Source organism: Dermacentor silvarum, chromosome 2, assembly GCF_013339745.2.
Source record: "Dermacentor silvarum isolate Dsil-2018 chromosome 2, BIME_Dsil_1.4, whole genome shotgun sequence".
In the NCBI taxonomy this organism is placed as follows: Eukaryota; Metazoa; Arthropoda; class Arachnida; order Ixodida; family Ixodidae; genus Dermacentor; species Dermacentor silvarum.
The window spans coordinates 36185901-36257989 of record NC_051155.1 but is presented as its reverse complement, the minus strand read 5'-3'; the positions used below and the strand labels follow the sequence as shown (position 1 = coordinate 36257989).

Sequence of the window (72089 nt, the reverse complement as noted above, 5' to 3'; positions counted from 1 at the left end):
CAGCACATTCGCATTGATTATGAACGGCGATGACTGTACAAGAGCACGGCCTTCCTTACAAACAGAAACGCATTATCGAAAAAATGGTAGGTGACCCTAATCTTTGGCTTAGGTGTCCCTTAGTGGCAGTTACACCTCGGCGTTGGTGTTCTTCAGGTTACCTTGGTGCGTGTATGTTTTGAAAGAACGACGCAGACCCAGAAAACCATCGTCTGTAGGTCTTCTTCTTGTAGGCAGGCTGTGCTTGGCCCAGCGGCTTCCTCGTGGACCAGCTTCATGGCGAACGCCACGCACGAACCGAACTCGGAGGAGCAAGCGAGCGAACGCATTTCTGCTGGCACGATATGCCGGCGAGGAGTGAGCGAGGGCGAGGAGGAAGCGCAGCGCGCGTCACATGGCACGGCGTAGCCCCCTAGCGAGCGGCACACGAACTCCCACTTATGCGCCCTCTCCGGTGCTGACGTCAGAGCATTAACGAGCGCACGCATGCCGCTGTTACGAGCAAACGAGCGACTAGATGAGCACCCGGAGAAATGCGGGAGAGGAGGTAGTGCGGTCTCATCCGCTCTACTAGGCAGATGTTCGGTCTATACCCGGCAACTGTTTTCCATTAATTAGCCGGTTGAATACCATGGCACCTTCTTGTGTGTGATGTCATTAGAGACGTCATTACTCCCGCTTTCCACTTCCGGATTTCCTGGCAATTCCCCAAAATCATGCTCATATGGAGCGTCTTAAAGGGACACTAAAGAGAAACAGGAAGTTCAGCTGGAATAAAAGAGGGACCTTCAGGAATGCATGCAGTTTTTGTTGGGTGCAAAAATATGAATTATTAGCGGAGAAATTCGTAAACAAAGACCAAATATCTCTTCCTCAATTTCTCTCACCCCAGATTTGGCGCTGAAGCAGTGTTGTCGGAGATTTCATTGCTCTCAGCGAATCAGAATGCGCCATGATACGTAACCGCTTGCGTAAACGGCCGAGGCGCTGGATGCATCATGGCTGCATGCATCGTCGCTGCGTTTGCGTTCGCCGCGATGGATACCGTTGCTGCCGCTGAACCTTGCAACGAAGAGCTCGCCAGGGAAGCAGGACTGCATTTCAGCGATATTCAGTGAAACGGAGTGCGAAATGATCCTCCGTGCTCGAGCGGTAGGTGTTTCCGCGTGCAATGGCGGTGAGCCGCCGGCCGCGCCGGCGGAAAACAGAGCTTCATTTTCGTCGACGGAAGGCGAAGCGTGCGGTCCGCCAGGTGACGATGTTCCCGACAGAACAAGCGTAGAAAGTTGCGCACGTACTCGGTAGGGTTATTTCGTGGCTTTATTTAATGACATTCAGCACTCACCGAGCCGCCAGTTTGCTGCTGCAGGGGCACCGGTAGGGGGTTTGATGAAGGCCGCATTGAGGGAACAGCTGCTCGAGAAAGGACTGGCCTCTGGGGCACGCCAAGATACTTTCCGAGGGCAAGATTATACACATAATCCGAGGGCGAGAAATGAATAGAGCACACCATTGGTTTCTCTGGCTCTTTTGCCGTGTTATCATCGGCAGAGCGCTGAGCGATTGCGAACGCCGGTGAGCCGGGGCTCTCGGCGCGACACCACATGAAAGGACACAATCGAGTCAACACTGCCGCTGCCCCTGAGCAAGCGCCTTGGGTCATTTATACAGCCCTCACACACACGAGGCATTTTCTGGCTGTTTCCCGCGTAGTCAACGTTTTTCGAGCCACGCAACACGCAACCAAACACCGTAGAGCGGAACAGGCGCGCGCGACGATGCATTGATCAAAAACGAAACTACGAAACTATCACGGCCGCATGTATTGCAATGCCATTTTTTCATATTTATTTAATTTTGTGCTAAACTTGTACTTCCTCGCTTGAAACGGTTTAAAAAGTTGGCAAATGCTGTTTATGTACGTATAAGGTGTATTTCAGTTTGTGTTTTATTAACAGCGATAAATCGCTCTCGACCATTTGTAATTTGTAGTCTCCGACGTCACGAACGTGTAGTGCGGGAAATTCGAAGAGGCGTCAGCACCTATCCTTCAGTTTTTCGCTATTTTCTCGCTGATTAAACATCTGTTTGCAGTAAGAATGGTATGGCTGTGATCGTGAAAGTATAGTCTACCATTTAGGCTCAACTTCCGGTTTCTCTTTAGTGTCCCTTTAAGTCTACGATTCTGTGCTTTGGTGTGCGGTAATCATATATTTTTAATTATATTAAATTATTCCAGACACTTCAGTATCTCATCTTGTACGTAAACGTATGCTCTAATATATTGTCCATAATGATACCAATGAATTTTGTACTGTACTATTTTTCTATTTTTCTGTTTATTCTGAATTTTGTCTCCGGTAATCAGTGATTTCTAATTAATTCTAATTATTCCAGACATTAAGAAACTCAACCTATAAATGAACTAATGCTCTGATATCATATCTCTATCTGGTGTAGCACCTGGCTCATGACCCTAAATACTAACAAATGTAAAATTATTTCTTTCGGACGTAAACGTGACGTTTCCATTTTTTCCTACAACGTACAGGGAGATAAGCTTTCGCGGGCATCATGTTATAAATATCTTGGCGTTTACCTTACACCAGGCCTCTCCTGGTTTTAACACATCACTGCTGCGTGCGCGAAAGCCTCAAAAACTTTAGGGTATTTAAGACGTAAGCTCCGTCATTGCCCCTCAGACGTTCGCAAATTATCGTATCTAACTTTCGTCCGCCCACAACTTGAGTATGCCTCATCTGTTTGGTCCCCTTCCGATCATTATCAAATTAACATGCTTGAAGCAGTTCAGATCAGAGCCGCCCGTTACATTCAAGGAACTATGACAATCATTCAAGTGTGACTCAACTTATGCTTGATCATTCCCTTAAACCATTGGCCATTCGCCGTCAAATGTCTCTCCTATGCCTGTTTCACAAGTACGTCTACAGCAATAAAATAGCCTAGTTACACCTTGAACGCCCCCTTTTCACGTCACGCAGGCTACATAAACACCTCGACTTCACGCGGATCTTTGGCAATACGAACGCTTTTAACACATCGGCACTTCCACAAGCCATCCACATGTGGAATGATCTTCCCGATGATATTGCCTCTGACATTTCGCCACAAGCTTGAGGTACATATTTTTTGTTAAATCGTGCTGTAAAATGGTCTCGTCGTTTAAGTTCTTTGTTTATTTTGCTATATGTTGCGTTCTTGTTTGTTTTTGTTTCTTCTTCACTTGCACTCAAAGGCTCTTTTAGTGCTTATTTCGGAATCGTATTCTGTTGTGCTGCATTTTTTTTCTTCACTTGCGTTGGAGACTTGTTTTGCATTTTGCAATTTACTCTGTTGCGTTTTGATGTTCACTTACATTGTAACCCTGTTCCATACCAGTTTGCTTGTGCTTTCATTGTATTAAGTGAACCCCCCTTACTCAATGCCCTTTGGGCGTGCAAGGTATTTTAAATAAATAAATAATAAATAAATATCTAAAATGAAACCCATGCATTTTGTACTGTACTATTTTTTTCTAGTCTTTGTGATTCATTCTGGATTTCGTCCCCGGCCGTCTCAGGAGGTGCTGCGAAAGAAACAAGAGCGTCACTCGATGCTTGTGCTACTAATAACAGAACTAGCCCATTTTAGTTTTCATGCAATAGCTGATGTGGACGCAATACTATCTCGTGTTATGACGATGAAAATTGATTTACGAAAACGTGGCACTTGTATGTCACTCCCTCACCGGTATTGTTTGCGAGAGAGCCATGAAGCGGCGCAGAACTATTGCACTCATCCCAGCACCCTTTCTTACATCCAATCACTGTACCGGCCGTGACACGGGCGATAAAAACGAGCTCTCACGTCACGAAACAATGAACCCATTAGTCTATTGCGATGTGTATTGTATTCGAGAACGTACGTACGCAAATTTGTCGGTTTCTGCTCCTATTTTCGACGTTTTGTCAGGAACTTCGCCGACGTTGCCCGTCCACTCACGCAACTCTCGGAGAAGGTGACATCATTTTCTTGGGGTCCTAAACAGGCCACTGCGTTTCACACGCTCACGACTTCACTTACCTCACCACCAACCTTTTCCCATTTTCACCCGTCAGCCCGCACTGAACTTCGCACTGATGCCAGTGGACATGGCATCGGCACTGTTCTCGCCCCGCAGCTACAAGGACGAGACCACCTCATCGCCTATGCCACTCGCCTTCATTCCTCTTCAGAGTGCAAATTTTCGATCACTGAGCGCGATCCTTGTCATACCCTCGTCAAGCTGTTGTCACGATTGTTCCATCTTCATGATGGTAATTCCGCCATTCGACACTCGTAATCCCATCGCCATCACGCCACCTGGACGCGCATACATAGTATAAAGGTACCGCGCGTGCGGGACCGTCTGTTCAACTTGATGTCTGACAGACGCCGTAATTACTTTCCTGCGAATAATTACCCCTCCTTAGGTTCTGTAATGTATCTAGGCTCTATGGAAGCTCTTATATAGGAAGTATGTTATCATTGGGACAAAAGAACTCTTACTAGCATACAAAAGTTGCGGTGGTGCAGCCATTACTTATGGCAACACTAGTTGCCACCAAGGAATACAAACTCATTTTAACTGAGGTAAGATTTATGCGAGCCCAACATGTTTTAAACAGAATATACAGGAAATAAACTACAGATTCCAGTTAGGTCATTAGGGGTCCTCCAGCTATCCGGATTTGAGGGTCCTTCCATTTAGCCTGAACTTTCTAAAACTAGGTGGCGAATGGTTCATTCAAGATGAAGAAGTCGGCTCCTGTGTCAAGAAGCACGTCGAGAACGGTGGTCCTTGCATTACGATTAGGGCGCGGCGTCGGATCAGCGCGTTGTCTTAGTGACGCTACGTCATGTAGTCACGTCTGCTTATGCGTCATGTCATCAAGTTTCTGGCTTATTCCGGAGGCGTCGTGTCGTCGATACGTCGTCGAGATGGCAGTTTCGGCGTCTTCGTCGGTGGCGGAGCGTTTTCGGTATTTCGACGAACAGCAAGCGCACCTCCATTGATTGCTGCTTTTAGTTTTCTAGATAAGGGCTAAGGGACCGGCCACGGGATGGGCCAGTGTAAGCTCGTCACTACAGCAAATGGCTAGTGGCCTGGTGACGGGGAATAGGACGTTCGTTGAGCGCTCCATTGAGTGGCGGCGAAGTAGACGGCAATGTCAAGAGGTCGTTGACATTGCTGTGTGGGCGGCGCGTGGACCACGAGCCCTTGCAATCCCAAGTCGTGATATTCGCATAGGCAGCAGCCGGGGCTAGCCCCTCCGCAGTGATAGCAGAAGTGATCTTTATATCTAAATCATATCTGTAAACTTAGTGGTATCGCCTCATTGCAAATGCGCGAATCTTATAGCTCCCGCGAGGATATACCAGCATAATATTAAATAATAGACAGTTTTAGTTTAGCGTATCTCGATTACGCACGCAAAATGCAAACTCTTTACGGGACGTTATGGTGTGCGTCGCTTAAGGACTATTAGTTTAACGTTCCGAGAACGTAAACGTAATATAAAACGTAAGTGGACGTAGCGCCATCTCTTGCCTAAATCAACAATCAATTCCTGTCTTGGCTACAAGCGAGTCACATGAAGCCGAGGAAGTGCCAATCCGTTTATGTGTGCGCGAGAACGTCGCGAAAACGATTCAGCAGCAGCTTCTGCGTCGCACGTCCTGGTTCCTGTTCACAAACTCATGGAGAGCTCAAGTGTTCTTGAGACCCTTTTTGCATGGATTACCTAAGCTGGCACGACACTGAAGCAATTACGATGCGCGAGCGCGAACCGAGACCCAGGTTGTATGCAGCCAGGAATGGGCTCCTCAACATTGATGCCATTCCAAACCGCACGTGCCGTCGCCAATTCCGGTTTGAAAAACAGGACTTCCCTGTTCTTGTGAAAGCGTCGCAAGTGCCGGACTACGTGACAAGCGCTCAAGGAGGGAGTGTGTCTGCCCAGGAAGCCCTGTGCATGTGCTTGCGTCGCCTGGCCTACCCGAACCGCCTGAGCGACACGCAAGACTTCTTCGGTCGCCACAACAGCGTCATTGCAAGTGTGTCGAACAAAATTATGTTCCACATTTCACATATTTTAGGAACTTTCAAACAGTAAGAGAGACTCGGAGCTACTCACCTTTCAAGCTGACACGAACAGGCGACATACTACTATTCCAATATGGGGTTTATTTTTTGCTCACGTCTGCCACCTGTAGCAGACGACGCGCGCTGCGGAACCGTTATACTGACCACACCGCCAATTTTGCGTCATGACGCGGACTGCACTCCAGACGGGCCGGTCGGCACACCTACAAATCTAGACACCGTAACGTTATTTTTGTTTGTTTGTGTGTTTACATTCTGCAGAATCGAGGCTGCAAACTTAATTTCAAAGACATGCTAGGTAGTTCTTGGCGAAATGCGCTAGCAGAAGCTTGCATCTCTCACGCAGCGTTCTTCCGCTGAACACCTTCTTCGTCGCGAGTTCCATGTTTTTCGCAGTCTCTTGCCCTTTTGATGGATTTCGAAGCGAGTTGGAAGCATTCACTTCACGGAGAAGAGTTAAATCGTCTTTCTCGGTGAAGCGCAAGCGTGTCACCTGTTTGCTGGTACAGCCTCCATTTTGTAGGCTGTTTTCCGAGAAGAAACTCGCCTTACTATGGCACCGCCAGCGATGTTGAGTATTGCCAAACCCGTCCAAGACAAGACCATCCATTAGCATCCATCCTGGCATAGAGGAAGGAAAAAAACAAGAGGGAGCGTCATCTTGAAGCGTAGTCATAAAAAAATTTAGAGGAATTGGATGATGGGAAATAGGCCCTCACGTGATAGGCAAGCGGTAGATTTTACTCGGCTCGCTTCGGTGGCTTCGGTTTCGTCTGCTGTGGGGGTTTCGGTATATGCGCACATACTCAGCGTGGCAAACGCGCGCCGAGGTTAGTGAAGGAATTCGAGTGTGTGAAGCAGTTGAGTCTCGCCGCTTAATTAGCAGACAGGCGCCAAGGCTGTTGCGAACCAAGGCGTCGGTTAACCGGCATTGCGCCCGACAACCCGGGAGGACCACCTCAAGGACGACTGGTTGCATTTCGGTGTGGTTTCAGAGAAACGAGCGAACCTTTCGCCCTGCAAACGTGTGAAGGCAACCAAGCCGCCCTTCCGACGACGATTCGTTGCGTTTGACGACGTCTTCTGGGAAACAATGATGCCATTCGCCCCCGCAAAATGTGCAGGCGATTGAGCGAGCGTACTAGGATCCGAAGCGACTAGCTGTTTCCCTATGGGAAAAAATTCGTCCCGTCTTGTACCCAAGGATGGACTGGCGAGCCGGAGATTCCGAACATATTTGGGGCCGTGCCGGCGTGTAGTTAAGGTAGCGCAGTCGACACTGTTGCTCGAGATCTGCTCAAAGTCTTCGGCCTCTTAGCAGACCGGCGAGACCTCCCGTCAGCAGTAGGCGCACCTGCGTGATGAAGTGTTGTGTGCCAGGATGCCCTAATCGAACAGAAAATCGGGGCGATGGTCTGTCCTTCCATAGGTAAGCACAATGAACGTTTCTTTTATTTATGAAAATGGACCTGCAATATTCGCGATCGTTGGTGACTACGGGCTAGTGTGAATTATAACTGACGAAATAGTAGTGCAATACTATTCAAGCCATTTTTTTCCAACTTTGTCATAATTCCCACTAAGTGTTAAACATTTATTTCTCCTTAAAGTACTTTTATCAGCTAGCGTACACTCCTAAAAAGCCCACGATGTGAAACTATTTATTGTCGAAGAATTACATTTCCTGCTATAAAAATTATTATTGACTGAATTTTGTATGTATTTCTTGTGGCTGAAAACAATCAAAATTGCAATAAAACTAATTAATTGAGGAAACCATGAAAGATTAGTCTTCATATAACATACCAAGTTTTGAAATAGGCGCCAAGAACAATAATTTTATTGAGAATACTTTGCTCGTAGTAACTCGGCTTGTGAGTGCAAAGTTCAAACATCATGTTGCAAAGTTCAATAACTCCCCATGTTGAGGCTAAATATCATTTTCTTTTTTTTTCAGAAGATATGATGTTGGTTGACATATTTTAAACAACAGGCAATTAAATGACAGTTGAGGTGAAATAACACAGTTTTACTTTAAATTACAGGAGTGAACATCATTTTCATTCATTTATTAGTAGTACCCTGAAGGCCTGGAGGCAGTACAGAGGGGGCATTACAATACATTATGTATGTGCTACAGCTATATCTTTGATATTTTAGGGGCGAAGCTCCTTATAGCGGCACCCGTTCGTCCCCGTCGTAGTAGGTAGCCACGTCTAGTTTTATGAATTGCTCAATAGATGGCGTTGTGTGTCCGTATATGTATGTATACCCATATATACATATATATGTATACGTATAGTATAACCGGAAGCCGACTTCCGCTTCCGGTTCCGCTTCCGCTTCCGGAAGCCAGCTTCCGGCTTCCGGAGAACGCTTCCGGCGTTTTATAAAAAAAAATTCCGAAAGTTGTGTCCGTAGCGCGGAATCGAACCAGGGACCCCTCGCTTCCGAACGCGCGGCGCTAACCACTACGCCACGAAACGCACATAGACACACGCCCCACGATGGCAATAAATACCCAACATTAACGAAATGCCGCGTTTCTAGCGCGTTTCTAACGCGTTTGTGCTAGCGCGTTACGGCCCGTGTAAGAAGCTGGTGTAAGACGCTGTGGCCTCTCCGCCTTACCTTCAACGCGTTTCGAACGCGCTGCCCAAGGCGGTGGCAAGTCAAGTTCAAGTCGAGGAGCGTTTATGAATACGGGGGGTATACTCTCTCAGCAGTCATGTGATGGCGTCGGCAAACGCGGTGCACGTTCCGGCATGTGTAAATGGCTGCGTAAGACGCTGTGGCCGCTCCCCCTTACTAGAGAGTACTGCACGTTTCTAACGCGTTTGTGCTAGCGTCCCCTTAAGCGGGAGATCCGATGATTCCCTCCGGAGCTTCGCCCACTCATCATCATTCACCCCGTGGATATGCTGTGATTTTTCTTGTGTGAAACATGCACTGCAAAGTTACTACTGCTTCATTTTCCCCGAGATTCAATTATCTGTATGTGTATTTTACAAGCACACTTAGATCAAACATAGTTTTCTACACAAGGGGATGCGGTGTGTGGGGAAAGCATGCACAGATCATGCGAGGTGTTTTGCGTGACTCTGCAAAGCTTGTGTAAATGCATTCCACAGCAAATGTTATTGTTGCACCTTAAAAATATCTGGTGGGTTATTTTTTAACTGAAGACACTTGCAAAGGACGATGCCACAGCAATGAGTCAACCTTAAAGTGAAGCAGCTACATTCACGGGAACATAACAGCATCAAGTTGAGCCATTAAGTTGATGCACAGCTGTATGCAGCCATAATGCATGTTTCCAGTTTGATCATACCTTTTTCATGACTGGTAGATGTCCCCCACCATTCCTGAAGTGAAATATGTTTTTCTTATATTCAGGCAGGTCTCTCTCAAGCCACAATGGATATGGACATCTCTCAGGGCTTGTCTGATTGATGTGCTAGCAGAGGGTACTGCTACATCTGCTAGCCCGTCCTTGACTGATTCAGACATTGCTGATGAGCTTTCCGAAATCCAACATGTCCTGGCATGCTTGATTGTCGTAATGATCACAGAGTTTGCTTAAGACATTTCCTCACATGTGTGCCTTGGTTCATTCATGTTCTCATCTGCTTTGTAAAAATCTGGTGTTTCCCTGTACTATATATTTTGGATTTCACCTTTAAAGTAATTATTTACGTTTCAAAAATGCATGAGACTGTCATACAGCTTTTTGTAAGATCTTTTCGACAGAGTTAAAAGATCTATTAGTAATGCGCAGAATGAAGAGAAAGATAGAACTGTTCAACCTATCATTGGCTACATTACAGCCCTTTATTGACACAGGTGACAAGCATACTGCGTTCAAATTTCATTGTTAACACTGGCAAAATCAAGTGCTAATGAATGAAATCCATATATGCTACATCTTAATCTCATTTTACTCAATCTAGGATAAGTACAAGATAAGGAAAATAAAACAAACTGCAGCAAAGCAGTGTTATGTAAGATGAAAAACCACTTTTTTCAGTAAAGTTGGAATAAGAAAAACACACTCCTCTAAATTATACTTCAGCCATGTCCTCTCATTACACACATAATTAACACCCTTGCTAGGCTCCAACATTTACTACAGTAATAAAATTTATAACATGCCAACTGTGCTGGTAAGCTTTATCAACATTTTTTGGGACAGTAGAAAAGAAATACAGTCTATAGCCACAGCCACTGATCTCCCTAACAATGTCCTGCTTGCTGGTCATTATTGTGCTTAAATTTTAAATGAAGCCAATGGTGTCGCTATTAGTCCTGTGTTTTAGCTTCAACTTTGCATCTGGTGTTTCATTAGCACGGTCAGCAATTTCAAGTTATGTTGCAGTAAGCAGTCCCTCCTCATTGCACTTGGTGTATTTTGTCCAGTCTCCCAGTCGAAGGCCCTCGAAGACGCTCAAGGGTGAAGCTTCTGCAGCACTGCCTACACACAACCCAGCGACACCTCGAACAGCAAGGCATACTATGGTGAGGATAATACTCGACCACTACAATTTTTACATACTTGTTTCCTTAGGTAACTGCAAGTGAAGTAGCATATATTTTTCGTGGCAACTGTTTAATAGTTGAAGCATAATAAATGTCACTCAGTGAACTACACTTGGACGCTAACATTTGTGATCATGGCAACCATATAATTAAATACTGAAACATTCATAATCATCCGCAGCAGTATGAGTTTCCTCGGGGTTTGCATTAAACACCAATTAGCGGCCAATAATCCTTTTTCAATTTCTCTTTTCGAGTCAAATGACACAATAACTAAAAGATCAACAGGTTTTTCACAATTTGCTATGCTCTTTATGTGTTCGATAGGTCACAATGAGACGTGATATATGAGCTCGTTATATTTTGCCCACTCAAACTAAAAGGCTTCTGTGAAACATCTCTCATTGAACTATGCTACATTGGCCTCTTCTATGTTGTTTTGTACTTCTACCTTTCCTGCCTGGTCCCAGATGGGCCTGCAGTATTTAGCAAATAAACAAACAAAATTAAGTGGCACTAGCAAGCTCGTGTAGATGGCAGTTTTATGCCCCCGCAGTTTTTAAGTTCACAAAAGTGTAAACGGAAACCGTCGTGAGCAAGGTAATGACCTAAAATTAAGCATTATATTCTTCATAGCTTGCACAAGAGTGTATGCCACAACAATTAAGTACTTTGTTCTGCGTACGTGCTTTGTGTAATGTTGGTCACTCATGCACCTGTTACAGCGTGTGACATTTTGCAGCCACAAGCCAGCAGAAGACGCGCCTGAAAAGGCCTTTCTGAGGCATGAAGTATGGCGTTACACAATTACAAACTGCGACCAAGAGAAGATGAAGACTTTACGGCAATCTCATCAACAGCTTTTTCAGAAGGTTGCTCATCTCGAAGATGTCATAGAAGATTTATCTCACAATCGCATTCTAGGAAATGAGGATGTTGCCATATTGCAGAGTCTTGCCGGGGCAAAAAAAGACTTGCTCATGCGTCAACTGCCACATAAGTCTGGTGCCAGCAATGTCACCTGCTTACTCGCCAGAGCTCAGGCCATTTGCACTGACTTTGCATTTTTATTCCCCTAGAGCATACAGATATGTACGAGCTGTTTTCAACACATGCCTCCCGCATCCAAAGACACTGTGTAAATGATATCAATCCATTGATAGGGCTGCTGGCTTTTCAAAAGAGGCAATGACTGCATTCGCTATCAAGGTAAAGCACGGCTCTCCACATTATGCAATCCGGTTGTGAATGAGATGGCCATTCAGAGAAGTGGTGTGGGATGAGAAAAACTTCCATGGATATGTTGGCGTGGGGGGCATTGATGTCAATGATGACAGGTTTCCAGTTGCCAAAGATGCATTCGTTTTAATGCTTGTTGCAATCAATGGCAGATGGAAGCTGCCGATTGGCTACTTTCTAGTGCATGGCCTTGGTGGTGAGCAGAGGCGCAATTTGGTTCTGCAAGCAGCTAGCTTCACTAACGAAAAAGGTGCACACATTGCGAGTTTGACCTGCGATGGCGCTGCAGCGAATTTGTCATTGCTGCAAAGCCTTGGCTGCAAGATGGACCTGACTGAGCTGGATGCTTCTTTTCCCCATCCAGTGACAAAAAAAGCTTCTCTTTGCCATGTTGGATCCCTGTCACATCTTGAAGCTACTGCGGCACACCCTGTTTGATAAAAAGGCTATTGTGATACGAACAAACAGTTCATATTGTTGAAACACATTGATGAGCTGCATGAAATCCAGTACACAGAGGGCCTACATGCACATATTGCCTGGAAAAACCAGCCCATGAAAGTCTCATTGTTGGCTCAAACGTTTAATCAATCCGTAGCAGATGCTCTTAGTGACTGCAGAGCTAAAACAAATTCAAAATTTTCAAATTCCTTGCCAACAGAAGAGTTTATCAGACATGTCAACAACGCATTTGACATTTTAAAGTCACGACATCCAAGGCAAGAACAATAGAAAGGACCGCTGTGTCCTGAAAATGTGGCTCCTGTCACTGCGTATGTCAAAGAACTTATGGCCTACTTTGGCTCGCATAGGGAGTCTGCAGCTGGTAAATTAATGACAGGGACCAACCAAAAGACAGGCTTCATTCGCTTTGTGGTGTGCTTAGACAACCGTCTCTACAACCACTTGGTTACCGAAAATGGCCTATTGGCATATCTTCCGACTTCCAAGCTCAGTCAGGGCCACTTTGAGTTACTTTTTGCTGCAATAAAATGATTTGGGGGCTGCAATGACAACCCAACAGCAAAGCAGTTTTCAGCAGTATTGAAGCGTCTGATAGTTCGCAATGAGGTCAAGGACATTGATGGCGGAAATTGCTTTCTATTGAAACACATCGAAATTCTCTTTGTACGCTCCTCTGAGAAAACCATACTCCATCGATGTAATTAACCTCAATGCCCCTCAGAGAAGCCCTGCAGCCAGTGAACCACTCAAAGAAGCAATTTTACAGGATCATGGTTACTCTGCTGACCCAGGCAGGGTGTCTGAGCCTGGGTGCCTGCGGCTTGCAGTACTGGAAGAATTGCTAGACAATTTTTCTCGTGGGTGAATTATGTTCATGATGGTCCAAACAATTAATTCCTTTGTCCGTCAACTTCAGCTGTCCCACCAGGTTTTATGTTAAGGCATTTGTTTTTTGAGTTACCTTGTGAAGTGCATATATTGTTCAAGAGCGTTGTAAGCAGATGTCAAACTTTTATAGAGGGAAAATGTGATACCTTATTGTAAATTCTGCAAGTACATGTTTGTTGTCTTGCTGAATGCTGTAGCTTGAATCACCTGCATGCAAATTATGCTTAAACAATTGTTCTGTTCAGCCCAAGCTAAACAGTGTGGACAATGACGGTAGGTTAGCTGGCCAACCTTTCACTAGAGCAAATTGTGTGATGACATGGACATGCTGTGAATGCTCTCAATGGATTATGTGTGAGCTAAGAATACGCTTGAGGATGACAATGTTTTTTTAATGTTTATCCTGTATGTCTTTTACCTGACCTTTGTGGAAATTTGCCACTGTCACCTGGAATACCGTTGGTTTTACTATTTTTAAAATAATTTAATGTGCTCACTCTGTTCACTTGCTTTACAATAGCCTTTTATGATGCCATATTCACTGTAACCACAAACATTTGGTGTATACCACTCAATGAGTGTTTTAAATACCGTGAAATATTCATTCATTTAGGTTCACAACGTAATAGAGCCGTCGCCTCCTAATTTTGCGGTGTGTTGGCTCAGCTTCGACGGTGCTAACGTTTTTGTAAGTATGTGATACATAAGCTTTGTTGTACATTTTACTTGTAGCAAAATGTATTGTATTTTAATGTTGACATACTTAGATTGTGGGTCTGACATCAGATCAATTCTTTCAACATTGACTTTGTTAACTACCACTCTTTTTTATTTCTGCATAGGTATTGCTTACTTTTCTGACAAGCACAATCACCGAAGCCTTTCGATGTTTGTGAGGACAGCGCAGATATAAATATTATACAATTATAGCCCTGTATTGAAGGCGTTGCATACAAGGCATTGTAAACAAAACGGTAGCTACATTCAAGGACAGCTGATTCCCATTGTCCAGTTTCATTAAAGGTATCAATACTACGTGTGATATAGTTTACTTTGTATACCATTATTATACAAATGTCCTGTGGCATACAAGTATGTTAATACTGATACCGAAGAGCAGTGGCACAATAAATTTCCTACTTGCTGTTTATAATTTTTTGTGTATTATCTTTGCAATGTTCTTCATTTAAATTATAAATGTGGCTTCCTTCTGTATTTGTGTGAAATCTTCTGGCTTGTATCAATCAATCAATCAATCAATCAGAATGAGCTTTATTTATACAATACAAATAATTTATACAAAAATAGTTGGACCAATAGCCTATGTGGCTAGTACCTGGTCCAATACAGAAATAGCATATAGGTCAACCACGTACATATTTTCTTAGGTAATAATAACATTGCAGACATGAACAAGTATTAATTTGTAAGGGAGGTGTTATTCCGATTGTCTAGACAAGAAGAAGCGTTTACATGCAAGATCAAAGTTTCTGGTTACTTTTACTTCCACAGGCACAGTGTTCCATGTTATAGCGCCAAAAAACTCCAATAATCGTTCACCGTAGACATTGCTGCAATAAGGAAGGTTCAGGTTAAAGTTAGTTGCTTGTCTGGTGTTTGCACGTGGGAAGTTAAATATGGTGTTGGGTAAGGGGAAGTTGGTGTTGAGTATTTTATGAACTAAACAGGTGATCTTATAATTTCTTAAAGCCGTAAAAGAAAGGTTACGAAGGTCAATAAACAGACTGCTACTAGGGTGATGAATAGAAGAAAATGTTATTATTCTTAGGGCGCGCTTTTGCAACTGCAGTATAGGTGTTAAGTAAGTTTTATATGTTAGGCCCCATATTTCACAACCAAAGCCCAGGTGGGTATGAAATAAAGAAAAATATATGCAACGAAGCAAAGCACGAGGAAAATATTGCCTGGCACGGGCCAGGGTGTAACAGCTGAAAGCGAGTTTCCTACAGACAAGGTTAATTTGTTCTCTCCAATGCAAGTGACAGTCTAAAGCAACTCCTAAATATTTAACCGTATTAACACGATCCAGAGTTCGGTTCGCTAGAGTCAAATTAAAGGTACTGTAATTTAGTATTTTCCTGTTGGAGTGAAATATGATATATTTAGTTTTATCAGTGTTTAGGGCTAGTCTATTTTCCGAAAACCATTGGTCTACCTTTAGTAGTTCGCCAGATATAATGTCTTGCAATGATGAGAGCGAGTCACCTGAGTAAACTAAGGCGGTGTCGTCAGCATACATTAAAACTTGTGTCAACCTAAGTGCATGCGGTAAATCGTTAATGTATAATGAAAACAGAATAGGGCCTAAAACCGAGCCTTGTGGTACACCACATATGACATCAGTGAAATCGGAGTGATGTTTGTTAATTACTACTTGTTGTCTTCGTGCTTTAAAATAGCTGTTTAAGAATTGAAGTGCATTTCCAACGATACCATAAGTTTCCAGTTTTTGTAACAGTATGGATTGACAGACTGTATCGAACGCCTTTCTTATATGAAGAAAAATTGACACAGCAATTTTCTGCTTGCTAAGAGCAGAGTTAATGAACTGCCAAAGGGTTAAAACCGCGGTTGATGTAGATCTACCCGCAACAAAGCCATGCTGCTGTGGGCAGATAATGTTATTGTTTACTAAAAATGCATTTAACTGTAGTACAATGAGTTTTTCAAATACTGTGTTAACTACACTAAGAATTGAAATTGGTCGATAACTACTCGGATGGTTTGGATCGCCAGTTTTGTACACAGGGATAACCTTTGCAACTTTCAATATGTTTGGGTAAGAATTACTTCTTATTGCATGGTTAAACACGTGACGAAGGGGTATGCATAAGATATCAATATTGTTTTTCAGGATCCTAACCTGAATACCGTCAAGTCCGGATGCTTTAATAACCGACAATTTGCCAATGATACATTTTATTTCCTCAAGTGTTACTTCACGAAAATAAAAATCATTGCTCACGCTTCTCTGGACAATGGTTGTGGGAATTGTAAGAGCAGACTGTCTATATATATCCTCACCAATGTTTGAGAAATAATCATTAAATTTATTAGCAATCTGTGGGGACACATTTTCGGGAGTAACATATTGTTTATCCTCTAATCCTACTACATCTCTGACTATTTTCCATATTTGCCTTCCATCGCCATTTTGTCGATTAATTAAGTTAGTGTAATAGGCTTTCTTCGACTTTCGAATTAGCATGACTGATTTGTTCCGGAAAAATTTAAACTGGCTTTTGTAGTAGTTGTTAGTTTTATTATGTTTTAGTTTATTATAATAGTAGTCTTTCTTTTTTAATAGAGCAAGTATTCTCTCATTCATCCACGGACATATGGCGTAGTCATAGTTGTGTCGTGAATCGTACCGGGATTCTTCTATCACGTGGGTAATGCAGTCAACAATGTTTTGACATTCCGTGTGTACGTTGTCGTTGTATAAATTATCGAAATTGGTAGTGTCTAGGATGCTGCGTACAAGTGGATAGTTTACCCTTGTCGAATATTTGGAATGCCTTTGGCACAAAGGATGAAAACAATCTTGAGGCAGAAACAAAAATGTTGGACAATGATCAGCAATTGCGGTGTCATAAACACCTGCCCGTACATCGATATCAGTATTGCACAAAATGTGATCAATGAGAGTTGAAGACGTGTTGCAAACTCGAGTAGGGGATGAAATCACATTTTTAAGGTTGAAAGACTGTAGAAAGAATACGTACTCGTAGCAATCATTTCTAGATAAGTCGATGTTCATGTCACCACAAATGATAATTGAATTACGGTTAGTTATAAGAGGGTCAATAACAGTTTCCATAACAGAGATGAAATCATTAATACATGAGCTAGGAGGACGGTAAACTACGCCTACAACAACGCCACATTCAAGCTTCACAAAAAGGGTTTCGGCACTTTGGTTGCTGTACGAACTATCAACAAGACATTGAAACCCGAGCTTGTCCCGTATAAAAAGCGCGACGCCACCACCACGGGTTGTACTTTCTCTGGGTTGCGATAGCATAGTGTATCCCGGTATCGTTACTTTTTCGTCTCTTCTGAGCCATGTTTCTGTTATCGCGATGATGTCGTAAAAAAACGAGTGTTGAGATATATAAGTTAAAAGTACATCTAAGTTTCTGGCAATACTGCGGATGTTGCAATGAATTAACGATAAGAAATCATGCCCTTGCCATGTTTCTTCGACATCAGCAAAAGTACTCATTTTATTTCTGTTTTTCTTTGTCTTGTGTCACGCTTACTGCACCTGAGTAAGATCCTCTGCGCACGTCACATGCAGCACACGCGAATTTTCTGTTTTGCGCATGAGGATCTTCCCATCAGACACCCAGGTGAATTTCCAGTTATGATCTCTCTTTGAACTCAGTGCTTTGCCCAACAGTACCTTGTTAGCTGGACACAAGTGTTCATTAATAAAAATTGGCGAGTTATCCTTAAAGCCGAGAGCAGATGTGTTTATTCTGTGCTTTTTAGCTGCTTTCAGAACCCTGTCTCTGACCTTACGGGACACAAACCTAACTACAATATTTTGCTTTGCCTTATCTTTTGTAGGAACACGGTGAATTACTTCTGTGTCTGAATCCTGGATTTCAGATCCGACGCAGACAGCAATAGTTTTCATGGTTGAGGCAAGGTTTTCATCTGGAGCCACAGGAATGCCTTTCACCTCCAAATTGTTTTTACGACTGTGCTGCTGCAAGTCGACCAGTTCTTTCTTAACTTCTCTCAGGTCTTTTGAAAGGCGGGTGTTTTCATTTGCAATTTCCCTATTCCTGGCTTTGACTTCAACTAGCTCTTTCCTTACTTCTACGATTTCTGTCTTGAACATTTCAAACTTTTCATTAATGAAATCCATACCCTTCCTCACGTAATCGATCTCCGTTTCTATGACTTTAATTATCTCGTTTTTTATTCCAGCTTGTTGCTTATCGAGCCGATCTGACAAATCTGCGAGCGCCTTGGCTACCTCCTTCACAGTTGAAGGCGGTTTTTCAGACATTCTATTGGCAATAGACGGAGCAATCCAGTAGCCTAAGTATAGTATCTATTACGAAGTAGGTAGTTACTGACGTACCTGCGTAGAACAAGCAAGCGGTTACTTGCTGCTCAACTGTGTGGCTGCCTGGATTGCTCCGCTATGACGCCTTCTTCCGCCGGGGCAGCGTTTATGTAGCCGCAGAATGACGTCAACGCTGGTTGGAGCGCAGACGCAGTTTGAAGCTTGACCGCTGGGCGATGACTTGCACTCGACCTGGTGCTGCGCTGCTGGCAAGCTTCACAGCGAGGCGGTGGCGAGTGATGATCCCCGGGGCTGCTGGCGATTTTAACTGCGTAGAACAAGCAAGCGGTTACTTGCTGCTCAACTGTGTGGCTGCCTGGATTGCTCCGCTATGACGCCTTCTTCCGCCGGGGCAGCGTTTATGTAGCCGCAGAGTGACGTCAACGCTGGTTGGAGCGCAGACGCAGTTTGAAGCTTGACCGCTGGGCGATGACTTGCACTCGACCTGGTGCTGCGCTGCTGGCAAGCTTCACAGCGAGGCGGTGGCGAGTGATGATCCCCGGGGCTGCTGGCGATTTGAACTGCGTAGAACAAGCAAGCTGTTACTTGCTGCTCAACTGTGTGGCTGCCTGGATTGCTCCGCTATGACGCCTTCTTCCGCCGGGGCAGCGTTTATGTAGCCGCAGAGTGACGTCAACGCTGGTTGGAGCGCAGACGCAGTTTGAAGCTTGACCGCTGGGCGATGACTTGAACTCGACCTGGTGCTGCGCTGCTGGCAAGCTTCACAGCGAGGCGGTGGCGAGGGATGATCCCCGGGGCTGCTGGCGATTTGAACTGCGTAGAACAAGCAAGCGGTTACTTGCTGCTCAACTGTGTGGCTGCTTGGATTGCTCCGCTATGACGCCTTCTTCCGCCGGGGCGGCGTTTATGTAGCCGCAACCCGCTAAGCGGGTTGGAAAGCTAGAAAAGGAACTTCAAATCGAGCAGAAGCAGAGGAAGGAGGCAGAAGAAAAGCTAGCTAACGCAGAAATCCAGCTGAGCGCCACCATTCTGCAAAGCAATGATGAACGCATCGAGGCGAGCACCGCGAACGGAGCTGGCTCCGATGCGAGTGCAGAGACAGCCGAACCCGCCACGCCGGGAAGCAGTGGCGGAAACGTCAGTGATAATCACGAAGGGGATACCACTGACGCGGCCGGGGAAGAAAACAAAGCCAAGGGCAAGAATAAGAAAGGAGGGGAGGGCATTGTGACTTCGGGGGCAGCTTTCGGCGGTGAGGGGGAAGGAAAGCGTCGAGTTGTCTTTGTTGGGGATTCCAACATGCGTAAAGTAGAACCGGCGATAGCAGAGAGGGTAGGGGCAGACGAACGAGTCCAGGTTAGCGCGCTTCCGGGAAAGCCGATTAGAGAGGTGATCGCGAAGGCCAAGGAACGCATGTGGGACACAATGGAGGAGAGACACCTAGTGGTGATAATGGGCGGAGTGATTGACGTACTGAACGGACGAGGAGCAGGAATCACAAAGCAAATAGCCAAAGGGGTCACCGACCTGCGGAATGTTTCAAAAGAAGTACAAATCGCGGTGTGCACGGTGCCAGAGGTTGAAAGGCAGGGTTATAGAATTGAAAGGGCAGTTCTTGCAGTAAACAGGGAAATTTGGACTCTAGCTAAAGCAATGAATTTTACGGTCATTGACATCAACCGTGAAGTGCACCGAGCAGGCCGCGAAGGCGCTTTTGTGCGTGACGGGATACATTTTAGTGAAAGTGTAGCAACACCGGTCGGAAATCGATTCGCGGCACGAGCTGTAGCTTTTTTAGGCGGGCCCCAGGCAATCAGGACGCAGGATTAAGTATTGAACATAGCGAAACACCAGTAAATGGCAGAATTAGGCGACCAGGAGTCAGGAAAAGACGCAGAAAGGATAAGAATAGAGAAGGTAAAATTTGCTACATTAACATGCAGGGTGGTCGTAAGCAGGAAAAATGGCTGGAAATTCAAACGCAACTGAATGATGAAGCGATTAGTGTGTACGCCTTGACCGAAACGCATCTACGAGATTTGGAGCAGCCGCCTGTTATTGACAACTTTGTATGGGAAGGGTGCAACAGAATGACCGGGTCAAGGAAAGGCGGAGGCGTAGGCGTACTAATTAGGCGAGGTCTGAAGTGGCGAAGGGTAAACGAGACATGTAAAGAGCATTTATGGATTAGTGGTACATGGCAAGGTAAAAGACGTGGCTGGGAGTAGCTTACCTGTGGACAGGTAGTGATAGCAGGGAAAAAAATAAGGAATTGGTCGATTGCATTAGAAGCGATATTAATGAGTTCAGTAACTCGGGCCAGGTGATATTAGTGGGAGATATGAACGCGCACATGGACGATTTAGACGGATATACTGATTACAACGGCTCTCTAGTGCTGGATTTGTGTGATGAACAGAACCTTATAGTAGTTAACAGGGAGAATAAGTGTCATGGACAGTAACGTGGCAATGCGGAAACAGGCAGTCATGTATCGACTACGCCTTAGTCTCAGAAATGGTCTACGAACAACTGGACCAAATGATAATAGACGAAAATGGAAAAAATAGCCTGGGAAGCGATCATAGACGTTTAGCATTAAAGTTTGGGAGAGATACCAGCGCAGAACATGAACCAATAGCCTCAGAGTTTTTAAAAATGAATGACGAGCAAATAACAGAGATCGCAAACAACATAGAGAAGAAAATTGAGGCTTTTCCTACAGCAGTCTGGGAATATAAGGAACTGGCGGAGGTTATGCAGCATGAAATAAGGCGGACACGGCAATACAATTGTTGGATTGGAAAGAGGAAACCACGTAAGTGGTGGAACAAGGAAATTAAACAAGCTATAGAAGAGCGTAAAGAGGCATCTAGGGTTCATCGAGAAGCCAAAAAGTTGGGATTACAAGAAGAAGAGGTGCTCCTTAGATGGAATACGTACCGAGAAAAGAAAAAGGTTGCGAGTGAGCTCGTGCAAGAGAAAATTAAATGCGCAAGTGAACGTTGGGTGCATAACATTCACAAAAGAGACAAAGGCGCCCCAAAAAGATTCTGGAACCATATAAAAGCACTCGGAGCTCCAACTAGAAACTCGCAAACGGCTATAAGGGATGAAGACGGTAACATCTATGAAGGCGATGATGCGCTGCGGTACATCACAGACGTTATCAGGCATAACTTCGGTACGAGAAAAAGCGTAGTTCAGACAACAGATCCAGCAACAACAGAGAGGCCTGAGAGATCAAAATTCAGCATAGAAAGCTTTTATTGGAAAAAGGCAGCAGAAAATGTCCCTAACAACACGGCAGCAGGACCCGATGAAATCCCAATACAGCTAATCAAAAACCTCGGTCCAAAAAGCAAGGCACTGCTGACTAATGCCATAGAGCAAGTGATTAGAACAAAGAATATTCCCGTTGGATGGCGTGAAAGCAAGATGAATCTTATCTACAAAGGCAAAGGAGATAAGGATAAGACGAGCTCGTACAGGCCAGTTACAGTAACGTCGGTGATATATAGAATGGCAATGCAAGCCATAAAATTAGAACTGTCGAAGTGGGTGGAGGAAAACGGTGTATTGGGGGAACTACAGAATGGGTTCAGGCCAGGCAGACGCTTAGAAGACAATATGTTTGTACTAACTCAGTGCATAGAGATTTCAGTAGCTCAGAAAAGACCTTTATGGATAGCATTTCTAGATATTAAAGGAGCTTATGACAACGTAGACAGGGAATTGTTGTGGGATATTCTTCAATACGAAGGCATAGATGACGATTTCGTGGAGCTGCTGAGGGAGATATATCGAGACAACCAAGTACAAGTGGCATGGGAAGGCCGAAAAGGAAATGAAATGGTGGGAATTCACCAAGGATTGAAGCAAGGATGCCCTCTGTCACCATTGTTGTTCACGCTTTACGTCAAGGGCATAGAAAGACGACTGGAAAACAGCGAATTAGGTTTTGATTTATCCTACATGCGTAATGGACAAATGGTGCAACAGAAGATCCCTGGACTGATGTACGCAGACGACATTGTGCTACTAGCGGACAATAAAAAAGATTTACAGATACTTGCGAATATCTGTGGGAACGCAGCGACAAATCTAGGCCTTAAGTTTAGCACAGAGAAATCAGGGATTATGATCTTTAATGAGCACACGAGTAACTTCGTGGTGTCAATTCAACAACAAGTAATACCCATAGTGAAGCAATATAAGTACCTCGGCGTACACATAAACGAAGGAAAGAATTACTCAATCAACCACCAAGATAATCTGAAAATAAAGGGGAAGCGGAATGCAGCATTAATGAAACACAGAGCACTGTGGGGCCACAATAAGTATGAGGTGGTGCGTGGAATCTGGAAAGGAGTTATGGTGCCAGCGCTAACATTCGCAAATGCCATTATATGCATAAAATCGGATATATTGGCGGGTTTGGAAGTTAACCAAAGATCAGTAGGCCGGTTGGCTTTGGGAGCACACGGTAATACGACAAATGAGGCAGTGCATGGAGACATGGGTTGGGCCTCTTTTGAAGTCAGAGAAGCACAAAGCAAAATTAGTTTTGAAGAAAGGCTCAGGAACATGGATGAAAATAAATGGGCAGCTAAAGTGCACAAGTATCTCTACATGAAAAGCGTGGACACAGAATGGAGGAAGAGGTCAAGGAAGTTGGCAACCAGTACAGGATAATCGAAACTGTAAATAGACAACCAGGGGTCATCAGAAAGAAAGTGAGAGAAATAGAGACCGTGAATTGGATGCAAAGAATGGAAACGAAAAGGACAATGGAGATTTACAAGAATGAGAAGAAAGAAATTAGAAGGGAAACTCTGTACGATAACACAAAGGGCAGTGCCTTGCTATTTGAGGCTCGAGCCGGTTGCCTAAGGACGAAAACATATCGGAACAAATATTCGGAATTAGATGAGATATGTGTATGCTGCAGTAAAGATCCAGAGACCACTCAGCACATCCTAATGGAATGCGACGGGATCCACCCAGCGAGAACCGTAGGTAACGTGCAACTCCCAGAAGCGCTTGGGTTTAAAGTGGAAGGAAACATAAACAGATCAGCCGTAGAGATCAGCAAGAGACGATTAGAGTACTGGTGGAAAAAAAGTAGGGAAGAGATGGATGCGACCTGATCTCTTAAAATCATAGGCAGCGGTACAAGGTAAATTTTTGAAAAAGAAAAATAATGATAGGTATACAAAAATGCAAGATAAAGAACATGTATAGTATACCTGATTAAATCAAGCAGGCTAGGTGACTATTTGTCGCCGCCCCGTTTCAAAGGGGATGCCAATAAATCATCATCAGTGACGTCAACGCTGGTTGGAGCGCAGACGCAGTTTGAAGCTTGACCGCTGGGATATGACTTGCACTCGACCTGGTGCTGCGCTGCTGGCAAGCTTCACAGCGAGGCGGTGGCGAGTGATGATCCCCGGGGCTGCTGGCGATTTGAACTGCGTAGAACAAGCAAGCGGTTACTTGCTGCTCAACTGTGTGGCTGCCTGGATGCCCTAAACACTGAATAAAGAATGAAACAATTACTGTTGTCATAAAAATGTGCTTTCCATAGTACAAGTACACCAGCAACACAATGAATCCACAAGTGCAAATGAATGCTGCCATTTTCCCCTTGCCTCTATGTATTCAGTTTTCATGCCGTTTTACACTAGCAGAGGAAGAAGGGTCCCCCTGGCAGTGTTTGATTCTAGGACATAATTACGCTGTGGGGCTATACTCGCATTCGAAAACAGCTGAATGAACTGTAGATAATGCACACATTCCGTCCATTTGCTTTATTATATTACGAAAATGGATCCCCGAGGCGCGTCGTCGCACCACACAATCTTGCAAAATAGTGCACGTAAATCTGAATAAACGGCAACCACTTCGGCGTTTAGAATGCAGGATAATGCTATTTATTTCTCTCAAAATAAAACACGCACACCAGCGCCTTTTATTAAGCGAAAATGCGACAAAAAAAAGTGTCCATCAAAACATCTCGTTTCTTTCTAGGTGCAAGACAGCGGGGCGAAAAATTATCAAGATAATACGCACCGCAGATTAAGGTGCACAACAGCTGATTTGACGAAACTTGAGTACGTGGGAAAAATAGACCACACTCGGGCGTCTGGAAGGGTTTGGAGCCGTGAGCGCTGGCAACTCCGCTAACGGCGGTGGTAAGCGCAAGTGACGCGTTGAAAAATTTCTGTCTTCATGAGTCAGACGCCCCAGTCTTGCTCCACGTTTCAAGGCATCGCATTTGAAGCGAAGAACGACGCGCGCACTAGCAGAAAACAACCTCCCGCATACGGGCCTCCAAGCCTGTGACGGCAGCTGCCACTAAAAGTTACTACGTACCAAAAAATCACGAATGTTCCGGCAACCTTGTGGGCCTATTCCTGCCCAAAAGGCACCGCTCACGGGGCCCCCGAGAGAGGGAGGGGTGGCTTGAGAGGAGGTTGGCTTGCCGAGGCTAGCGGAATCACGTAATGCTCCCTCCTAGTATTTTTTACCTACATGCATCCTGGTGTTGCTATGCGGCAACGTATAAGGCCGCGTCGCAGTTAGGCCTACGGTCACCGGAATCGCCCACGATCTCACAAATTGGACGGGCTGTGCGCTCCAAACTAACGTTTCAGGTGAGCTTAGAGAAAGCGAAAGCTCATTTCTGTAGTTACTGGTGATCTACGCGAGTGAGAGTGCAACAATCACGAGAATTCATGCTGAAGCGGGAGCCAGATGTGCCGCCATGTTTGACAACGTTATTTCTTTAGCGTCCGTAAACATTACGAACGTTAAACTCGCCAAATAACGTACGTTATCATAGTGCACGTAAACCGCAGAAACCGAATAACGTTCAGAGCATGCGCAGTGATGACAACGTAATTTTTTAAGTACGTAATGCGTTAACGTTTGCTTGCAAACGCTAAACTAAAACTGTCTAATAGTGGCTGGGAGCTCCTGAGCACGCCGACAATGCAGGCCGCAACGGAGAGACTTACAGCCTGTGAGGCTGAATATTTATTCATACTGCCAGAAAGGCAGATTAGAAATGGGTGCATGGCGCAAACCGCGTTCAAGGCAAACTTATTTTTTGTTTTTGTCCACTTAGAGTTACCATTCGAATATACCATTTTCAAGGTTTATATAACGCAGAGAAGGTTCTTATTTTGTCAAGTCATGATATTATTATAACATTTTACCTTTGTATCTTTTGCTTTTCAACTAGAATAATTGCTGCATGATTACCGTCCAGACTGTGTCCACTATCCAGTGGCTCTTGTTCTGTATCCCGCACGACTTTCATTGAATTATTTGAACTCTGATCACCTCACAGACTTCTAATTTTAGACTCTTTCGTAATATAATAGCCGCTGAATAATTGCGTTAGTGGTTTCCTAGGAAGAAATTTCCTTCGTTTGAGATAGAAATAACGTCAAAACAGGCAGTAACCAAAAAGTAAAGAAACTGTGGCCATTATTCCTTCTCTTGTTATTTTATTGGAACGTTTTCTACAGAAATCAAGACTACATATTTTTAGACGAAAAAAAACAACAAGATGATGTTTAGGATTTACCATTTCATACAGAGAAACGTGCATAGGCACCTCTCAAGCAGTTTTCGACTACACTTTATCTAAATCGCAACTGTTTGGGTCGTACACTGTATGGAACTCTGTATTTCCGCACTTGGAACTTAAAACCTGCCCGCAGCACGGCTCTTCGTTGTCTGTATGGCCATGTTTGACCCAAAGGACGCATTTTGTGTGTGCTTCCGTAGAATACTCAGCCACTCTTTGTGCATCTGAAATGTGTGAGATAACGATTATAATAGAAATATAAATGAGAGATTTGTATTCAAATATTAACTTGAGGTCTACGATTACAAAATGAAAATACGCCTGTTACCGTTTAAACGTCATCATTGTGAGTAGCCTATTATATTTCCATTGCATGATTGAGGCCCCATTGATGGCCTTACCCTTTTTTAGTCGGCTCGTGGTCACGCGCCATTCACAAAGTACTAAGCAATTGTGTTGCGCATACAATCTGCACAAGCTTCGGTGACAACAGAAATTGAATACAACCAACGATAACGTTCGAGAAACTTCCGCAACAGAAAGGCCAGTTCTGCGCTGAGTGATAAAACTGTAAGAGATTGGGTCGTGAAAACGTCCAGTTTGGCAAGTTACTATGGTAGTTTGGCAACTACCATAGTAACAGGTATCACAACCGAAGCCACCATTCGCTCATTACGTCATTTACTGTAGTGGCTGCTGACACCTGCCTGTACGGAACTGCATTTAGTGCTACATCTCGTTTTCATTGACGTGAAGCGCATGCAAGGCTTCGCTAGAAATAAACAATCCGACATAGCAGTTCGCCCACAATTGCTGTATTCGTTTTGAGATCTCTAGACCACTAATTTCACTGCATGAACGTTTAGGACGTTTAAGCACTTCTCTCAGTCTTGTAGGAGCGATATCACTGAAGGTGAACTTGTGTAATGATGCACTACTCCAAGTGGCGCTAGCTCTAATGACCGTGTCTATTACTACGCGCGATGTAGAAGATACCGGATAACACATCACTTTTAGAGGACCAGGTCTTCTGAACCGCAGCGTCATCTGAGCCTTGGGCGTGTGTTTCGAGGAAGCCCTAAACGCTCGGCGCTAATAGGCCTTATGCCTTGCGGTATGGAGAAAACGCCGCCAAAGAACCGAGGCGAGAGGCGCATTTCACAGTGTCAAACAGTAAAAAAGATAGAAAAACTCAAATAAGTGTGCACTCTAAACAAGGCAAGGTCGACGTAATTGGGAGTGAAATACTTTAAAGATAAGATACGAAATAAAAGAATAATTAATTTGAAGAATAGACAGAATAAGCAAATATCAACATTAACAGATCGAATCATTTCAAACAACAGGTACATCGACGTTGTCTTCTTAGGCGCCAAAACTTGGTCGACCCTTTGTTTTTTATTTTGTACTGTTTTCAATAAATAGCAAAATAAGGTTCTTTATTAAAATATGGGCTGGTGCAAATTCAGCACACATATTGATAGTGTAGATTCTACATCATGCTGTTAGGAAGTAAATTATATTTTCGTGGACTAAGTGGCCCTTCATGTTTACTGCAACTTGCAAATGAAGACGGTAGGCATTGGGGAATAAACTATATCGAAAATGATTGTAAAAGTAAGTGATAGGTTTCTTGCGGACATTGCCACGTCGTGCGTCTGCTGTGTAATACGGGCACATCAGCAGACGACGACGTCGCAACCTCACTGCAAGGCCAGTCTGCCAAATGATACCACGACACAGTTTATGTTGGTCTAATCACTGCACCCCATTTGATAGGGTGCCGGGCCATCTACGTCTAGCAGGGCCAACAACATAATCGGAATGCCGCTATTTTCAAAAAGCTGCCATACAATTCCCGTGGCATCTCATGAGGAAAAATAAATGTTTTTGTTCCAAAGGTCATAATAGGTCAAGTGGTGCCATGTGCTTGAAAATTCTACTGAAGACGCCCCATTCCTTTTTAGCATTAGTCACCGCAGTGGCATGGAGTACTGTAAACACCGAAATTTCTGTTTACCACGGTGACAGTAGCAAGGCTAAGATAGCAAAAATTATGCAGTTTACACACATTGCCTCGCTAGATGTTATGCGAGGAATTTTGCAAGTACCTGGCTATCCAGCATCGTCCTGGGTACATGGGCAACGTGTTTGTTTTAGGCTGAAGATTACGTGTGTGAAGCGAGCTCTTTTGTGACGACAGACGTTAGACGGCGACGACGACATAATGATGGCAACAGTACTAGAATACTTTTGCTTGCTCTGGTAAACCAACGTCACAACCTGTTGCGTTGCCACGTTGGGTAATCTCGAAAGCGGTACAAAGTCGCACAGAGGCTCTCAGAATGTGGGCCGATCCCAGAGGAAGTGCAGTCTAATACAGTGTCTCAGTGTATTAGCAGCCGCAAGGGAAAAGTGAGGATAACTGGCACGCCCCCTAGCATGTCGCATGGGATACGGTAGATAGCGGTAAGTCTGTGGGCGAGTGCAAAATGGTGCGCGCAAGTGCCCTTGCTAAGGCTGTGGGAGGCGACCCATGCGATAGTATTCTCAAAGCCCTAGTCAGCGTTTGGAAGAGAAACGCGTGCTCGATGTTGCTTGGTCTTCACAGCTCATGAAATAAACCACATATGACAATTTATCAGAGTGATATCAATGTGCAACGAATTGCGAGTATCTTAGCGAACCTTACAGTTTCTGGAAGAGTTTAAGTGAGCGACCCATTATTCGAGCAGCTGACAAAATTGGAGCCACTTATGCTCATAAAATATTTTAAATCCCACGCATTGAGTACCTCCCTCACCACGCCCCCCCCCCCTCCCGCCCACGCCCGCGCACACACACACGCACGCATGTAGGCGCGCACCACACTGGCACTTTCACTCATCGTGGTCAAGGTTATTGCGAATTCTCTGTTCCATGACATACCGGGGCGAAAGTTTTCGCCCTCTCGAAGAACACTTTCATCACACTCTGTCACAGTCAGGTTGTCACCGGGATCTGCATGAGCATCCACGTAGGCTACCCCCTGCATTCGTAAATTTTACATCGTGTGGTCCTTGTTCCATTCCTTATTCTTCTGTTCGACTTGGTGTTCTTCAGCTGGCTTCTTCTGGCCGACCGCAAGGAGCATCGCCTTATGGTCCGTGAAATGGCAACTACAGTATTGACTTCTTTAACTGTGTCCTGATTATGGAACGTCAAATCTGAACACGTATTGCAGTTGCTTGAAATTGCATTCGTAGGACTTGCCGTCTCCAAACCAGCAAGCATGTAGCATCTCTGGAAATTTTGTGGATACCCGGACGTTCGGATTAAAATCTCCCACAACTATCAACGCATCCTTTCTAATCCAGAACTGCAGTTCTCTCAGGACACGGTCTGCCGCTGCCGTCTCGCCGATTCCGGGCGCAATGTATACTTACACAACCACCACACTGCCTAGTCGCGCAGCACGAACTTCCCCGTACTCGTACACTTGTTGGACCAGAAAGACTTCCTCCGCCTGCACTTCCCGTTTATGTAAATGGCTACACCAGCAACGCAGTTGTCGGAGCGCTTTGCCGCGCTGATGCAGCGAAACCCATCCACTTCGTAGGGGACTTCGGGTCCATCCAGGTCTTGGTAAAGCTGTGCTAGAACAAAATCGTTGGCAACGTCTCCACAGTGTGCACCGACGAGAGCGCACGTTGACACTGCCGACGGTGACGAAGTACTCGGCCAAGGTATTGTTGCCCTCCGCAGTGATGGTGTGAAGACGGTGATTGCCGAGTCTCCTGAATTCATCGGCAATAGCGCAATCATATCCGGGTTGTTCTTGACATGATAGAACCGATGATCGTTGTCCTTGTTCGTCAGGCACAGCCCGTTGATGGTTGGTAACCCTGCTAAGAGCGACGTACACGAGCTTCTGATTCTGGGACTTTCAGTAATGAACCGCAAGCTCATCGTAGGTGCTACCCTGGGACTTCTGGATGGTTATGGCGCTCGCCTGGACCACGGGGAGTTGCTTGCGCCTGACGGTTACGTGGCCCATCCCCTTTCCCTTCAGGTGGCACCCGACGGTGATGAGTTCCATGGGAACCAAATTACCGCAAATGTCAGGATCGTTGGCTCGGTAGCGTCGTCTCTTCAGCAGGGTCTCTGCACCCACACCAGTGGTAAACTCAATCCATAAGCGTAGCGGGTTGTTGTCGGTGTCCCTTTGCACGTGCCTGAGGATCCCCACACTGCCATTGACGAGACAGGGACACGTCGATGTTACGCATGGACATCTATGGCTTCCCCATGCACAGCAGGATCTTGTTGGTCAAGTTGGCCATCTCAACATTGGGCATTTTGGCGGCTCTGGCTTTGGCGTGTGCGTACTCCTCGTCGGACCTGTGTTCACAAATGGTCTCTACAGCCGAGCTGTGGATCGCTTATTCTGTACAGGCTTCGGCGATCGCGATGTTAAATGTGTCAGCGTCTTTGTTCGTGTAGACGAGGCACACTCCGGACGGGCACTTCTGAAGCGCAGCCACTTAAGTACCAGGGCAAGGGCGCCTAGTCTTGATGAACTCACATGTTTTACGGCATCTTAACGCCGACTGCCGCGGCCACTTGTCACTTGCCCGCTAGGCATGGCGCAGCACCAACACAAAAAGGCAGCGCTGCTTAGGGGGGAGCTGCATTCCGGCAACTTAAACACTGTATCACTCCTCCCCTCTTACGATACATGCTACGGGGAGTACTTGGTAACAGGTTTTCGAGTTCTTATGCGACGCCGCAACTTTGGAGTGCAAGGTGCAGCCATGACAGGGTTGTCCACGGCACAGGTACTTCCAGATACACTTCCAGGCGATTGTTCCTCAGGTAACACGTCGGGTGCAGCTGGGAGATGTATGTCTGGTTCTTTCTCATGAAGCACATCCGCGACAGCTGGAGAATGGATAGGCGGCTGCTCCAGTTGAGGAAAACCTTCTGCGCCAGCAGGACGAAATGGCGCTGTCTGCGCACGGCGCAAGTGGTCATTGTGTCGGTTCCATGTCTAATCATCTTGAAAAAGCACATGGGCCGACGGTGGATTAACATCCAAAAGACTGGCAAGTACCCATGGTGCACTTGTGCGGAAGTTTCTCGCATACACTTTATATCCTGGTTGGTGTAATGGTCCCTGACGTGACCCTCTGTCAGCATTATACCTTCGTGCTGTGCTTCGCAAGCTTCAAGAACCTGGCATCAAAGTGAAACTCTTAAATTGACACTTCTTCTTCCCACAAGTGGAGTATCTTGAGCACATCATCAGCAAGTAAGGCCTTTCCCCGAACGTCGACAAAGTGGCTGCCATTCTGCATACCCCTGCGCCAAAGACGTCAATGAACTTCAGAGTTTCTTGGGACTTGTCAATTTCTTTCGGCGTTTTTTGCCTAATCGTTCTGCACTTCTTTCTCCCCTGCACTCTCTTCTTTGTGATGGAAAGAAATGGGAGTGGGGGCAGGATCAGCAAAATGCATTCACAGCCTGCAAGCACGTGGTGACCTCAGCTCCAGTTCTCGTGCATTTCCGCCCTGACAGGCCTGCATGTCTCAGCTGTGACGCGTCACCTTATGGCATAGGTGCAGTTCTGGCTCACAAAGATGCTCATGGCCGAGAACATTCCTATTGCTTTTGCCTCACGGAATTTGTCAAAAGCAGAACGAAACAACAGTCAACTTGACAGGGATGCCCTGGCACTCGTGTTTGGTGTAGATCGCTTCCACCAGAACTTGTGGGGCATACTGTTGGAAGCATACACTGACCACAAGCCACTTCTCGGTCTGCTGGGTGCCAACAAGCCTGTCCCTGTGCAAGCATCACCAAGCTTGGTCAGGTGGGCTCTCAAGCTATCCGCGTACACGTAGGCACTTGTATACAAGCCTGGAAGAGAGGCTTGGCCATGCTGACGCTCTTACCAGACTGCCGCTACCTAACGACAGCACTGCACTACCTGACCCTGCCGAAATTTTTATGTTTGAGGAGGGGTATCCACGACTTCTTTCACCTGCTGTGGTGGCACGAGCCACCATGAATGATCCAGTTCTGGGTCACATTGTGCATTTTGTAAGGAAAGGAGAGAGCCTCCCAGCTGGGCTAGAGTGGAACGCTTTCAACACAAGAAGCTCAGAACTCAGTCTCAGGAAGGCAGCGCTGCTTGGGGGCGCTGCATTCCGGCAACTTAAACTTTGTATCAAAAAGTGTACAATCATTGCATTCTACCGGGACTAACATATGGGGCAGAAACTTGGAAGTTAACAAAGAAGCTCAAGAACAAGTTAAGGACCGCACAAAGAGCGCTGGAATGAAAAATGTTGGGCCTAACGTTAAGAGACAGGAAGAAAGCGGTGTGGATCAGTGAGCAAACGGGGGTAGCCGATATTCTAGTTGACATTAAGAGGAAAAAATGGAGCTGGGCAGGCCATATAATGCGTTGGACGGATAACCGGTCGACCATTAGAGTTACAGAATGGATACGAAGAGAAGGGAAAGGCAGTCGAGGATGGCAGAAAACTAGGTGGGATGATGAAGTTAGGAAATTAGCAGGTGCAACTTGGAATTACCTAGCGTAAGATAGGGGTAATTGTAAATCGCAGGGAGAGGCTTTTGTCCTGCAGTGGACATAAATATAGGCTGATAATGATCTTGATGATTTTTCAGAAATTTTCAGAAATAGCAGAAGCGAACCGTACGTTGCCTTCAGTTTGCGCTCAGCCGCTGTCGTGTCTATTGTAGTAGCGTTTTCGTGCCTTCCCACGTCACCTTTTGCCTCGCCTCCCTTTATGGGAATTGCGAGCGAAGAGTTGCAATGCTGTTATTCACTGGTTTAGAACTGTGTTGGTTCTATCCAATCTCTTACTTCCTACTTCCTCTTTACAATTATATATAAATCCCCTCTGGACTTGCACGTTAGTAGAAAGATGAGGGCTGCAGTTTCGGCCATGCTTTTGCCGGGGTTCAAGGATAATTACAGCTATCAAGACGCTATCAGCGGTTACAGCTGCCAAGAGATGCCCATCGATCTACAGAGGGCATTGTGCGCATGCCACGCGTTGATCGTCGTTTTGGCACGTAACACCTCATAATTTAATTTTTTAACTTCGTTCATTTTCAATGGCTCCAGTTACTATGTACTGTATACATTATACATGTATATCAGTACGCATCTCGGTAGAACTGTTCATTAAATAAAGTAAAATAAAAAGAAAACAATTACCCAAGGATGGCAATATAAGAAGGGCGCATGAGCTTAGGAACAAAAATGCAAGTTTTCACATGACAGTTAACTAACATGATACTAGCAGTGAATAACACGTAAGTAACCAGTTATACATCAAATATGAACGAACTGAAAGATATCCCTTAACGCGTCAAAATATGTTAAAGTTGCGTGAGGAGATGCGCTCAAAACATATACACTTCGAGAGAGAGAAGAAATTATATGCGAAAAACATAAAATTCTAGACAATCAGTTAGCAGGAAAATGAATGTTACAACAATCCTCTTACGACTAGAAGTAATACTGCACGGAAAATTAATTTCGGGTACAGAGGGTAGCATATGTTCACATAATGGCAGCCAACAAAAAAAGCAATAAGAAAATGGGACGTCGAAAGCAACACAATCCAAAATTTGTGACGATGATTCATGCGATGATAAATAATTTTATTTGCGCACTGCAGCCTCTACGTACTTGTGAGGTAAATTCGGATAACGATTCAATGGCGGTTATAGGAGGTACAAGTCGGTTCCGATCAGTTACTGCGAGGGAGAAGAATGAAAACTTAAACGTGTCGTTGTTGCATGTGTATTCTGTTAAGTGTACTCATGTTTGTTACGTATTTTTCGAGCCTCACAAAATGAATTGTACCTGGACACGTGTATCTTATAGTTACTTCTTAGAAGCTGAAACAACAACTTCAGGCGAGCGTGTTTTGCTCTGGTAGATAGTGTTTCCAATCCAGACTGTGTTAGGAGATTAGTCGGTGAGTCAGTGTGTTTATATTTGTTGTGAATGAACCTTAGGCCTTTGTTTGTACTGCCTCTTATTTTGTTATGTTAGTCATTATATGAGGAAACGTTTGCGTATTCGAGAACTGGCCTAACGAACGTTGTGTAGGCCAGTTGCTTCGTTGAGGTCGTACAGAGCGCAAGGCTTCTTTTGAGGAAGTATAATTTGCGTAACGCTCCTGCGGTGATATTCGAAATATGTTTATCCCACCTGAGGTCTGAGGGTAATGTAACTCCCAGGTATTTATGTTGTTCAACTTTAGTTTGTGGTATGCTATTATACTCATATGTAAAGTTAGATGGTCTTGTTTTCCTGGTTACGGACATGGCCACAGACATTTTTACGTTAATTGACAACTGCCAATTAGAGCACCAAAGAGCTATAGTGATGAGGGATGTATTAAGTGCGATGTTGTCTCTATAATTAGTGATTTCGCAATTAGTTACACATTCGTCGGCGAATAGTTTTATATTACGACCAATGTCAGCTGTGATGTCATTAATATAGGTTAGGAAGAGTAATAGCCCAAGAACTGAGCTTTGGGGAACTCCGGAAGTAACGGCGGGTGTTAGCATTTTTTCGTAGATTACAAATTGTGAACGACTGTCTAGAAATTCTTTTATCCAAGCTGAAAGGAGCCCTTTCCCAACAACACTTTCGACTTTAGCGATTAATTTGTTATGGCATACGCAATCAAATGCCTTAGATAGGTCAAGTAAAATTATGTCAGTCTGGCCACTGTGATTGACAGTAAATGTAAGATCGTGGACTAGTACTGTTAGTTGGGTTACTGTTGATAAACCACTACGAAAGCTATGTTGGTAGGGAGACAAGAAGCCAATGCTCTCTAGAAAAACCGTTATAACTTTTAAGATTAAGTGCTCTAGAAGCTTATAGGATGTACTAGTTAAGGAAAAGGGTCTAAAATTGGAAATTTCTGCTGTGTCGCCTGATTTATGTATTTGTTACATAGTTACAGAATGGATACCAAGAGAAGGGAAGCGCAGTTGACGACGCCAGAAAACTACGTGAAGTGATGAAGTTAGGAAACTTGCAGGCGCAAGTTGGAATCAGCTAGCGTGAGACAGGGGTAATTTGAGATCACAGGGAGAAGCCTTCGTCCTGCAGTGGACGTAAATATAGGCTGATGATGATGATGATCATTATTATCTTTGCAATTTTCCAGTCGTTCGGTAGTTGTGAAGTCGTGAGTGATTTAAGAAAATTATGCCGAGGTATCTACTGCACCATTTCGCATACTTTTCAGAAAGTCGTTAGGTATGTTGTCAGGACCGCTGCCTTTTTAGGGGCAAGATTAAGCAGAAGATTAAGTATGCCAGCGTCCATAATGTCTTATTTCCCAATGATTACACCCTGTCTGGTTAGAATGGGGGGAATAATGTTATTGTGTGTAGTAAATACTGACTGAAAGAAAATGTTATATGCGTTGGCTTTCGCAGTTTGTTACTCTGGGCGTAAGTGGGACGCTTCTCTATCATTGGTGCAAAAGTGCCTTCAGAACCCTTCGGGGTTATTATTAAGAAAGCTTGGTATCGTTACATTAAAATAATGTTCTTTTGTACCTTTGGCTGTAAACTTGAATTCCAATTCCGCGATGGCATTAAGCAGTTTCATCACCCTGGATTCGCCTCCTCTAATTTTTATTGTTCTACGCAATCTTTTCAGATGGCGCTTTGCCTGAATTACTTCGCGGGTTATCCAGGGTTTATGTTTTCGCGGCTACTTGGTTTTAGTAGGCAAATAGTTCGTGACGCAGTAGAAGACGATAGATTTCAACATAAGCCAAAGTGAATTTACGGAATCCGAGGCTTTGGAACCTATTCGGGAAAAAGGCTGGAACTCGTGATCAAGGTATGTTATATGCTATTGCCATCAGCGTTTGTGAAGTCGGTTACTATGGACACAGGAAAGTGGGCAGTGGTACCAACAAGTTTTAACACACATACTGGTACGTCATGATCTGATATGCCACGAATTACGTCAGTTCGTACATGGTTAATATCGAAATGATGGCTGATAAGTATTGGGTCAAGAATGCTTTGAGTGCTCTGCAATGCTCTGCAAACGCGTTGGACGTGAAACGACCTGATGAAGATTGAAGGTTAACATGAGATCAAATAGTGCATCTGAGGCTGCTGACGAGTAGTACATGTCATTTCAATTAATGTCAGGAAGATTAAAATCACCTATAAGGGTGATGCGTGAACCATGGGCGTGACGTTTTATGTCGTCGGGAATGGCACTGATGCACTCGTCACTCGAATTCGGGCTCCGATAAACACACCCTAAGACAACGTTTCTACCTTTGCAAAGAAAATTACAAAGTACCACCTCAGCGTCTTTTATCGCAGGCAGAACGGTAAAAGCAAAACATTTTTTTATTAATAACGCCAACCCGCTACCACGTGTGGGTGGTCTTTGCGGATGACGGAATAATTTGGCGGCGCGAACACTTCGTCAAGAATGTCGGACGTGAGCCACGTTTCTGTTATAGCTGCTACATTAGGTTCGTAATCAATTATCAGGTGTTCAAGTGCTTGGGGTTGGTTGACGACGCTTCTAGCATTTACTGTGAAAAACGTTAGTCCGCTAATTTTGCGCCTTATCGAGTTACAACTCCGCTGTTGTCTTTGCCGGTGGTGTTCATTGCTTTGCCGGCACGGCGATTTTCTGCCCTCCTTTCTCAATCGTTCTTTTTTTTCATGCGGCACTTTGTCATCCTGCTCGTTGCTCGAAACATACGGGCGATTGTTTAATGTATAGTTTGTCGAAAACAAGCGAAACCTTTTCATTCTTTTGCTGGTTTACCTTCCCGCTGTTCCAAAATATTCTTCTGATATCCCGCACGCGTTTTGAAAAGTCTTCTGCAATAGATAGTTGAGTGTCCTTAACTTTTTACCCTCTTTTCAGTATTGTTTACTTATCTCTTGAATCTAGTAATTTGGAGATTACAGGCCGAATCTTGTTAGGTTCTGCTCTCCCTATCCGATGTATGTGTTCGATGGCTACTGCTTTTAATTCCAGAGGGCCTTCGATAACGTATTTATTCACTGAGCGTTCCAGTGTCAAGGGTGTCTCTCCTGTGGCTTCGGGTTGCCCGTATGTTATCAAATTAGAGCGTTTACTACGATTCTCTAGATCGTCGATTCTATATTTATTGATTTCATATAATTACCGAATTCATGTTTGCTATTTGCTCTTGACAAGAATCGAGTTTTTGTTCTAGGCTTGTCAACATGTTTCATTTCTTATCGATTTTAGCTAGATGATTTTCCTTAATGAATTTAATATCTGTGCGTATTTCTTTAATATTTGGCTTATTTCAGGGTCGGAATTAGTTTGCACATCACCGCCAAGTAATAGAAGCTTTAGTATAAGCACAGCGTGTTCAAACACGATACCATATAGCCTTGGGCACGGCAGCACTAGCAAGCATGGGTCACTATAGCGAATACATTTTCCGTATCGCATCCTCACGTGAAGAATGAAGACAAACGGATTGTTAGGTGGCTGCATTCCGTGTGTGTTGTCGTGCCCAATGTTCTCGGCTTGCGTGTGATCGGCTTTTATAGGCGGGCTGTGGGGTGGCGCTGGGCACTGGTTGTCCACCCAGCGATCTGCGCCGGTTGGCGTCGAGCGGTGCAGCACAGAATCCCATGACTTTATCAACATGACATCCGGCACGTGACAGTTGGTCACAGTGACGATCCTTGTTATCCCGGTAATTCCTGGTGGTTCAAGGCCCGGACTGGCGTGAAGTGGCAGTTCGAGAGCAAGCTGAACTATGAAGTCAAACGGATTGTGAGGTAGCTGCATTCCCTGAGTGCTGTCGGGCACAATGATCTCGGCTTGCGTGTGATCGGCGTCAATAGGCGGGCTGTGGGGTGGCGCTGAGCACTGGTTGTGTGCCTAGCGATCTGCGCAGGTTGGCAACGAACGGTGAAGCACAGAATCCCATGACTTTATCAACATGGCATCCGGCACGTGACAGTTGGTCACATTGAATATCCTTGTTAGCCCGGTCATTCCGGGTGGTTCAAGGCCCGGACCGGCGTGAAGTGGCCATCCGAGAAGAATCTGAAGGAGAAATGAATTGCTGGGATGCTGCTTTCCCTGAGTGCTGTCGTGCCCAATAGATAGTACTGTATAGTCCGCTTTCCGACCGGTAGGCCAAATAAGTTTGCTGCTTAACGTGCACTTCTAGCATATATATATATATATATATCATATCATAAGCAGCCAACAAACATTGACACCAAGAACAACATAGAGGAAATTAGTTGCACACACTAATTGAATTAAAGAAATGATAAATTAATGGAAATGAACACGGATGAAAAAACAACTGTCCGCAGGTGGGGAACGAACCCATGTCTTCGCATTACGCGTGCGATGCTCTCACCATTGAGCTACCGCGGAACCGTTTTCCCATCCGTATTCTGGGGTATTTATGTTTTAGAACTAGAACTAACTCTGGGAGTGTTAGCCAGCGCCACCACTCACAAGCCTAGGGGCGGATGTGGAATATCCTTTCTGCCGCAGGCGTCACGAGCACGTGATCTTTTTGGGTGATGGCAACTGGTCAATAAACCCACATATGCTCCCTGAAGGCATCAATGTTGCCGGAGGGGAGCATATGTTGGTTTATTGACCAGTTACCGTCACCCCCAAAAAAGTTACCGACACCACCGCCGCATCACGCCGAAGTTTGGCAGGCTAGCCAATGTGAAGACAGTTGCAAGCGTAGATAGCAACCAGCCCCTCGATCTTGCATCATCGATACGACAAATAGTTCAGGAGGAGTTCCGCCTCCACGCGCAAGTGACACACCCTGGCACTCGTAGCTTCAACCTACCATCAGATTTCGAGCCAAACGTGGCATCCTTCTCCCCGTATCCTGCGGCGAGGGGCATTGAGGTTTATGAACTCGCGCCCTGACAGCAGCCACGTCTCTACGACAGAGGCCCTACTTATGGCGCTCGGCGACAACGAGAACATCCGCGTTTTTACCCCGAGGCCCTGTGACTTATGTCAGGCCGCGACAAGAAAAGCACCTACCCTACTACCACGACGTGACTTATGGCCGATATAACGGATTTCAGCGAGCAGCAGAGACACGTTATCCACATGACAATGAACTTGCACGCCGTCCGCAGCCGCCTAGCATTCGCGTAGAGGAAAATGCTGTGAACCGCGACTCGCCCGTGTGCTACAACTGCGGTTCCACAGGCAATATAACTCGGTATTGTCGTCAAGGCCGTCAATCAAGAAGTACACCACCGATGTTCTCGCCACCCGGAACCCGTACTTCATATGGCGTACGGACGACCGATTTGCATCCAATGGCCCGCTTTTCGCATGCGACCAAACGCAGCGATTCGCCAGCGTTTTAGCGGAGTTTGACTCCGTCAAATAACCGTCCTCGTCACTCTCCGTCCCCTCGGCGCCGTTCTTCCTCACCACCACCGGGAAACTAGCACCCGCGGCCAATGGAGGTGAGGTCTCCGGACGGTATTTGCAAGAAATTCCTCTGCCTGTTGTGATGCTCAAAAACTATGTGAATGTGTTGATTGACGGAATACCGACCATGGCGTTAGTTGATACTGGGGCGACTGTGTGTGTGATGAGCCTCGCTTTCGAAAACCGTCTAGGCTTATGTGAAGTTATGTTTTCTTGAAACGACGTTACTACCTTTCATGGAGTAGGCGGCGAGTGGCTTCATCCTCTTGGTGTTTGTGTTGAGAGTGTTTTATTGGCTGGGAAAGTGTTTGCATCGGAATTAATTGTTCTTTCTCGTTGTTCGCACGATGTCATTCTTGGTAACAATTTTCTTGAACAATGCGGCGCTACCATGGACTGTGGTTGTGGCGAAATTTCGTTGAACAAGTTATTAATATCAGCACATTCTGATCAAAGCTCGCGTGGCGAAGACAGGGACACAGACACACTCACTGTTCTTGATGAAGTGATTGCGCCATCGTGGGGCCTGACGCCCGTTTGTGTTTTTGCAACTACTGTTGACGGTGATGGTGTTGACCTCGTAGTTAGGCCTGTCCGCAAAAACAGTGCAAAAAATACTTATGCCCTGCTATGTCGTGTGCTTGACGAAAGGAGTCGCCACATTGTGGGCGCTGAATCGTGCCGCCACACTGGTTGTCCATCCTCGCGGTATGAAAATCGCTTGCTTCGGTGAAGCCGCATGTAGCTCGATAGCGGCACTAACTGTGGACGTCTCTACAGCTTCCTCTCCTTGCGATAATCGCCATTCTGAAGAGCTAATGCTGGGCATGACCAGCAAGGCTATTTTACATAGGAATGGCAGCGTTGGTACAGGTCCTTGCCAGGCATGAGGCTTAATTCGACTTCACGCATGGAGATGCACCCCTTTATTTAGCGTCGTCCCGTGCTCGTCACAGAATAGATACCGGCTCAGCACACCCCAACCGCCAGAAGCCCTTTCGAGTGTCATCCTCCGAGCGCAAAATTATTGCAGAGCAAGTCAAGGAGATGATGAACAAAGGTGTCGTTCAAGAGTCGTCTAGTCCATGGGCAGCCTCAGCAATCTTGGTCTCAAAAAATATGGATCCATGTGATTCTACCTGGATTACGGACGTCTAAACGCAGTGACAAAGAAGGATGTCTATCCGCTACCGCGAATCGATGACGTGATTGATTGCTTACACGCTGATTATTACTTCTCAACACTTGATTTGCGATCGGGCTTTTGGCAAAATACCTATAGACCCTGCTGACAAGAAAAAGACCGTGTTCATGACTCCAGATGGTCCATTCGAACTTAATGTTATGCATTTTGGCCTTTGCAATGCTCCTGCCACCTTCGAAAGATTCATGGACACAGTACTGCGTGGTCTAACGTGGGAGATATGCATGTGTTACTTCGATTATGTTGTAATCTTTGGCCGCACGTTTGAAGAACATAACGAATGCCTAAGCCTTGTTCTCGACTACATAGAAAAAGCTGGACTGGTTCTAAACTTTAAAAAAATGTCGGTTTGGCGACCGTCAAACACTGGTCCAAGGATGGCGTCAGACTCGATCCTCGTAAGATTGAAGCAGTGAGCTCCTTCATGCCACCGCAATCAGTACGAGAACTTCGCTCATTCATTGGCCTATCTTCGTATTTTCGTCGTTTTTTTCCCCGGTTTGATGACATCGTTTACCCGTTGAGAAGTATTTTGCGACAAGATAGTCTTCAATTGGACACCAGAGTGTGACGCATCATTCTCTAAACTGAAGTTTATAATAACGTCTGCACCCATCTTGCGTAACTTTGATCCATCTTGCCCGACTGAAGTTTAGCCTGATGCTATGGAATCGGGGTAGGTGCTTGTATAATGTCACAGTGGCGCAGAACATGTTGCCGCATATGACAGCCGTTGCCTTCGCAAATCTGAACGCAATTGTACGGTTACGGAACAGGAATGCTTGGCAGCTGTTTTCACCGTAGAGAAGTTTCGGTGTTAACTTTACGGTAGACCATCATTCTTTTATGCTGGCTGGTCGGTTTACGTGAGCCCCCTAGTCGCCTCGCACGTTAGGTGCTGTGGCTCCAGGAATAGGACTTTGTGGTATCGTACAAGAGTGGCCGTCATCACGCTGACGCAGACTGCCTCTCTCGGATTCCTCTTGCGACTACTGACTGCGATGCTAAGAATTTTGACGACTGTCTCGCTGCTGTTGTACGTTCCCTGATGCGGCAGACTTTCAGCGAAAACAACGGAATGATCTTACCCTCGATACGCTTTTGTCGCCACCCGTACTTCTCAAGACAGCGGTCGCTTTACTGTTCGTGATAAGTTGCTCTACAAAACTAATTAATCACGGCATGAAACACGTTTTCTGCTTGTTGTCCCCGAGAGTCTCCGCACCAATGTTCTACGCGCCATGCATGACTATGCAACATCCGGCCATTTCGGTTTCGTATACGAACGCTACACCGCACGCAGGAGCGTTTTTACTGGCCCACTATGTACGAAACAACCAAGCGCTATGTCGCTAGTTGTGAAACGTGCTAACATCACAAGCGACCGACCACCAAAGCCCGGGTCCCCTTCGGCCATTGACACCGCCCAGTGCGCCGTAGGATCTAATAGGCATTGAATAGTAAAAACGAGTCAAAAGACGAAGGACAGAGAAGAGACGTGGTACACACGACGACTGGACTAACAACTGTGCTTTATAGGAAAACCCCGTCTCTCAGGAAAACCCGGCGAGCATGCGCAGCTCAAAAGCCGACACCCACACACAAACAAAGGTGATTGCAAAACGCCAGGTAGCTAACGCCAGTGCGATAGGAAACTAAGTTCCTTCTGCATCAGTGAGAGAGGTAGAAGTGATGCAATTATCCCCTTGCAAATTGATACGGTAAGCTTCGACAATTTCACGCTCCGTCTTGCCCTCGCCCTACCAAGGATTTTAACATTGGAAAAAAGCGGGACGCAACCGCATTCCTGACAATGGCGAGGCAGATTTGCTCTATCAGATGTATTCCAAGAATTGTAGTGTTCTCGCAGCCTTTAATTAATACACCGGCCTGTTTGACCTATGTAAACTTTTTCACAAATCAGCGGAAGCTCATACACCACCGTGTAGCACAAGGAATGTAACCGTTGTCATGACACGCGGGGGGTCTATGCCTGCCACGCGCCACACGTGAGCAAATGCCTGAAAGTTTGCACGGAGCAGAAAAAACAACGTTAACGCCCTGCCTAGCAGCAACTTTCTTGACGTTGTGGGAGACCCTATGAATATAGGGCATCACTTCAAGTGTATTCCGTTCAGCCGCCGTTGGGTCAGCCCTTTTTTGCTCTCGCCTCTTAATCTTTTGCAGCAAAGTTTCTGCCGCTGCCTTCAAAAGCGCTTTTGGGAAACCAGCGGTCACCAAACGATCGAACTGGTTGTCAAAACTTGATTTTATGCTGTGGTGGCAACTCTTTTTCAAGGCATTTCGAAAACAATTCATAGCAATCCCTCTCTTAACGACTTTTGAGTGTCCGGACGCGTACGGTAGCAACGCCTTTTTACTCCTCGGCAAGAAGCACCAGCACACATGGCCATCGTCAAGAAAAGTTAGTTCAATTTCTAAAAATCTAATCGAGTGGTTAGTAGGCAGTTCATGTGTAAAGCAAAGTGCACTCGAACAAGCCTTAAAAACCGCTAAGACCTGGTCAACTACGACAGGCAAGGAGTCATTCGGTGAAAGATTTAAAATAATCAAGAAATCGTCAACATATCTGAAAACTTGCACAAACGTTTATCAAGAAGAGAGCCTTAAAGTATGTTGTCAAACTTCTCTAAAAATATCTGGCATAGGACTGGTGCAACGCTAGCCCCTATACAGATTCCTTTCTTCTGTATGAAGAGGGCGTCCTTGAAGGGAGTCCATTTTGGTTTTTCAATAAAGCACAGTTGTTAGTCCAGTCGTCGTGTGTGCCACGTCTCTTCTCTGTCCTTCGTCTTTTGACTAGTTTTTACAATTCAGTATGTACCAACTGACCCAAACTGATACTCTAGGCATTGACCTTTTGAGTCCATTCCCGTGCTCCAACAACAAGAACCGTTGGATAATTGTGTACGTACACCATCTTACACGGTATGCAGAAACTGCAACCATACCCTCTTCCACCGCTGCTTGCGTCGCGGTCTTCCTACTGCATTCCGTGGTCCTTCGTCATGGCCCACCGCGTGTCATCATCGGTGACCGTGGTCGCCAGTTCACTGCTGATGCCATTCAAGAGTTACTTCGTTTGTGCACTTCACAGTTCCCTCACTCCACGCCTTATCAATAGACCAATGGCCTCGTTGAAAGGACAAACAGAACGCTGACCAACATGCTTGCCTTGCATGTCTTCTCCAATCATAAGAACTGGGATGACGTGCTGCCCTACATCACTCACGCATACACCACGGCGAAACACGAAACCACGAAATATAGCCAATTTTATCTCTTGTATGCAAGGTTACCGCGAAGCCCTATGGACACTTTCTTACCCTTCGTTCTGAGCAATGACAATTCTGTATCTAAGACTTTGTGTCTCGCCGAAGAAGCCCGTCGAATAGCTCGTCTTGGTACTCTGGCCTCGCAAAGTCGTTCGAAAGAGCGATACGATGACCATCATGCACAAGTATCGTTCGAAAAAGGTGACTTGGTCCTTCTTTGGACACCACAACGCAAGCGTGGATTGTGCCAAAAGCTCTTGTCACAATATTCAGCCCATTTATAGTTGTGGACCGCCTAAGCGAACTGACTTCGGCAATAGCTCGCCTCCTGTGCAATAATTGGTGATCAAGCAGAACTCAGCTGACTCATATGGCTCACCTGAGGCCTTTCTACCCTGCTTGCCCATGCTGACTCACCCCACGGGCTTCGTCTGCTTGCAGGGAAATGTAACGAATACGAAAGGCAGGGACAAAAAAAAACAGAAGAGAAGACGAAAAGAATCAAGAACTGTAGAGGCCGGCCTGCGCTACGATCATCGTCAATCTCCTGTAAATGTAAGCATTTCTTCACAAGTCTTCGTAACCACACTGTAAACGCACTAAAACAAACTGCCTACAGCGTAGCTCGCATGATCAATAGAGTTGCCAGTCGCAGACATTGCATGAAGGAAGAAGATTTAATACGCTTCACTCAGGCCCTTATCGTCAGTATAGTCACGTACGCGACACCTTATCCGAACTTAACATCAACAGAAAAAGCCCAAATAAATGTGTTAATACGGAAAGCGTACAAACAAGCCCTCGGCCTTCCTCCATGCACCGGAACAACGAAATTTCTATTCCTGGGCATCCACAACACCTTAGAAAAACTAATTGAAGCACACCGACATGCGCAAATCACACGCCTCAACCTCACTAGAACAGGCAGAGCAACCTTTCGAAGGTTGCAATACTCCGTGGCGACAACCAACAATGAAGAATTACTCCGCAAGTCCCTACACGAGCAAATAATGGTGGCCTCTGTTCCGCGTAGCATGCACCCGGAATATCACTTGGGCAGGAGAAAAGCACGAGCGATAACAATAGAAAGGAGATACGGCACTCTCTTCACTGCTCACTGGACAGATGCGGCCATGTATCCGAATGGAGAGGGCATGGTAATCAGCGTGGCTGGAAACAGACAGCAAGAACTGGTATCCGCCCCCGTTCGTACGCGGAACGTCGCCGCAGCAGAAGAGGACGCCATTGCCCTCGGCATCGAGACAAAACCTAGAATTATATATTCTTACAGACTGTCAGTCAGCATGTCGAGCCTACGCGAACGGCGATCTACATAAAATCGCAGGCGATATACTACATCGCCTCAGCGAAATACCCCGCACCACGATAATTTTCACACCGGGACATGAAGACGTCAGCGGAAACCATCGTGCACACACGATAGCCAGAGATCACTGCAACCGGGCACTGCAAGAGACGCCAGAAGACCCAAGTCCAGACAAACTACAATCTTACTAGGATATATTGCAGCACTACCGCCTTTCGAGAAGAACGATGCCGCCACCGCACCCATTCCTCACCAGAGCTGAAGCCATGACCTGGAGGCAACTCCAGACCAACACCTATCCTCACCAAACGCTCCTTCACTCGATGTACCCCACCCTTTATCAGCCCCTTGGTCATTTCTGTACAGAGTGAGCTACCCTCTACCACACCACATGGGCATGCCAAAATATCCCCAATGACACCCCAAATAGAAACGCAACGCCCGAGTAGTGGGAGACGGTGCTGACCATCTCGGCACTGGAGGATCAGCGAAAGCTTATCGCCACAGCCGAAAGTGCTGCCACCGCCGCTGGGGCCCTGGACTGAAGGATCCACCCACCACGGAGATTGACGCTTCTCCGTGCCCCATCAAAATAAAGTTTTGGCTCTTTCTCTCTCTCGTAACAGTGTGTATATATATAGAGATATAGACAGAGAGAGAGAAGGGGGTAAGATGGTGCACGCTTTGCACCTCCCTTACCCCGCACACACCGCTACTCGAGAAATAGTTTGTAGCACGGATAAACAGACGCGCCGACTCGCCTTCTCATGTCATAAAACTTGTGTCGCGGTGATTCAGCTGCTTTCTGGTGCAAATCATAGTTGGTGTGGAAACTGCCGCTATCCAAGCGAGGCGTGGCTTGTAGCAATCCCTAGTGGTCTTTGCGTTTGTTGAATAATTCGTCTGTTGTAGAGATATAGGCACTTATGCTGCGCGCGTGGGACGGTTTGTGTGTGCGCGCGCTAGAACCACTTGTTCCTTGCCGAAGTTCATGGTAAATTTCGTTGCTTTTAAATGACTAAACATTTACTTCACTAGAGAGAGAGAGAGAGAAAATGATTATTTAAAGGCAGGCAAGTTAACCAGGACTGAGCCCGGTTGGCTACCCTACACTGGGGGAAGGAAAATGGGAGAGAAAGATTAAGAGTAGAATAGAAAGTTCGCTTTGGATATCGATGACGTAGCAACAGCTATCTGCTTCAATCACGGACCATCACACAGTCCGGATCACTGATGGTCGCTCAATCCGGTAGTTGTCAAAAATCGTAACAGCGCTTTTGTGGTCTTTTGTAGCTGCGATATTCGAGGCCATGGTCCCAAAATCTTGTTCAAGGTGAATGTTTTTTTTATCTAGCTTATTGAGAGTTGTGCACAGGTCACGCCTTTCATTTTCAAATGATGGACAGTAGCAAAATAGGTGTTCTAAGGTGTCGTCGACACCAGAGGCATTGCACTCGGCGCTATCAGCCATTTCAATCAAATACGTTAATGCATTGGTGAATACAACACCCAAGCGTAAGCGGCACAGCATTGGTTACTCCTATCGCGGAAGTCCAGGTAACAGCCGCACTTGCATATATGGGTCGAGAGAATTCAGCCGATGCTGGGGGAATTCAGGTGGGTGCCACTTCTCCAATGTCATAACGTGCGCTAGCTTGCTTAGGTGTTGGGCTGCGTCATTCTTCGATCAAGGCACAGAAACAACGTTTGCTCCTTCGTGTACTTTCCTAGCAGCTTCGTAGGCTAGGTCATTACCCGGAGATACCGCAATGACGCGGGAGCCATTGAAACACGACGTCGTGTTCTTTTGGGATCGCATGATGGTGCATTTCTTCTATCTCCGGCATAAGTTGTTCACAGGACCCACGACGAAGAGCTGACAAAATACATTCTAGGGCCGCCTTTTAATCACAGAATATTGCCCACTGATTAGCCGGTTGGTTGTTAATATAAACGACGGCACCTAGGAGGGCAACGAGCTCCGAACCGGTCGATGATGTGACGTGATAAATCTTGTATGTGATGCTCATTGATCGTGATGGTATAACCACTGCGCCGGTGGAGCAGGTCTGACTGGAAGAGTCATCCATATATATATGTGGACTCGGTCAAAGTAGAAAGTGTGTGAGCAATCTAGAGCTGCTTGCTTCAAGGCCAAGGTAGGCAGGTCAGTCTTTTTTCTTATTCCTGGAACGAAAGGCGCACATCAAGTTGTATTAAACACCACAACGCTGACGGTGAACGCATCGAGGGTGTGAAGCCCGATGGTAGGGAGGCACGATGAATGCTGACCACGTTGGAGAATGACGCCTGTGGTCGTCGTTCTGGCAGGCGGGCAAGAGAGCTTGATTGCATCCGTGAAACATGGCGAATGTGGGCCCTAAGTGTGTCGATAGTCATGTAAGTCGTGATCGGATGGTCTTGAGCCGTGATAACTGTTCCAGCTGTTGAGGCGCTCCGCGGAATGTTTAGGCAAACACGTAATGCCTTCGCTTGCACCCTCTGAAGGGCTCGAAGATTTGATTTGCATGTTTTTAGCAAGCACGGGAGAGCTATAGCGTAGGAATCCGATAAAAAGTGCTTGGTATAACTGTAGCATGGAGCTGCGACGGTTCGTATGTGGAAAGCGACTTAAAGTAATATAGCTGTCCATGGTTTCTATCCAAATGAAGGCTGAGAGCGTTTGATCTCAGAAGTGAAAGAAGAATGTATATTTACATATATAAAGCGGAAAGAAAACACGTAAACAAAGGATAAAAAACAAACGGATAAAGGGCACTCTACACTGCTTATAACAAACATAGTTCTCCTTAATCAAAGTCGCTGCTATTCTAATCCTGTAATCCTTAGGTGTGTCCGAATACACATGCACAGTATAATGACAGTGGGGTGCGGCTCACCAACAGTTCGGGCACTTGGTCGCGTATGTGAAGAGCGACGAGCCATCGTCGACGGAAGGTACTGGTTGCTGCTTGAGCGAACCCCTTGTCACGAGAAGGGACCTTCTGCTGGCTCGGGAGGTTAGGCAGTCCAGGTTCCGCCTGTAGTAATCTGGAAGTTCGAGCCCGTGGCCCGGCAGCTCACGCCAATCACGCGGTGGCACCCTTGTTCTAGCTCCGGAGGCTAGGCAGACCAGTTTCTGCCGGTGGGAGTCTGGAAGCTCGGGCCCACGGCCCGACGGCTTACTCCCGCTTCCGGCAGACGCTGACATCTTCGGCGCCCACTTGCGTTCGAACACCACCACGCCGTTCTAGGGTCTCTGTCACATCTCTTCTTATTCCTTCCTTTTCTTCTACGTCACCCATCGTGTACGGCCCTTAATGGTCACTTTATTCTTAGTATTTTGTTTTGACGGCGCGTCAGATTTCACGTGCATCACATGTTCATCGTTGGCTTCTTGCTCTCACCCATTCGCTGTCGAGGTTAAGTTATCTTCGATGCACCGCTACACTGGCTTTGCGCACTGTCACTCGCTAACACTCAACATGAGCCTACTGATGATCCCCACGTTTTACCGCCGATGAATTAGGACGTGGACAATAACCCCACAAAACCCAAATGCCACTCCACATCAAAGAAAATAAAACAGCGTATTCACATTTATTTACGGCTATAAGGGGGTATAGTGGTACAAAGAAAACAATGAGACAATAATTGTGTACACAATAATTAGTACGGTAAATAATTACTTAGTAATTGATTTGCAGAATTATCCACAACTGAGAACTCCCTCCGGTACATCAAAAACACGTGTATGGGCCCTGCACAGGGTTTCCAGTGATTAAATCAGAGTTTTAGGGGCCAAAATCAGCGTATCAAAAATGATACATTGGGCTTTGTGGGTATAATGTGAGCATCTTCTTAAAGTAGGTAACCTGAGGGCTCCAGTAGAGGTCCCGGTCAACAATGACACCTAAAAACGGAGATTTTCCTGGCAGGAGATACGCTGGCCATTGGTTCACACTGGATACCCAGACATCGCTTTCCGCGCAAAAGCGACTAACGCACAGTTTCCGTCGAGATGGTTAGTCCTTTTGTGCAAAGATAGCCAGATGCCTGTGTTGCTGCCTTCTGTAGCTTTGCACGAACCTGCAGGCGAGTCACCGCTGATGCCCAGATGCAGATGTCGTCGGCATAGATGGAGACATTCACGGTTTTCGGTAGGGAATCAGCCAGACCAAGAAGCATGTGGTTGTAAAGAATAGAATTTAGAACACCGCCTTGAGGAACGCCTTGGCATGTGTAGTGGTCGGTAGTTGGACCATCTTCCGTGCGTATAAACAAGGACCTTGGTGTCAAGTAGCTTCGGATGCATCGAAATGCTCGCCCTCCTAGTTCAAATGTCAGAAGTGCATCTAGGATGGCTTGATGGGAAACGTTGTCGTAAGCACCTTTCCCGTCAAGAAAGAGTGCTCCTGATAATCGCTTTCAAGATTTTTGCTCCTCAACAGATGACACTAGATCGATGACATTGTCAATCGATGAACTGCCTCGTAGAAATCCCGCCATAGAGTCAGGGTAAATATTGTGGTGTTCAAGGTACCATTCGAGGCGCATGAGGATCACATGCTCCCTGAGCTTTCCGACGCAGCTGGCGAGCGTTATGGGCCGATATGATGCCAGTTCTAGCGGTGACTTTCCTGCTTTTAGCAGCGGTACCCGGCGACTGCGTTTCCATTCCTGTGGAACAACGCCATCAGTTCTCGTCGCGCTTCTCGACCTAGGCGGCCCATAGCAGTATATGTTATTGCGCCGGGCGTTCGCGAAGATGAACACGTACAGAGCGCCATAGCATCTTCCAACTCTTCCATAGAAAATGGAGCGTCCATACTTTATCTCGTGGACCAGGAAAGTCGCCTAAAATTATTTCAGGGAGTAGAACTGTCCTGCCGGCGACTTTCGCACGAAGTTATTCTGCAACGTCTATCTCCTGACGCATTTGATAGATAGCAATGGCGTCGTTGCTTGGGGCATGAGTCAAGACCCCGTAGGGTACGCCACACACGGGACACTGGCTTGCGATGGTCCAATGACTTACAGAAGCTATCCATCTTTGATCTTCTAGCTCATCTATAATGCGATGTATATTCTTGTGCACTCGCCGAGCTAATCTGAGGTCAAGAATTGACTTCCTGTGTCTGTACCTCCTTTCAGCCCGACGACGTAGTCCACGAAGCCTTTGCAATTCAATGTCATACTCGGTATGCTTCGATGAATGTGGGAAGCCACGTGTACAATCTTGCATTGCGTCCGCAATAATATCTTCTATCGCGCTGGCGATTGGGTTTTTGCATGTGTCTTCCACAAGATCTTCAAAGACTGGCCAGTCGATTCGACGACATACAATCAGTAATGCGGCTTCTAGTCCATTGATTCACACATATGTTGGAATATGATCACTTCCATCGGTTTAGATATCAGTGAGCCAATGCACTCTGTAAGTCAGGCAACGTGGCACCAGTCTTAAGTCTAGGCAGCTGCTGTACGTTGTTCCTCGCAGAAATGTGGGGCTTTCGTGATTTAGAAGACGCAGGTTGTGGCCTGATGGAAAGGATATGAGTGACCTGCCCCTTGAATTTATCCTCGAGCTTCCCCATAACTGTTGGTGAGCCTAGAAGTCCCCTGTTATTATCCAAGGACCGTGAACCCAGCCATAATATATTTTAGTCTTTTGCCGTCGAATTAACTTGTTGGGGAAACGTAGATGCCAATAAGTTAAAAGACAACCTTTTCTTTTTCACAGTAACACAGACGTATTGCTTATCGTCGTGTGGAGGTACGGGCTGGGCAAAATACCTAAGGTCCTTGCGAATGCAAACCAGAACTTTACTACTTCGGGCACATGTGGTTGAAACGAAAGGTTCATATCTTGATAGTCTCAAGGTAGTTGATAAGTTTGGCTCACGGATGACCAGTACAGGAAAGCGGTTTTCAAACACGAACTGCCGTAAATCCAAAGTACGTGACCGCAGGCCTCTCGTATTGCATTGGAATATGGAGGCACTTCTGACATCATCCGAGAACGATGACTGCTGTTGTCGACGAGCCATGGTTCCGCTGCATCAGTTCTCAAAGACTGTACTTCTGAAGGTTTGCGAGAACCGGATTGATGGCATCCAGCACCTGCAACGCACTTCGAGCTGTTAAGCGTCCAGAAAAAACACGAATAGCACTCACCATAGAGCTGAGTATGACAACAATTTGTTGATCTTGGTCCCTCAATTTATCAGAAACAGATGAGGTGTCCCTTGCTGTAGATGTCCGCTCAATCTCCGTAGGTGCATGTAGCCTCGGGAGCTCAGGCCAAGCGTCAGCTGCCATGCTGTTCGAAGCTCATTTGTCCTTAGATCTGACTGCGTTTGGCCTGGGCGGGAGAGGGTGTACGTGGCTAGCGTGGTACAGAGGTTTTGGAGGTTCTTGAAGGGCGTCGGCGGCGTGATCTTTGTCGCTTAATACATGCTGCCACTTCTCGGGGAAATGAGTGGTTTATTATTATTTTATTTATTTCACTTATGAGTACTGCGGTCTAGTTAGACCACAGCAGAGTGGTGCGTTTTGTAGGAAACACATTTGGGCAAAAAATGTCAGACAATAACAGGTCAGTATTAGAAGGACATGACACATTTCAAATAAACGCTCTTCAAAGGACACAAAAGATTTTTGGGTTACAGCTTCGTTGGAGAAGTTATTACAATTGTTTCTTGTACGAGGGAAAAAAAACGGAATATTTGAAAGAATTGACTCTTTGTTTTAAAGGCAAAACTGCTTGCGAATGTCGGTTTCTAGTTGCGTATCCGGTAAATGGAGCCAATATATGTGATGTGTTAATTCTGTAATAACCATTTACCAATTGATAAAGGAACTTGAGTCTACAAACCCTGTTTCTATCAGTAACTAGGAAAATATCCTTTTTTATTAATTCACTAATAGAGCTGCAACCATATGAGTTGTAAATGAATCTTAGAGCCTTTTTTGGGTTCTTTCTAATTTTTCAATCTTGGATTCTGTGAAAGGGTCCCAAATTACTACTGCATACTCTAACATATAGGGCGCATAATGAATTTGTAGGCACGAATGCGCACTTTAGGCGTAGCTAACTTGAGCGTACGCCTTAAAAAGAACAATTTCCTTAAGGCATTGGCTGCAACGTTATCTATGTGTGTATTCCAGGAAAGTTTGTTAGTAACCAGCAATCCTAAGTATTTATATTGCTCAACCTCAAAAAGTACTTGATCAGAAGTAGTATAATTAAAGAGCGAGGCTCTCTTATTGTGAGTGATTCGCAAGAAAACAGTTTTTCAAAATTGATGGGCATTTGCCACTGCTCACACAACAAAATAATCTTCGAAAAATCGTCATTTAACTCCACCTGATCACGCACAGAACTTACTAATTTATACAGAACGCAATCATCAGCGTACAACCTAATATTCGTAGAAATGCATTTACCAATGTCATTTATGGATGAAAGAAAAAGAAAAGGCCCGAGAACGGACCCCTGGGGAAGGCCAGAATCAATTGTCACCCTCTCGGTGGAAACCCTATTGAACGCCACATATGGGGCATCGATTTGAAAGATTTGAAAGATAGGGCGTTGTTTTGATTATGTAGCTTAATTTATACAATAATTTATTGTGCGACACTTTATCAAATGCTTTTTTAAAATGAAGATTACGTCCACCTGCTTCCCTTTATTTAAAGCCTCTGCAAAGTCATGTATAATGCTAACTAATTGAGTAGTGGTAGAATATCCCCGCCGAAAACCATGTTGAGCGTTTGTCAATATGATATGCTCAACAAAAAAATTGGCTATGTGTTTATGTACTATATGTTCTAGAATTTTGCAAGCTGTTGATGTTAAGGATATCGGATGGTAATTTGTAATACATTTTTTATCTCCAGATTTATGAATGAGCATTATTCGGATTGTTCTCTAGTCGTCCGGTATGACACCCTCCCTCAATGACCTCAGTGGTCTCTAACTATTTTCTTCAAAATTGCCATTTCCTTTGGAATCAAGGGGCATTCCGTTGAGGATGCATCATGAGGGCCGCTGCAGTTTGTGCACTTCAGCACACTCACGTCGAACGTGTTAGTGGTGTGAAGCCCGTGCATCGAGAACACACGGTAGTGTTTTTGCACACACTACTCACATAACCGAATTCATGCATTTCCAGCACTGCAGCGGTTTTGGTAGAAAGGGGCAAAGTGCGTGTCGGAAGTGGTCCACCTTTAGATGTGTTCGGAGGTATTCGCCCTTAAATATGATTTACGCACCATGACGTGCCGAGATAAAACGCGTTTCCAATGACGGTGTTTTCTGTAGCTGGCTTGATTAAGATCGACGTATCGGTGTTGGCATTGGCCTCGTCGATATCCTAAATTACGTGCTACTGACTTCTTTGCCCAGCGGATTATGAGGGCGGTACTTTCATCCCGTCAAGTTCCGTGACCAATAGTCTGATGTCCCGGATTTCATTCGGAACCAGTGCCTCTAGATGTGAAGACACTGCTTGCCTGTTGAGGCATCTCAGGTTGTCTGTGGCGAGAACTGGCGTGAAAAGGATAGTGAGTACCTCGGTATTTCGCGAGGACATCATGTTGGCCGCACTCGAATTTGATGATGTGCTGACAAACCTTCCCTTTGCTTAACGGCTCCGCACCAGCTCGAAGGTGTCACAAGATTCTTCCCTGCTGACATATTATTGCATGGTGTCGTTGCTCTCATTCTTGCTCTCAGTGCCGTTTCGCCTCCTGGAGGCAGAGGTCGCGGGCACACCGAGTCTGGCGGACACGCGTTAGAGTACATCTCCATCACATCTAAGCAGGAAACAGCAGTTCACCGGCAAAGTTCAAGAATATTCGCAAAAAAGCATAGAACTCAAAGACTCGGCGTTCTGCCTGAAAGACATTTCGTCTTCTTCCAGTGTTGCTTTTAAATGTGTTTTCTAAGTGCCAGTCTAAAGGTAGCAGCTGTTCAACAATCCCATTTTGTACGTTGGTATTCTTATACTAAAGTTACATTTGTTAATAAAAATGTGAAATGTAAAGTGGTAAACTGCCTCATGTCTTTTCGCAATCAGTACATCAGTGGAAGAAGTTAAGATGTATGGCTTTGCTTCCTTAAGCGTGTTTTCGTATCTTATCTGAGTTCGTGAAGTTCAATATATGGCGTCACAGAGAATGGTATACGTCATATGAGTCCTGTGCACAGGCTAACACCCCCCCCCCCCCCGACAATTAAAGCTTTACAGTTTGTTTAATTCAGCGACTGGTAGCAGCACTGCCATTAGATTAGTAAGTGTACAACGCAGGCCATCGGGAACGTCAGCACATTTTAGTTCTATTTTTAGTTTTATGGTGGAATTCTGCTGAAGTCGACAGCAATAATATGTAAGTAATGGTCGCGAATGCAGTAGCCCGACTGGCACCCATGCACAAAGCATTTCATATTGACTTCTACCTAGATTAGGTTATCGTCTGCAACCACCACCACAGCATAATATGGCTCTACGGCTAAGTTCAAATAGCGCGCTGTTTTTGCTTTTATCTCTAGTAGTATGGACATCTGCCGCGGAGAAGTTTGCTTTAGAGAAAGAAGACTAAGTTTAGGCAGCGTACCCCACGTTGCCTCCCCGAATGCGCGTGAATACGAAACCATTGCCATTTCTACCCTCCGACTGTGCGATCAGCTGTCGGAAGTGCAACTATGTGTTCGATAACAAATGGTGCTTCATTGAGGCTGCAAAATGTGAAATGGTAGAGGGAAGACGAGTGTAGTAGTTGCTGCAAATGTGTTGAATGGCATATTAAGGATTAGAATTATTCTGTGGTACCAAGTCCATGGACCTCTGCTACATAAGGACTGCCTGTGTTCACGGCCATTCGCGATACTCGGCTTTCCTTGAGGATACAAAAAATCACTCTTCCGCTAGCGTTGTATCACTAACCTCGAAATAAAGGACTTCAACCCCGTAACGTCGGCATGCAGTACACTCCCTTCTGTAACGCCTTCGGGTCTTGAAGGTATTGAAATAAATAAATACGTACATACAGCTCGTTACGTACATACCGTACATTGACAAAAGGAATAGCACCGCTTCCTGCCATACTAAGTTTCTCGCACGTTATCTACATATCTCCACCCCAACTCATATGCAAACTTATGCCCACTATATCGCCCATGTATGAGGAATAAGTGAATGGGTGCACATTTGAATCAATGCATCAAAGCTTGGTTTACGGTGACTACACCGACTACACGCAAGTGTTTCTAAGCTGAACCATTTCGTGACGGTCCATAGAGTAAGTGAATGACTAGCGATGATACGTCTTTACTAAAAGCTATTACAGAATACACAGCATCTACATTCCAAGCCCTGTGCTCAGCAAGAACAAATCTATCGCAACTGAACACATCGGCGAGTGATTCGAAAGAAAATAAACGATAACATAGTGCCAGCACAGAGGAACCTTACAGAGTCAGAAACATGACAAGCATCTGCTTCAAACTATTTGCCAAGAAAAAAACGAACGGCAAAACATACTCATTCTGATTCAGTTCATAAGCGGAATGCCTGGACAAGCTTGGAATACATTCTTAGCCCGACATTTAGTAAAACACCGTATACCTTGCTCGCGCTCTTTGGACAAAACGTAATAAGCACCGAAATCACTTACATTTCCTCTGAAGTTGTGGCTCTAGAGGAGGCTTTCGCTCGGTGCCCAACTCCTGCGCGGCCTTTTCAAATACACGTGATACGCAGAAATGCTTTTCTGAGAAAACTCCTGGGCCAATGATAATGAAATATCTTGCATTTGAGAGAGAAAGTTAAGTTATAGTGACTGCTGGAAGGGTAATTTCGATTTAGAGCCTGAATATTTTAAAAAGAATTTTCCAAAATCCGAAAGTTCGAAAAAAATAGAAGGGCAAGTTTACAAATTAATAGCTTCGCATCAAGAACAGATAGCGCGGTTCTATAAGCAGCATCCCTTAGATGATTCACAGTGGACAAATTAGATATGCCAATTGATATCTTACGTGAAGTCGTTACGTTGTGTACAATGGTACTGCAAAAGCTGTATTTCCACATTACTAAATTTCTTGCTATGAATGTGTAACATATTAACCTTGCTTTCGGCTGCACTACTAGATGCAATTCACAGAATTGTGATTTCGTTTTTCACTGCTATGTTACAGAGTTGTAAACTTGATAGTTTAGTTTTCGGAAAACTCGCGATTTTTGCGAATTTTTAATAAAAAATGCACGACCTAAATCAATACTGTGAAACCAACAGTCACTATATTTTAAGTTTTTCTTCTAAATGCAAGAACCCTCGTCAAATATGGTACAGTGATTGCCGCGAAAACAAATTCTCCTTTCACATGTATTTAGATCAGAACACCCGAGCTAAAGCTTTCTCTTAAGCTTCGTGTCGTCCACCCAATCACCGTCTACGATATCCGCCGAAACAGGGGTTTTCTCAGCAGCACGGGGTGTCATGCACTTCAATTGAAACATGGTGGCAACGGGAGCAGCTGAGGCAAACAATGGACGCGTCACCACGTGATCAACCATGGCGGCGCGCGCGAAGTCGCCGTGAAAAGTTTAACAGCGATAAACCTTCGGCGACACAATAAAACGCGCCGCAGTGATATACCGCTTCGACCGGCGACAACTACGAAAGCTCGCCATCCAGCCACTTATTTTGAGAGCTGAATAGGTCCTTGGCAAGTGCGATTCTCGGCTTGACCACCGCATTGCATGAATACTTGGCGCCACCAGCTATGGGAGCAAGAAATGGAGGAGGACTACTTTGGAAGGCTAGGAAGAAGAAAGGAGAAAGGAGGTGAGCGGAGGCAGAGAGCTCGGTGGAATACTGGCCGCTTTTTATCGCTGGCACATTAGTTGACCGCGCCAAATGAACTGCAAAATTGGCGAGTCGGCGCTCCTGTTTTTACTCCGCGCTTTTTTCGCCTGTTTCACTCCTGTGTTTACTCCGTGGTTGGTCCGCCACTTGCCTTGGTGAGAAACACACAAACAAATTAGTAGAGTGCTATACGGAGTAAGCATAGTAGCTTTATCGGCCGTATAAACTTGTGCACATTTGCTTACTAACTCAATTAACAAGCATGGTATCAACACGCACAAGCAAACATGAATAGATCACACTCGATGACCACACACAACCGCTGTCAAAACGCTGGCATGAGCAAGCGCGACAGCAGCAGCGAGCGAAGGTTCGTGTGGTCTAACGCTTCAACGGAAACTGAGCGGCGAAAGCACAGCGCATACAAAGGTAGAAGCCGTGTTGCAGATCGCTTTCAGGATACGGTGCGCGCGACCGCTCACCGCCGCGCAAAGTACAAGTACGCAAGTATGGTCTTACAAGGACGCAGTTGCTCGCAGAGCAGAAGCCGCACGCCCTCCCACCCGTGCTGCCTTCCCGCTTACCCCCTTTCCCTTACGAGATTCCAGTTCCCCTTGCGCCCGGTCGCAAGATACGCGTTTAGTGCCGCAGCTAAACGTCGCCTCCCCTCCCTCCCTCCCATCCCCCACGGCCTTTCACACGACGGCAGACGTCGCGTTTGATCGCCGCCGTGCGTTCGCTCTCCGTGAAAGCACACGTCCCTCGCGCGCTTTTAATACAGCATACGGTGCGCAGCGACGATTTTATCACCCTTGGAGTTTATACGGAACCTCACGACGATGGTGACGCCGACGGCATAAATCAGGCTTGGAGTGTCCATATAATTGAATCAAAAGGAGAAGATTCCTCCGTATCCGAAAGTTTTATTGCGATGGCTAATTATAGGGAGACTCAAGCGGATTTCTGCCGTCGCCGTCGCCTGTGAGGCTCCGTATAAAGTCCAAGCGTGATAAAATAGTCGCCGTGCTCTGTATGCTGTATGTGCGAGTGAAAACCTGCGAGGGTCGTGCGCTTTCACGGAGAGCGAACGCATGGCGCAGAGCAAACGCTGCGTCTTCTGTCGCATGAAAGGCCGTGAGGAGATTGGAGGGAGGAGGGGCGACGTTGCGCTGTGGCACCAACTACGCATCTCGCACGTGAAATAAGCAAAGCCGGAAGGCAGCGCAGAAGAGAGGGGGTGCGGCTTCTAATCTGCCAGCAACTGTGTACTTGCACATTGCGCGGCTGCGAGCGGTCGCGCGCACTTTATCCAGGAAGCGATCTGCGCATGCCTCCTATATTTGTATGCGCTGTGCTTTCGCCGCTCAGTTTCCGTTGAAGCGGTAGACCGCACGAACCTTTGCTCGCTGCTGCCGCCGCACTTGCTCTCACCAGCATTTTGACAGCGGTTGTCTGCGGTAATCGAGTGTGAGTTATTCATGTTTGCATGTGCGCGCTGACACCATGCTTGTAAGTTCAGTTAGTAAGCGAATGTGTCCAAGTTTACGCAGCCGATAAAACTACAATCCTCGCTGCCTATAGCTCTCGACTAATTTGCTACAGCAATTCATGCTTCGCCTTTCGGGCAAAAGTGCAACCTTTTTGTTCAGAATGCAAGGAAGGTATATCACCTGGTTCTGATGTCGCGTGTGTTAAGGCATATTTAATGTATGTCAAATAAAATTGCTCTAAAGATTCATGGCAGTTGTTCGGTGTTTCCTTTGTACACTGTAAAAATGTGGAACTCACCTTCACCAACTGTCCCAATGGATTTGACTACTATTACGGCACAGACTTCTCCAGTGTACACAAATTCGTACGACGCGTGTGGTATCGCTGTAAAGATAAGGAAAGGGACATCAGCAAAAGCTGCATCATATATACCACGCGTTTCTGCAGTGACTATGTTTTTTTAAAACACCTTTGAGCGGTTGCAAAATTTTACTCCTTTACCTGGTCCACTCGAAAATCGAAATGCACAATCGTATAATAAAACGTTCACCAATTAGGTATTTAACTGATTATCTTTGCGGCACATATTGCAATTTAATAATTGTAGCCGGTGAGACTGCAAGGTATATCTAACTTGCAAAAAATATCGTAGATGAATTCACTTTCTAGATATGGGATAGGAACTTGCGGCAGAGGATGCACTGTGCTTGCACGCACTTTTTCAACGAAACGCCGCCTTATGCACTGAAGCCCAAAGTTAACTGGACCGCCAACAGATTCCAGTATTTCTTCGAAATGTTTGGGAATTATTATTTTGAACTGGTCTCATTCTAAGAATTCGTTCTAATCACATCTTTATTGCGAACTCCATGGCTACAACGTCTGAATTGAAATATTGTGGCACAAGTGTAAGCAACAACGAAATATACATTTGCAGATTATATACAAGAGAATATTCATAAGAGAAGTTCATAACAACATAGCGGGCAACATTGATGAATTCTACTGCATTAGTGAGAGGGTAGCAGTCGTCGTAATAAAGCTGAATAGGATGTGCAAAATGAAGGTAGTGCAAGCCTACGCCCCAACTTCCAGTCACGATGATGAAGAAATAGAACAGTTTTATGAAGATGTCGAATTAGCAGCAATGAGAAAGGTGCAAACTCAGTATACTGTAGTCATGGGCTATAACAATGCAAAAGTGGGCAAAAAGCAGGTTGGTGAGCAAGCAATTGGCAACTACGGCATCGATTCTAGGAATGCAAGAGGAGAGATATTGGTAGAATTCGCGGAAAAGAATAGGCTCCGAATAATGAATAAATTCTTCAGGAAGCGCAGAAACAGCAATTGGACCTGGAAAAGCCCTAATGGAGAAACCATGAATGAAATAGATTTCATACTCTCTGCCGATCCAAGCATAGTGGAGAATGTAGAAGTGTTAGGTAAGGTAAAGTGCAGTGACCATAGGTTAGTGAGGCCTAGGATTTCTCTCAATTTGAAGAGAGAAAGAGTGAAATTAGTCAAGAGGAAACAGGCCTACCTAGACGCAGTAAGGGTGAAAGCAGACCTATTCATGCTGGTGCTCGCAAACATATATGCAGCTTTAGAACAGGAAGATGAAGATAACATAGAGGCAATGAATGAAACCGTAACTAGGCTGATCTCCGAAGTAGCAATTGAAGTGGGAGGTAAGGCACCAAGGCAACCAGTAGGGAAGCTCTCCCAAGAAGCAAAGAACCTAATAAAGAAACGTCAAAACATGAAAGTGTCGAATTCAAGAGATCAGATAGAATTCGCTGAAATGTCGAGACTGATCAACAAGAAGAGAGTAAGCGATATTCGAAATTATAACGTGGGAAAGATTGAGGAAGCCGTAAAATATGGACGCAGCATGAAATCAGCAAGAAGAAAGCTTGGCATAGGATAAGGCAAGATGTATGCACTGAAAGATAAGCATGGTAATATCATCACCAATTTAGATGACATAGGTAAAAGCAGCGGAAGAATTCTATACTGAACTAGTACAGTTCACAAAACAGCCAAGCTACTTCCTTTCGCAATAGTGATGAACCGGATACAGAAGCTCCTTCTATAACTAGCGATGAAGTTAGAAGGGCCTTGAAAGACATGACCAGGGAAAAAGCGGCTGGAGCAGAAAGAATAACAGTAGATTCAATCAAAGATGGAGGAGATATCATGCTTGAAAAGCTTGCGGCCCTTTATACGCAATGCCTCGCAACTTCAAGTGTACCAGAGAGCAGGAGGAACGCCAACATTATACTTATCCATAAGAAGGGAGACGTTAAAGAATTGAAGAATTACAGACCCATTAGCTTGCTTTCAGTATTATATAAAAAATTCACCAAGTTAATTTCCAATATAATCAGGGCAACACTTGACTTTTGCCAACCAAGAGAACAGGCTGGCTTCAGGAAGGGATATTCTGCCATGGAACGTATCTATGTCATCAATCAGGTAATTGAGAAATCGGTAATCAATCGGTAATCGAGAAAAAGAGAAGGATCGCCAGTCAGCCTCTAGAGTCTGTAAAGGAGTAAGTTTATCAAGGTCAAATACTCACAGGGGACCCTTATCATGAGAAAGAAATTTACAGAAGAATAAAGTTGGGTTCGAGTGCATACGGCAGGCACTGCCAAATCCTGACTGGGAGCTTACGCCTGTCGTTGAAAAGAAAAGTGTACAGTCATTGAATTCTACCAGTGCTAACATAAGGGGCAGAAACTTAGAGGTTAACAAAGAAGCTCGAGAACAAGTTAAGGACCGCACAAAGAGCGATGCAACGAAAAATATTAGGAGTAACGTTAAGAGATACGAAGAGAGCGGTGTCGATCCGGAGAACAAACGGGGATGGACGATATTCTAGTTGACATTAAGCGGAAGAAACGGAGCTGGGCAGGCCATGTAATGCGTAGGATGGATAACCGATGGCCCGTTAGGGTTACAGAATGGATACCAAGAGAAGGGAAGCGCAGTCGGTGATGGCAGAAAACCAGGTGGGATGATGAAGTTAGGAAATTCGCAGGCGCAAGTTGGAATACGCTAGCGCAAGACAGGGGTAATTGGAGATCGCAGGGAGAGGCCTTCGTCCTGCAGTGGACATAAATATAGGCTGATGATGATGATGATGATGATGATACAAGAGAATGGTACAGCGGCTAAGTCCCTAACCTCGTCGTCTTGAGCTCAAAACTCGTCATCTGCTTCATTCACATTGTGTTCAGCTATGTAACAATATGTGCCACAGGGCAATTAGTTGAAGCCTAATTCGGTAATTTATCCTAATTAGTAAGAGATGTCGCAGATGGTTCAGGTTACCGGTGGGGTATTTAGAACCTACATTGATGAGATACTGAAGTTGTGCCAGTCAGTCGACATCCCCATTGGGGAAGAAGAAAAAGTGTGCCACGCTCTGGAGCCATGTTTTGAGGGAACAACTACAACAAGGTATCGCCACGGACGTTTCACTTAGTCTGGAGTACGTACCTGGAGTGATTAAGCCCGGTCGAGTCTTCTAGACTATGAAAACTCTTCACATTATATCGAATTTCGGTCGACTTGCGAACGTCACCATGGTCGCTGCCGTCCACGTGAGCAAAGGTTCGTTTCCTTGCGACCTTTCGTTAACCACCTGTTCAGTCGTGCGCGATGACCTACGGCCGCATGTTGCAGCCTTTCCCGTACAAAGCGTATACAGGACGTGTGAACCAGTATCTACAACTTCCAATGGCAGGTCGATGATCACGATGATCCTAACTGGGCACCGCGGCTCAGGTCCTGCAGTTCACGCGGTTGCTTCATATGTCGAGAAACCTTATGCGCCCGCGGCAGTTACTTTCGCCGACCGGCCTTGTTTAGTTCAGCAGTGGAAAGATTGCTTCGACTACTCACAAAACGACGCAGATTTCCCGCGTACTTGATTATTGTTTTACGGTGATCGTAGTTCACCGGCTAACAAAGTTAAATGTTATCACTCAGTGCAATACATGCCGCTTCTTCTTGTAGCGGAACTTTCTCCAATGTAGTCGCCGATTATATTTGTTGTCTGTTATCCTTGTGTCATCAAATTCAATGCTCCACGGCAATAGTGTTGTACGTTCTAGAACGCGCTCAAGTACTAGTGAATACTTTGGAATGCATGACGAGTCATGTATAGGCTGAAAATTTTAAAGTTTTATGGAATTTTTAAAATCACCTGTTATACATAATGTAATTCTAGTCATTGAGCTAGATTTTACAGAGAGGCGGACATTGCTTGCAAGAAAAATATAAGCACATATCAACTAATTAAAAAAGTTAACTAATTAACTGCTTAAACAATTACTATACGGCAGATATTTCAATTTACCAGTTGTACCTGGTGAGCTTACCAAGCATATCCACTTCGAATGAATATCGAAATGACATCAGTTTGGAGATATGAGTCATCAAACTGCCGTAAAAATGCGCGGTTGTGCCGCTTACTTTTTTACAAAAACGCTATCTTATGCATTGAAGCACGAAAGTAACGGGAACACCCATCTATTTTTTCCCACACTTTGGGAAATAATATCTCCAAACTTTTGTCATCCTGGAAATTAATTTCAAGTGGATGCGACTTGGAATGTCACCGGCTAGAATGCGTAAATTTCAATATGTTCCGTTAAGTAATATTAGGGCACGTATTCTTATAATTCTCCCGTTATAAGAAGTTTATTAGTGAAGTTTTAATAAGCTGACTCTGTGTTTCGGTTTCTCGGTGTACTAATGTCTGCCGCTTCGAATAATCTAACTCAACAATAATAATTATGCTTTTTACCACAGGCAATTTTTTTTTATTCCGTGAAACTTACCATGTACAAATAGGCGGCGCGTCCGACACGCAGTTCAGCGTAACACAAGCGTAGCGCAATAGACGGGGACAAGTTAGAAACACCCGGTGCTGTGTATGTCTTTCAACCTATCCCTGTCTTTTGTGCTTTCCTTGTGTTAAGGTGAATTGCCTACACCCTCAAGCCTATACCCGTAGATCAGATTTCTACGATCTATGCCAATGGCTCGCGTATGTTGATGTTCTTGAGTGTTACTTGCTTTTCTGGGCACAAGTTCACGCTATATATATTTAGTTTTCATTACTCACACTTGTGACATTGTTTGCTCCCACACTGTCACTACACCATGACAAAATTTAATTATGTCTTACAAATAAACCATTCGCATGCTACGCTCCCCTTACATGTCTGTGTTCTGTGCTGCTATCGCTATTGATTCTACTACCGCAAGCTGCCGCGGCGACTGCAGCTTGACTGTAGCATGTGAAGCAGGTAATGCGATAGCTACACTGGGGTACGTAAAAGAAGAACCCGCATAGCAACTGATTTGAGCTGTGACAGTGCTATGGGAAGGCCACATATATTAAGAACTCCGGAAGAGCCGCGTGCATATGATGCGGGGTGAATTTCTCGTATGACGCAAAAGTCGCGCGCGACTGGCGGTGCGAGGCACTTTGCGTGTATTCGTGGCCCTCTTTCGAGCTAAAAAAAACGTTAATGTAGCACGCATTCAGCAACAGAAAGCTATATCACGAGTTTTTCATGTTGCTATACAAGTTTATGATTGCCAATTTTAATCTCATTATAATATCTGAGAAGTTTGTTACTCAATTATGACTAATTATGAAATAAGCGGAATACAAAAAAAACATTCTGAATATCTCCAAGCAACGGCAAACAGCATTACTTCGTTCTGTCCAGCCACGTGGCATTTGCATATTTTTAAAGTTTGGTGCATTATAGTTGGGACACCCTGTATATTGCAACCTGTGACGTGTATCTGCATACTTTTTAAGTGTGTTTACTGCACACTAAAAGCCACTACCCAGCAAGCAATAGGGCATGCGCAGGAAAATGAGGGCAGATTAAGGAAGCCAGTTAAAATAAAATACTGCAACACATCTAAAATACAACAGTCTATAATAAATACTTCACAGTTCAAGGTCACGGAAAGGTATTGATTGGGACGAGACGGTATCGAAAAATAAAATTGAGTTGACTTTATGAGAGACACAGCTGCGTGGGTGCGTGAAACGTCTTGCGCGTGTTTCGGATGGTGTGTGGACACTTGCGTACATAAATTACGTTACGAAATACAAAAGTTACGCACATATTGACGCATTACTAACCGCACAAGCTTATTTTATGTTACAGCTAGTCCGCTTCTTAAGGTTAAAGTTGCAAACGTGCTCACTGCCTATTTGTAGTAGTAGGTCCGCTTTTTTTGCAAATGGTCGTTGGGTATTAGGGCACAGCAGTGATCCTCTACTGGTGTCATGCGCCTTTCGATCCCGCTGCACTCAAACATTGTTGGAGCTCCTGCTTTTGCCTCAATCATCTGCGATTGCGCTTTCTATGACGAAGGTCAAGTTCTGTCATTATGAAAGGGGTTGGACATTCCTCTGTCTCGCTTCCCGAGTCTCCTCAAGCCATTTCTGGAGACTACGTATCAAATAAGGAAATCTGTAGCCGAGGAAGCGTGAAATTTCTTCGAATATTTGCACACCTCTAGGCCTTATAGTTCCTCATGAGTACAGGTTTGAGCTCGATGAAATATGCCTATTGTGGTCGAGTGAGCTCTCTCAAAACCACTCCCGCTGATGAACAGAACTGCAGCCCGTCTAGACTTGTCTGAATGCCTCATGCGAGGTTATATTTACCTCTGATAGTGTCACGCTTGGCGCAAGAAAGTCGCAATCTGCGCAGGCGACACTTGCATGATCAAGTAACGACTTTTTCCCGCTACGCAGTCATGTGACAGTAAAGCCCGAAGGTAGTACGGTTGAAAACATATAAGCGATATCAGTGTTACATGTTTTCGCTACATGCGGTTTTATCAAGCGACCCCATGTTATAGCGGCTAGAAGGGGCGGTACGTGACAGCATCGCGGCAGGCAATGGGCTGCGCTGGGTGCAACAGCAATTCATAACGACGAGAGGTGGGGCTAGCGCGGCTTCTTATATGGCTGTTTTTGTGTGGAACTGCGGTAGCCGGCGGTTGCAACGCGGAGTGTCCTGTTTTCTCGGCGTCTTCCGCCAGGTTAATGTCTTTCGAACGACTTCGATGCAGCCTCAAGACAGAAGCGGTGGCAAATAGGAGCGACAAAACAAGTTCTATCAAACAGAAAAGATGCAACGAACAGACTTATAAAGTTATACGTGCTGACAAGGCCACATTTCCTTCTGAAAAAGGAAAACGAGGCTAAGAAAGGTAGAAGAGAAAGAATGCGCTACTTGAAGCTTCGTCACGTGACATAATATGCTCCCACTTGGTGCTTTGTTTCTGTATTGTGGTTTTCTTGATCTTTATAAGACCTATGAAACTCAGTTCTTATTCTATTATGTTGTCTAAAATATTTTTTTCCGCGTACAAGAATAATAAGAGTTCGCGCGTCCTGTCCCTAACTGGGTTTGCTTGAAATGTACAAGTCATATGGAGTTGGAAAAGGCTTTCGTGGTTGTGCTTCGAGTGACGCTTACGCCAAGAACAAGGAACATTGGGACAAAATGCTAAAAGGTACTTCACTACACGACCAACTTCGGGCTGTCCAGAAGGCCCGCGAGGCGGCGGGGAGCTTCGGGCTCTCTGTGCCGACGTGGGAAGTGCCCTCTACACCTGGCGCCTAGCCGAGTGTCCTTCAGGACCCCTTCTTAAGGAAATAAAGTTTTACCACCACCACCACCAAGGCTTTCGATAGATTATCACTCCTGTCCCAACTGCATTTCGAAAAGATCTTCGTCGTGCGGCGTTACACCCAAGTTGTGAATAGAGAAGTCAAATTTAGGAGGACAAATAATACAATGAATCATGGTCAGGGGTTAGTACGGTGCCGAAAGAGGGTGAATAGCTCGACGCGAAATGACCACCAGTTGACTTTGCATCCGTGTGCAAATATATCATGAATTTGAATAAATTGGGAGGTCTGTCTCTTGACAGGGTGGAAAGTATACGTTTGCACCGTGCTACTTCTTTTGGCTGTTTTTTTCCTTGACGCTTCATGATCTTTTCATGCACTATTCAAAGTACACACACAAAAAGTAAAAAAAATCTGCTTTGGCTGTTTATTTTCCGTTCCTGAGTAGTACACTAACATTTCATACTTTATATGCTTTACCTATACGCGTCCTAAGCGCAACGTAATCCCACGGCATCTCTTCCACGTTGTGCCTGTATTTACCCATATCCTACAAACATAGGTTCATCTTTCTTGCAGAACGGCGACGACCGCCGGCCTTTACAGTACGCTCGCAAGCACACCGCACGATTCAGCTGACTTGAGATTCGACAACAGCGCCCCTTTCGTGGGCATAATCTACTGCTACGCTACGCGGCGGCCAACACTCCTAGCTTGCCTTTTAGGCACACTATTCCTATGCTCACCGAAGAGACAGACGTTTCACAACAAAAACACCCGAAAAAAATATGCAGAAATTCTGCCGGACATAGGTCTAAGTATGCGGAAGTATACCTCCAAATTTCGAGTGGGCCCAACTCTATCTACACTCAATTTCGCCGCCCCCAAATTTCAACTACACCCACTCTCAAATATTAGCTGGCCCACTTCTACGGTAGGCTTCTCCGTGCATTTTCTATGGAACCCTATTTATCCTTATATGTATGCAAGAATCTCATCATATGGGTATACTCTCTGATCATATTTTGTGTCAGTTCTTCATTATTGGTTATAAAGATACCAAATATCGACACTTGTGATATAACGAATAAATGTCTTAACTTCGCCACAGTGAACTGAGTAGTATAAAAAATGCACGATTTTAAAAAATGGCGCATCTTTGTTTGGATAGAAGGTATTACACTTTTTTCGTGACAGACAAATTTTGCTGGGGTACTCGCCAAAGAATGCTTAGGCATTAAAAAAATATTGCGGGCTGTCTTTCTATAAAAGGGACTTGTGCGCCTTGCGTACAAGTTTAGAAGACCTTCAAAGATGTGTAGCGCGTTTGGCTGCAAAAGCAACGGAGCCAAGTGACACCGTGACTCTCCGTTGAACGAACTCTGTCACAGACACGACACTAATCTGGCTTGGCCTGCTGAAATCAGCTCTGTATACAGATACGTTAGCGCTGCTGAGAAGCTGTGGTGTGTATCCGAACACGTAGCGCATAGACTGATCTCCGAGCAACGAACACTTACGTCAAGCTAAATCTGCACTATTTCAGTAGGCGCTGGTGCAACGCCACGAACGGTGCTTCTCATCACGCCACCGTCCTTCAGCGGAACCCTGAACCGTGCTGGTGCTTTGGATGCTTCGCCATCAGTCAAAACATCCCCCCTTTTTATCTAGGACTTTGCCCTCGTTGCCTTCCCTCAGCATCAATGTCACGAATTGTTTAGCACTACTGCTGACGGTACCACCTGAATCCAAGGTAGCATCCTAGTGAGGCCATCGAAATCAACGTTCCCCATCGAGGGAGCGCACTTGTCTGTTTCTAATTGGATAAATTGTGTTCTAACACATTTTAGTGGAAATTGACGCAAGTGATATATTGGTTGATTGTTTTATTCATTTTATTAACCTAGAAATCCTGTTTAAAAACGGGTAGGACGGACGGAACCCGATTTTGTCAACTATTTTTTGTTATTATTAACTTTTGTTCACGTTCGATCAGAACCAGAAGCTTCAGGCTTAAAATGTGTTATACCCATCACTTCCATCATTGATGGGCATGTTTGCATAGTTCACCGCCCACGTTACACTGGTTGCGCTTGCAAATGATACGCTTGGTACATTTATTAACGCGACAGCGTTAAGGTCCCCGTGTCGCAGAAAATCCGGCGTGGTTGTCGGCGTCGTCCGTGGCGGAAATAATCATCCGAAAGGGGGTCGTGCAGGATATCATTCCGAGCCACCCCGACCGCGCTGGCCTTTCGTTATTGTGCAGGCTTTTCATGAACAAAAATTGAATTTCTCACAGTGAAATCCGTCAAAGAAATGGTAAAGTACAGCTTATGCACAACCTACAGACATGGTAGCGTCGAACTGTTATTTTAAAGTACGAGAAAACATAATTTTGTTACGAGGAAACTCAAACACAAACCTCTTTTGCCAGCATTCTACCATAAAAACACCGGCTCACTCGAGTAGCCTACAAGGTAGATATACCTGGTAGCGAAGCTTCCATAGAAGCCTATACGTTCAAAACTTGGCGGTTCATCGGCGGTTCATGGGGCTTAGCGCCATCTGTGTGAGAACACTTCCGCGGAAGAAAAAATAATGTGACGTCATATCCGTTAAAACAGAAGTGACGTCATTTTGTTCTCAAAGGTGCGAAATTTGTTTTCGGAGGCCTGCCATTACAGGTGTATATTAAAATGCCCCGCCATACGACACTATGGGTGCTCCGAGCTTTCAGCGCGGAAAGCGATGCAGGAAAAGGTCAGCCGTACGGATGTTGAAATCGCACCGCTGCACAGATCATACTTTCTTTGGAGGCCGACGAACGCTTTCGGCGTAGAGTGCTCGTCCTTTCGTCGGACGCCAAGCCCGTTGGCCAGCGCTGTCGCACAAAAACAACTAAATTAACCAATTATCTGGCGGTCGTAACTTACTGCTTTTGACTGAATAGATTAAGAAACAATGAAACTACCCGAGTCACCAAATTTAGGGAACCGTCGGCAAGCAAAACAACACAACATGTGAGGGGGGCGTATTGTAACAGGTGAATTTTACGAGCGCGCCTTTTCTGCACACTTCAAGAGCTGCATTGGATTGCAACTGATAGCGGCTTCAACGCCCGCCTATCGGTGGGCGCTCTTACGGAGGGCGCTGAAAAAATGCATTTATTGATAATGATCCAGCAAAACAGAACTGTCTCTTCTTGTCTCGCCATGCGTATATAAAATTGATTAGAAACTTTATTTTCGTTGAATGAATCTAAATGCGTCTCTCTTTATTTATAAAGCGGTTTTTTCTTTCCCAATGTTTGTTCCCTCGAAACATTGTCGCGCTTCAATCGCTGCTCCCATAACCACCCTTGCTGATGACGGTGACAATTTGTTCTGAACCGCTTTTCGCCCGAAGCTTCGCGACCTATGTGCATCGACCTTGTAGCCTATTTGCGAAAATCTTCTCCAGACGGCAGGATATCATTATTCCGAACCACCCCGACCGCGCAGGCAATTCGTTGTGGTGCAGGCTTTCGGTAAACAAAAATTGAATTTCTCACAGAGAAATGCGTCAAAAAATGGTAAAGTACAACTTATGCACAACCTACAGACATAGTGGCGTCGAACTGTTATTTTAAGTACAGGAAAACATAATTTGGTACGAGGAAACTCAAACACAAAACCCTTTTGCCAGCATCCTACCATAAAAACACCGGCTCACTCGAGTAGCCTATTTGCGAAAATCTTATCCAGATGGCGCTGGCATCTTCGGCAAGTCAAACATGCGTTTTCGACGCGCGCGTCGAGGGCAATAGCAAACAATAATAAATAATGAAAAAAGGTTCTAGGGCCTTCACATTTTAATATAAGACAACTTATATTGCCCCTGGAGAAACATCTTCCCAGGCAATGCATTCTGTTTAAATAGTGAAGCCGACATTAGGGGATCGCTGTAAGCTTCGTCTTTGTAAGCCGGCTTTCCCACGTTCGATGTTGCAGTGAATGAAGCCTGCTTGCTGGGTGTGAACGATGCGATGCGAACGGGTCCCGATAACGCTATCGCGTACTACTCTTAAAGGCGAAGCTTAAGCGTCCTCCAGTTTTTGTTATAAATGCACTACCATGGTGTGTAAAAAGAAAGACGCAGGACCGTGAAAGGAATCTAAAGAAGCAACGTATATAATAAAAATATATAATTTCTCACCGCTATTTAGGGCCCGTGGAACTAAGACTCAGTTAACGTTTTAAAACTGACCCGAGGTGCGCCGCGTATGCCGGTAGAACGTTTGATAAAAAATAAGGTTTGCATTATACTACGCTTAAATAATTTGTTTTTTCTGGGTGACAAGTTTAGCAAGGATCAGAAGAGGAAGAAAATTGGTTTCATACCTGTGTCGAATGTTGTATTCATGACGTTGTACGTTTTTCCATTTCCTTTGGAAAACAAGTATTGTTGGAACAATATCCTGGAATTTCAAATGCCAAAGAAAGCAAGAGATTAAACACCAAACAGTATTTCCCAAGCAGCTCGCGTTCGTCGCCGCAATGTCTACCACGACCAAGTTCCACGCAGTAAGCGACGCCAAGAGCTTCGGACCCTCAGCTTTGTCGCAGCCAGGTGCGTTCGGCGCCACCACGGCCGCCGGCTCTATTCCAACCACAGTGCCACCTGATGAGAAGAGCTGCAGCCCATTATCTACATCGCAGCGAGCCCGCTTCTTGCTGCCGATTCCACCGGATCTACGACTCCTCCCGTGCTGGCCAATGTAAACTCTAAGTCCGCAAATGATACTCCTAATTTTCCTTCGCCCACCGCGTATCAGGCTGACGACTCGTCGGCGGGGATGGATTTCACGGCGTCCCCAGCAAACAGCCATAACACTCCAAGCCCGGAAGCGCTTGGGGCACCGTCGGTACCAACCGTCAAACCTGCCTCTACCGCCCGACCCCGCACCGAGCTCATCTCTGTTGGAATCCAACTTCCCCCGGTACCCTCACTCCCAAGTTGCCTCTATACGACTTGCTCGCCGCCCTCATCTCCGCGCGCATCTCTCCGCCAAAACCAGTACAGAGATCACCCTTCAGGCAAGCCAGCTCAGAGTCTTGTATTCCTGAAAACGCATTCCCCTCTCACCGCCCACCTCCTTCTCTCTCTCACGCATCTCCAGCTCAACGGTAAGCCAATATCCGTCAAAACGTATGCCCTAATACTCCCATCTCATGCCTCGGACGTTATTCATAACGTCGGCAGTCAGTTCACTCCTGCCTCAGCTCATGCATGACCTTGAATCATTCACGATGATATTCTCGCTGCTCGTTATGATGGGCACCACGGAATCGGTGCTCGTAACTTTGCTGGCACCGTCATCCCCCACTTCGTTATTTAAACGCGTCGCTTTCGATGCCGTCCCTCATAAGCTAAGCCCCCACATGCACCCGTTGTCTTGCTCTGGGACACGTGCCCACCAATGCCCTCAATACAGCGTTCCGGCTAAGTGCCGCCGCTGTGCTGCTCCTCTGCCCGCGGATCCTACCGCTCACGTATGCGCGCAACCATTGTGCATTCCTTGCCAAGTAAACGCTCATTCCTCTCTCGATCCCAGCTGCCCCTTCCTCCTTGCTAAGCAACGCGAGTGTGCTAAAGCAGCGTTTCTCCGTCGCACAGCTCTGCGCCGGGCCACGCAGGCCACCCCTTCCTCCGCTCATCATAAATCCCCCGCACTTCCGACCTCTTCACCACCAGGATCCTACGCTGCTACAGTAAAGGGGTCTTCGGCGTCGGCA

General features: G+C 45.5%; 1 long non-coding RNA gene across 1 annotated transcript; it reads right to left on the bottom strand.

The window, feature by feature from the left end:
* Positions 1 to 26034: 26034 nt before the first annotated feature.
* Positions 26035 to 70776, bottom strand: LOC125943621 (uncharacterized). Its single transcript, XR_007465801.1, has 3 exons — positions 70695 to 70776; positions 58926 to 59012; positions 26035 to 26156 (listed from the first exon to the last, which is right to left on the bottom strand). It is a non-coding gene; the product is annotated as an uncharacterized LOC125943621 (long non-coding RNA).
* Between the last annotated feature and the right edge of the window lie 1313 nt (positions 70777 to 72089).